Source organism: Primulina huaijiensis, chromosome 15, assembly GCF_012295235.1.
Source record: "Primulina huaijiensis isolate GDHJ02 chromosome 15, ASM1229523v2, whole genome shotgun sequence".
Lineage (NCBI taxonomy): Eukaryota > Viridiplantae > Streptophyta > Magnoliopsida > Lamiales > Gesneriaceae > Primulina > Primulina huaijiensis.
In genome coordinates this window covers 9,103,191-9,175,279 of record NC_133320.1, presented here as the reverse complement: position 1 = coordinate 9,175,279, position 72,089 = coordinate 9,103,191, and the positions used below count along the sequence as shown (strand labels likewise).

Sequence of the window (72,089 nt, the reverse complement as noted above, 5' to 3'; positions counted from 1 at the left end):
ATTATAAAGTAAAACTTTTTGTCCAATTTCAAATGACTTTCTCATAAGATTTTTATCATGAAAGGCTTTAGTTTTATCTTTATAAATCTTTGAATTTTCATATGCATCATTTCTTAATTCTTTAAGTTCATTTAATTGCAATTTTCTTAATTTAGATGCATCATCTAAATTAATATTAAATGCTTTAATTGCCCAATAAGCTTTATGTTCAAGTTCAATCGGTAAATGACAATGCTTACCAAAAACTAACCTATATGGTGACATCCCTAATGATGTTTTAAATGCAGTTCTATATGCCCATAATGCATCAGTTAATCTGAAAGACCAATCTTTTCGATTTGGATTAACTTTTTTTTCTAAAATTTGTTTTATTTCTTTATTTGCAAGTTCAACTTGACCATTACTTTGATGATGATATGGGATAGAAACTTTATGTGTAATGCCATATTTTCGTAACAAAGAAGAAAATGATTTATTTATAAATTGACTTCCCCCATCACTAATTATTGCTCTAGGTATTCCAAATCGACTAAAAATATTTTCTTTTAAAAATTTTATAACAACTTTATGATCATTAGTTCTACATTCAATTGCTTCAATCCATTTTGAAACATAATCAACAAGGACTAAAATGTACGTATATCCAAAAGATAATTGAAATGGACCCATAAAATCTATCTTCTAACTATCGAATATTTCAATAATTATGATTGGATTTAAAGGCATCATGTTTTGTTTTGAAATTGATCCCATCTTCTGACAGTTTTCACAAGATTTGCTAAATAAATGCGTATCTTTGAATAAAGACGGACAATAAAATTCACATTGTAAGATTTTTGTAGCTGTTTAATATGATGAAAAATGACCTCCACATGCTTCAGAATGACAAAATTTAATAACATTACTTACTTCATTGTCGAGTATGCATCGTCGAAAATTTTGGTCAGGACAATACTTAAACTAGTAAGGATCATCCCAATAAAATTTTTTAACTTCTATAAAGAATTTATTCGTATCCTGTGAATTTCAATGAAAATGCATTTTATTTGTCACAATAAAATTTACAATGTTAGCAAACCAGGGCATAATAGTAGCATAAAACAATTGATCATCTGGAAAATTTTCATTTATTGGTATTTCATTATGAGATGATTCAGTCATTATTCTAAATAAACNTGTCCTAACACAGCTCCTATAGCATAATCACTTGCATCACACATTAATTCAAATGGTAAAGACCAATCTAGAGGTTGTAAAATAGGTGATGTAATTAAAAGATTAATTATTTTTTAAAAGCATTTTCACATTTCTGAGTCCATTCAAATTGTGTATCTTTTGTTAAAAGATTCGAAATTGGTTTAGATATTATGCTGAAATTTTTTATAAACCTTCTATAAAAACCTGCATGACCCAAGAATGATCGAACTTCTTTGACCGTTTTTGGTGATGTTAAATTAGCAATAACATCAACTTTGGCTTTATCAACTTCAATTCCTTTTTCAGATATCACATGACCTAACACAATCTCAGATTTAACCATATAATGAAATTTTTCTCAATTTAAAACAAGATTTTTTTTTTCACATCTTTTTAATACTTCTTCTAGGTTTTTAAGACAATTTTCAAATGAGTTTCCAAAAACAGTTATATCTTCCATAAAAACTTCTACAAATTCTTCAATCAAATCACTGAAAATACTTAACATGCATCTTTGAAAAGTATCCGGAGCATTACATAAACCAAATGACATTCTTTTAAATGCAAGAGTTCTGAAAAGACACGTGAAAGTAGTTTTTTCTTGATCTTCTAATGATATAGGTATTTGATAATACCCCGAATACCCATCAAGAAAACAGTAATAAGAATTTCCTGCTACTTTTTCTAGAATTTGATCTAAAAATAGAAGTGGGAAATGATCTTTTCTAGTTGCATCATTTAATTTTCTATAATCAATACACATACGTCAACTAGATGGAATCCTAGCTTGTAATAACTCTCCCTTTTCATTTTTTATAACAGTGATGCCTGACTTTTTAGGTACTACTTGTGTTGGACTTACCCATTTACTATCTGAGATTGGATAGATAATTCCAGCGTCTAATAGTTTTAATACTTCATTCTTAACAACTTTCTTCATTTGTGGATTTAACCTTCTTTGTGGTTGTTGATATGTTTTAACATTTTCTTCCAAGTGAATTTTATGTGTGCAAATTAAAGGATTTATTCCTTTTATATCTTTCAAAGTCCATCCAATTGCATTTTTATATTTTTTAAGTAATTTAATTAAATCTTTCTTGATTTGGTAGAAGAGTGGAAGAAATTAAAACATGAAATGTTTTATTTTCACCAAAAAATACATATTTCAATTCGAATGGTAAAACTTTTAATTCAAGTTTTGTATTATCATCTTCTTTAAAATTATTTTCAGACTCAAAACTTTCTATTGAAAAAACTTCAGATTGTTGATTTAAGTTTTCTTCTTGTATATTTTCTTCCATAACTGTTTCAATTTCATTATCATATTCATTTTCATTAGTACTTGGTTGTTTACATAAATTGAACACATTAAGTTCTAGAGTCATATTTCCAAAAGACAATTTCATTATTCCATTTCGATAATTAATTAAAGCATTTGAAGTTGCCAGAAATGGTTGTCCCAATATTACTGGAATTTCATTATGTACTTCTATTGGTTGTGTATCCAAAACAATAAAATCTACAGGATATATGAATTTATCAACTTGAACCAACACATCTTCTACAATACCTCTAGGTATTTTGATTGACCTATCCACGAGTAAGAGAGTAACAGAAGTGGGTTTTAATTCTCCTAAATTAAGTTTTTCATAAACTGAATAAGGAAGTAAATTCACACTTGCTCCCAAATCTAACAAAGCTTTTTTAATTTTATTTTCTACAATAATACATGAAATTGTTGGACAACCAGGATTTTTATATTTTAAACTAGAATTATTTTGAGGAATAGAACTTACTTGTTCAGCCAAGAATGCTTTCTTCTTCACATGTAATTTTCTTTTCACAGTACATAAGTCTTTTAAAAGTTTTGCATATGAAGGTACTTGTTTAATAACATCTAATAATGGAATATTTATCTTTACTTGTTTAAAAATTTCATAGATATCATAATCATTTTTTAGTTTTTAATGATTTGTTAATGCATGAGGAAATGGTGGAGGTTTATTTGATTCATTTACTATTTCAGATGATTTATCATTCAACATATTATTTTTAGAATTTAAGGTATCATCATTCTCAAAAGTATCAGAATTATCATCCTTACTCTTTGATTTTAAATGATCCTTGTTTTCATTATTATATGGATCATTAACTATTTTATCACTTCTAAGGGTAATAACAAATTTTATTTGATCAATTTTTTCATTTTTTAATTCTTGATTTTGATTTTTAGGATTAGGTTAAAGTTGAGATGGAAATTTTCATTTTTCATGAATATTAAGTTCATATGCAAATTTTGCAAGAGTTTCTTTCAAATTACTCATAGATTGACTGTTTTCAATATTGATAGACTCTTGCTTTTGGATAAATGCATGAATTACATCTTCAAAGTTTTTTCTTGGAGGTGTAACATAAGGAATATTTTCGCAATCTTCTTTCTTGCCTTTCCAAGATTTGGACAGGTCTTTCATCATATGTCATATTTGGAGTTAATTGAAGTGGTTCATAATTTAGCACATGTGATGGATTTGACATGTACTTTCGCAGCATCGAAATATGGAACACATTGTGAACTCCAGAAAACATCGGTGGCAGCGCCACTCTATAAGCTAGTGTCCCAATCCTCTCCAATATCTCAAACGGACCAACAAATCTTGGACTAAACTTGCCTTTCTTGCCAAAGCGCATAACACCCTTCATAGGTGTTATTTTCACGAATACATGGTCGATGTATTCGGCCACTGCAAACTCTAAGTCCCTTCGTCTCTTGTCGGCATAATTCTTTTGCCGGATTTGTGCAGTCTTCATTCTCTCATGAATTTTGACTACAATCTTGGCAGTCTCTTCAATCACATCTGGACCAATCTCTCTTCTTTCCCCAACCTCGTCCCAATGAATAGGAGATCTACATTTCCTTTCATAAAGTGCCTCAAACGGAGCTATCTCGATGGATGATTGAAAACTATTATTGTAGGTGAACTCCAATAGAGGTAATTTTGGTTCCCAACTGCCTTGGAAATCAATGACACATGCTCGCAGTACATCTTCCAAAATTTGTATAACTCTTTCGGACTGACCATCGGTCTGAGGATGGAATGATGTACTGAATAATAACTTGGTCCCCATCACTGCATGCAGACTCTTCCAAAAAGATGACGTAAATCTCGGATCTCTGTCAGAAACAATGGACACTGGAATCCCATGCAGACGAACTATCTCCCGAATATATAACTCTGCATACTGAATCATGGTGAAGGTCGTCTTAATAGGTAGAAAATACGCTGATTTCGCAAGACGATCCACTATCACCCATATAGCATTTAATCCCTTAATAGTCTTTGGCAATCCCACAACAAAGTCCATCGTAATATTTTCCCATTTCCACTCGGGAATAGGAAGTGGCTTAAGCTTCCCTGCTGGCCTCTGATGTTCTGGTTTAACTTGCTGACAAGCCAAACACTCGGATACAAACTTTAGAATGTCTCTCTTCATGCCTGGCCACCAATATAACAACGGCAAATCTTTGTACATTTTCGTACTTCCCGCATGAATGGAATATGGTGTGTCATGATCTTCTTTCATAATAAGATCTCTCAAAAAATCGTCACTAGGAACTCATAAACGATCTCGATAACGAACTATACCATCCACCTCTGAATAAAACTTCCGGCCCCTGGCTTCATCTCTAGTTCTCCACTTTTGCAACTGGTCATCAGTAGACTGCCCATCACGGATTCTGTCTCTCAAAGTTGACTATACTGATAATGTGGCAAGATTAGGGGCCTCGCTCCTAGCATAGACTGTAAGCTCAAACCGCTGTATCTCGGACCGCAACGGTCTTTGGAGTGATAATTGAGTGATAACTGCTGCTTTTCTACTCAATGCATCTGTCACTACATTATTTTTCCCCGGATGATAGCTAATCTCACAGTCATAGTCCTTCATTAATTCAAGCCATCTACGCTGCCTCATATGCAATTCTTTTTGAGTGAAGAAGTATTTCAAACTTTTATGATCGGTGAATATTTTACACTTCTCCCCATATAAGTAATGTCTCCAAATCTTCAATGCAAAAACTACTGCTGCTAACTCAAGATCATGTTTAGGGTAGTTTTTCTCGTGAATTTTCAACTGTCTTGACGCATAGGCTATAACTCGGTCATTTTACATCAGAACTGCGCCTAATCCAAGTTTAGAAGCGTCAGTATACAAAACATACTCTCGTTGCCCCGATGGCATAGACAACATTGGCGCTGAAATCAATGCTTGCTTTAACTTATCAAAACTGTCTTGATACTCGGATCCCCAAACAAACTTTGCATTTTTCTTAGTCAAGGCGGTCGTGGGTACCGCTATAGATGAGAACCCCTGAATAAACTTGCGATAATAGCCAGCTAGTCCCAAGAAACTGCAAATCTCGATAACACTCTTCGATACAGGCCACACCCTCACTGCCTCGACTTTACTCGGATCAACTTCAACACCATCACTAGAAATGATGTGGCCTAAGAAAGCCACTCTATCAAGCCAAAACTCGCACTTGCTGAACTTTGCATATAACTTTCTATCTTGCAGTACTTGCAGTGCTGTCCTCAAATGAAGACTATGCTCCTCTCTGCTTTTGGAATAAATCAATATATCATCAATGAAGACTATAATAAACTGATCCAGATACGGCTGAAATACGCGATTAATGAGATCCATGAAGATCGCTGGCGCATTAGTCAGGCCGAATGGCATGACCATAAACTCGTAGTGCCCATATCTAGTACGAAATGCTATCTTGTAAACATCCGACTCTTTCACTTTCAACTGATGGTACCCAAATCGAATATCAATCTTAGAAAATATCGATGCTCCTTGCAATTGATCAAATAAATCTTCAATTCTTGGAAGTGGATACTTATTCTTGATAGTGACCCTATTAAGCTCTCGATAATCAATGCAAAGACGCATACTACCATATTTCTTCTTCACAAATAATACAGGTGCGTCCCATGGAGAATAACTAGGGCGAATGAACACTTGTCTAGCAATTCTTGGATTTGATCTTTTAATTCTTTCATTTCAGGGGGTGCTAGACGATAAGATGCTTTAGATATAGGATCAGTGCCTGACATTAACTCAATAGAGAATTCTACTTCACGATCGGGTGGAATACCAGAAACGTCCTCCGGAAAGACGCTAGGAAAATCTCTGACAATATCAACATCCTCCAATTTCTGACTGATAGGATCATGTGGTAGTGACATGCTAGAAAAACTTGGCATCCACGTTTAATAAGCTTCCTCGCACATAGACAAGAGATAATGTGCGGCATTTGCTTGTTTCTCACCGCCTCAAAGACAAAAGATTTACCACTAGGTGGTCTAATAGATATTGATCGTTAACGGAAATCAATCGAAGCTCCATTCGCTGATAACCAATCCATACTGAGTATAATATCAAATTCGGGCATAGGAAGCACAATAAGATCTGTCCGAACCACATCTTTCCATAAACGAAGCTCCAGATTCTTGACAATTTTAGACGTGAGAATTTGATCACCGGAAGAAATAGAAACTTTGAAACACAAACCCATATCTTAAGGAGTAATATTCGGTCTTTTGATGAAGGTTTCAAATATGAATGAATGTGTAGCTCCTGAATCTAGCAGTGCATAGGTAACTACCCCTTGAATGATAATCCTCCCTGCGGTGAAAATGTCTTTTAAATCTTTTCATGTTGAAGCTCAAGGAATTTCTACCTTTAATTTCCCAAAGTTGTGTGAAGATTGTGTGTTGAACTTAAGCATTTCTTGAAAAATTGCATTTTAGCCATTCAATTTTTTTCAAAATTTGCATTTTAGTACCCAAATTTTAGATTATTTTCTTTTTAGTCCCCATATTTTCGAATATTAGCCATCTTAAACCTTAAATTTTTGAAATTTCACATTCTTGGTCCTTTAAATTTTCGAAAATTGCACTATTGATCCTTCATAATTCCGTAATTGCATTAAAGCCCCTTATCTTTTGGTTAATTGCAAATAGGTCATTTAACTTTCGAATATTGCACATTTGATCCCTCATGGAATTCGAAACTCTTATAAATCCCTTAATTATGATTTTCCTTTAATTTTGGCCCTAAAACTTTTTATTGAAAATATTTTATCCTTTACATAAAATAAGGCACAAAATTCAATACCAATTTCTATGGTTTCTAAAATCATATCTTAATTTTCAACTAAGGTAGAACATGCGACCTAATTTTCACTAGGTTAAACTTGATACCAATTCAATTCTAATAACCAATTTAACATCTCATGCAATAAGAGCAATATAAAAATGTTAAACGACTAGGTTACCCGTAATGAGTGTAGTGTCTGCCTCCTCCTCAGCTTCTTCAGCATTCGTAACATAAGCTCGTCCCACAGTAGGTGCTTTCCTCTTCGGGCAATCAACAGCCTTATGCCCATTCTCCTTGCAGTAGGAACACTTGAATGTCCCCCATTCACATTTGTCAATATGAAAGCGATTGCACTCCTTGCATTGTTGCCTCTCAGCAGGCTTTGGTGCTCCAGGATTTTGTGGCCATTGTTGTCCTTGCTTCTTGACTTGACCTTGGGGCTTTTGAGGCCCTCGAGGTCTAAGAGGACCCGCATATGGTTTCTTGTTTGGCTGATTGTTATTGTGGTGCTGTTGCCTCTTGCGTTGTAACTCAAACTCAATATCCCTAAAAGATTGCTCAGACTGGAATGCACAAGTAGTAGCAGTAGCGTAATCCAAAGATTGCATCATCATAACATTATTTCTTAAGATAGGTCGTACGCCATCCATGAAGTGTCTAAGCTTCTCTGCAGGATCCCTCGCAATAAGGGGCACAAAGTGACAACCCCTATCAAATTTCTTCACAAACTCAGCAACAGACAAATCTCCTTGACGGAGGCTCATAAACTCCCTCTTCAGTCGCCCTCTCACATCAGCAGTAAAGTATTTCTCATAGAATATCTCCTTGAAACGAGGCCAAGTAATAGTAGCAAGATTAACACCATGCTCGTCTCCTTCCCACCATAAAGAAGCATCATCCCTAAACAGGTAAGTGGTACACCTCACACGGTCAGCATCCCCCATATTCAGATAACAAAAGTGTAACTCAGGTGAACGAATCCAACTCTCAGCAGCAAAGGGATCGGTAGTGCCAGAAAATTCCTTCGGCCCTAGCCTCCGGAACTTATCATATATGTCATGTTGTGGCCTAGGTGCCTGCTGTAACTGCTTTAACTTCTACTTATGTAATTGTTGCTCGAAGAAACGAGCCATCCCCTCTAAAGCACGAGTAGCAGCATCCCCTGGAGGAGGTGGTGGGGGTGCATTCCCTTGATGATTCACACTGTTCTCGGCTTGATTCTCATTAACAGAAGCACGTCTAGGAGGCATTTTATCTGAACGTTTTCCAAATTCTAACGTAACCAACATGCATTTAAATCTAAGTTTTCTGGATATGTGACATATCCTTATTCATTTAGCAATTTAAGCATGCAAAGCATATATACTCAATACGCTAGTAAACATGAAACGTAAACACATTATTCATGTCATCATGCAGGTAACATCATACTGAATCATAAAAAGCATGTAAAACTTACAAATTTGAGGCTTGACGACTGATCTTTCCGACGCTGATGGTGGCACAACCTTTTAAAGGACCTTTGCTCTGATACCAACTGAAACGTCGGCCATTCTTATTGCTTAAAAAGTACAAGAAATTTTTTTCCCGAAACATGAAACGGCCGAACCCTCACTAATCTATGAAAATGTTTTTATAAAATATTTTGCACCATTTTAAATAAAACAACCGACTAGTATTTGAAAATCCAAAGGAAATAGTCAAAACATGAAATCGTCAAATGTTTTACCAAACCGAAAAAGCAATAAACGTGCAAATTATCATCCTCTCAAAAACCACTCAAAAGCATAAATAAATAGTCTTAAAAATCTTTTAATGTAAATCGTAATCATAAATCATAAGTGCGGAAAAGTATAAGCGCTGGTCCTTGGGTTATGTGCACCTTCAGTCCAGTCAGGTCACCCATCAAGACCTCCCTCAAACTCATCTGCATCCATCACACCTAGTGAGTCTAAAGACTCAACACACCATAACCTTGATAACAAGTAATACGTATAAACTCACATGAAACAGTGAAAATACTTTTACGTAAAAATAACATTTTCATGACATGCATAACATAAACCTCAACCTTTTTCCTTTACCTCAGTCATAACATGTATCCTTTTATCATGATCATAAACATTTTCCTTTTTATTGAATTCAGATTGTTAATTGTGACTTTCCTCATCCTCAAAAGTCGATGGATCCATTTACATGTAACCACAGTACTAGGCGGTGGGGACATCAGCGACAATATCTCGTCAATTGAGCGTTGGCCTATCCTCATCGAATGGAAATACGATTGTCGGGCTCCCTCTGAGACCTTCTCCCATAAATGGGCTCCTTCTGTGGGCCTTTTCCCTCACAATATCCTCATTCTTATCCTCATATCCTCAATAGTCACAATTATTTCACTTCCTTCAATGTTTTACATTTTCATCACTTTATAAAAATCATGCATTTAATATCATTTTTCCTTTTATTTAAAACAAGCATGCAACATAACCTTTTAACTTTATCGTTTCATCGTAATTTCCATAAATAAAATCAAAAAATTCCATAAACCTTTAACATTACCATTTTAGCATATAAAAATCCTTAAACATTTAAAATAATCATAATAGAATATAAAACAGCATTCAGAGCACTGTCATGAATATTATAATTTTCAGGTGTAAAAAAGTCGTTTTACCCCTAGACGTAAAATTTCTCGTTTTTGACTTTTTCAAGATTTCATTGACTCTAAAATGTCCCAAATAATTATTTAAGCTTAAATTAATTTTCCCATGATTTTATTTGGCTTAGAACTAGACTTTTTAATTAATCCTCAATTAATCATTTTGAAAGCGTTTTAATCACGAAAAATCTCAAACTTTAAAATAAAATTCTTAAATTTAAAACTTAGACTTTTAATAATTATTTGGCCCTCGTTAACCATGACTTGACCCCCGTGACTCATGTTTCAATTAATTTAACAAGGACAAGACCCTAGACCTACGGTTTTAGCCAACACTGAGCCATGTTGGTTTTTCGCCGAGCCACGCTCGGACCATCACGAGCCGACCCCTTCTCAGACCACTTAGGAACCTACTGGACCCAAGCTAACCCATAGGATTCAACCACAACTCAAAAACCGTGACCCCCTTCCCATGCATGCTGCGGCCGAGAGTCCCCAAAGAAAAGGACTCCAAGTTGCGTGCCTAGAACCTTACCCACGACCCATCCCCTTAACCAACCTCTAGTGCACCTCCCTAGGACCCTAAGATCTCGCCCTAGCCCAGCCCATGAGCCCTGGACCGAGCCCACCTCCGCACACAATCCGCGCAAACCTGCGCGCTGCACTAGGGCTCTCGGATAGGAGTCCTAGTTGAGTAGGACTCCTCCCAGCCCCCACGACTCGAGCCCCAACGTGGTTAGGACTCAACCCTCGACTGAACCAGCCCCTGGCAGAGCCCTGGCCCCAAGCCGCGACCCAACCAACCACCCATGCAAGAAAATCGAACCCCAAGACCCCATGACAGAAATATCGATTCCAGCTTGTTTCCTTCGATTAAGTAGTGTTTAGGGTGTGGGTCTAGGACTCTAAATCATATAAAAACTTGGCTTGATCATGTATTAATCATGGCAGCTCTCTGAAGCACATAAGAACATGTTTTTGGAACCTTAAATCATAAATTTTTTTCACATGTGTATGCAATACGAAAATTTCATATGGACATCATGCTTTTCTTGCAAACATAATTTAAAACACTAATACGATGTGATAGACGAGAAAAAGATATGTATGGCGTGTCTTTGCGTTTTAAACGCACGAATATACGTTGACGATGAAGAACATCGACAAGGAGGGCCTGGGCTTTGACAAACCCTCGAAGCTTTGAATTATTCTTTTCAAAAAGATGTGTGTGAATCGTGTGATGTTGGGGAGAGTTTTCAGAAAAGTGGCGTGACTTTTGAATAGGGTTTGGGGTGAGTTTAACATATTATATAGTAATTAAATCCTTAATTAAACTTAGGCCTATTAAGCATACCAATTGGGCTCATTAGTGCTTAATTAGAATTTAATTAAAATATTAAAATAGTTTTGTTAAAAATAAGTTTGTGAATTTATTAGCCGGGTTGCCAAAAAGTTTGTATTTTTGTTGAAAAACCAACACCGATAAAATTTACGTCCCGACGTATAAAATCACCTTAAAACCTCTTATTTTCAAAAATCTGAAAAAGCATCACTCATATTTTAAATAATTAAAATTAATTATTTAATAAAAACATTTTACGTTTTTCACCCCTTGGTCTCCGTTCCTCGATCGCAACTTGAATAACCTTTAAAAATACAGTTTTATGCATAATGACAATAAAACCTGTTTTAGCATATAATCATGCATCTCACATAATCAATTAAGCAATTAAAATAAATTAATTAGTCATTTTTCATGTTCCCTAGATTTTGCATGCAGTTGAATTACGTCGTCTTAATTTTGGACCTTACAAATAAACTTGTGTATGTAGTCTACACACAAACGTTAAACAAGTGTTGGCTGAAAGGTGTTGCCATCAATCTAGGCAAGGAGTTCAGTTAGGCAGTAGGGTAAGTCCTAAGCTAGGCGGGTTTGTACAAGTCATTGTATAGATCAAAGTTTTCTAGTGTATCCTAACCGAGGAGGTAGAAGGGGTGACGTACGAGCAGTTGAAGTCTCCGAACATCCATAAACATATCTTGTGTACTTAACTGTTTAACTATTATTTTCAAACATATTTGATCAGTTAGAGCATCCGTCAGTTTAGTTTTGACCATAACTAAACTGATATATGCTAGAACTGATTCCCTTTACTTCAGTTAATCAGTTTACACAAGTTAAATTGCTTTCAAATTAGTCAGCTTTCTTAACGAATAATTACTTCGAGTATTTTCCGCTTGATGTATAATCAAACTCGATTTAATTCATCGGTGTAATTATTCTTAGAGCACGAGCTATTGAATCTCATGGAGAATATTGTGTTTGAAACACTTTCGCAGGTGTGCACACGATCCTTCAAATAGGTTTGATGCTTCATCTTCAATCACCGTTGAGCTTGTACATTTGAGACAACAAAGCATTTTGAAATTTCTTTCAAATATTCCCACGCAATGCCCGGTCAAATTCATCTTACTTTGTCTTGTTCAACCACCTCTGCCTAGATAGTAGGCAAATCAGAAGTAACAAAATTATATATAGTAAGATATAAATCATTCACGAACCTGTTATATTTAGCTTTTGGGTTTGCAGTTACAAGAGGTGCATATTTCAGCGAAGTAGAAAATTTAGAAGCATATTTTGCAACCATCATCGTCCCCTGCTGTAAACTGTTGAATTCATCTCATTTTGAAGTCATATGAGATATCTTCAAGGCCCAATTTCTTTATCAGTAACATTGAAATTGCAACATAATTCAAATCCGACTTTGAAATTAAGTTTTTCACTAGCTATTAAACTGTGTCAGTGTAGAAACTTTAATATAGAAGATAGATTTCTGGGTGATTTTGCCATTACTTCTGAAATGATTTGGACAAAATCAAAACATAAAAATTGAAATGCTATATATTAACTTTCTAATGAAATTTGTTTCATCTCATTTGAACTAATACTCAGATTATCATGCTATAAACCATAACTGATGTCGCTTAACCACAGTAGTTCTAATATAAATTTCAAACATAAAATCAACTAACATACTCAATGATATGACTAGTATAAAGATAATTACAGATTATTAAAGATCAAACTATGATATACAATAATACAGTGCGAGAGTCTGTGGGGAAGATGTGCAATACTACTAACAACATCCAAAAGAATTCTTGGATTAATTTCAATTTCTCTACTTTGTTCCGATCACACTCATATTGTGAAATCTTCTATGAAGATTTTATGATTTTCAGACTTTTCGCAAGGGATTGGTGCAATTAGCACATTATGGAAAACGAAAGACAGAAGTAATGAGGAGAAGTAATTCGGAAACCAACAGCAAAATAATCAGCACTTTGAGCATACTTTATCAGATGACTCAAATCATAAAACTCAGAGTGAAACTAAAATTATTAACCAACTTCCCAAATCATTTAATTATTTCCTGGAAAAAGGGATCACTGGCGCAAAAAGGAGCAACATAAATCATGACACGGATAATTATACAGACAAGGGTATATGAGTGCCCCGAATAGAAGCGCGTCTCCAAAATCACCACCGTACAACATGTATATCTTCCTCAAGCAGCTGATCAAGAATCCTGCGGAGTCTCAAACCTCGTCAGAGTATCAATTCCCATCATGCAGCAAAGCCCAGATATCAAAATTATGAGCAAAACAATTGCCTGAAACATTGTGCATAGCATGAATTCGAGAGTGTCATGAATATTGAAATGAAAAATAAGTTACCACAAGACTTAATTTGGCACAAGACTTGATTTGGCAAATGTTTACTTTCATTATCGACGACAAATTATAGACACTGGACGAATAGTCAACGGATTTACCACAAGAATCCCCTCCAAAAGAGATGACTTGATTTGGCAAACTCCATCACAGGCCAATGAGTTAGATGATTCACTTTCTAAGTTGGCTTCAGCAAGAAACCTTTCTAGACCCTGATGAGATGGAGGCTGAATTGATCTAAAGGGATCCGAGACATAAAGAACCGAGTATTTCGCACCAAATTGCTCCACGACATTGAGAAGTTTAGACAGAATGCTACCTGCATGTTAGTCAAATTACGAAGTCAAATTGCCAGCTCATGGAATAATAAGCTTGAGAAACACCAGTGTCTGGTTAGAAAATCTTTCAACGCCATTTATACTTTCAGAATGTCGTTGATCGGAATCTTGTGATGAATGAGAATGTCCATGACATAAGACAATCAGATTTGTGTGCCCATCTGAATTATTTCCCATCCTTGAGTGCACATAATCCTATCAATGAATTAGTTTAAATTAAAAGGACCATCTATAAGTAAACACAACAAAGATTATACTGTTGTTTCTAGTACTTACATGAACCGAGTGAATATCGTCTAGTTTATCAAAATTATCACTCTCCATTAAGCAAGATCCCATTATAGCAATATTGTTGGTTCCCATTTTATTCTGACAAGAATCAGCAAACACTTCCATCAGAGTATTCTCAACTGCCACTTTTTCCTCTGATGCAGCTACATAGGGGAATGCCAATGAGAAGTTGGAGTTTGAAAAGGAGTCCTAAAATGAAGAGACTGTAATTAACACCCTTCGTACCATGTGCTGCAGTAATCTTATCTCAAATCAAGGAAGCTACACATGGATGTAATCATGTAGGTTATAAAATGGGAAGTTATAAACAACCAGGCAAACTTGTTAACCTTGAGAAAGTCTACAAGTGCTGCATCTGCCATTCTGGGTCTGGAAATATCAACAGATTGTAGCTGCACATGGAAACAATAATTTGGATCACTGAAAGAAAATGTCAGATCAAAAATATGAAAATTGTTTACAAAGTTAAATATTTCTTGATTAATAAAGATACACGTCATTAATTTTGAATTTGTTTTCCCATGCATGTCAATTGCATAGATTTACATATGTGTCAAAGTAATGCCTCCAAGGCTCCAACTAAAATAGAACAGAAACTTGATATCCATTCAAAGTCATGTTCATCGATTCTAAAGAATTGTGCGAAAATATTTGTAGACCGCTCACGCAGTGCATTTAAGAAACCAGTCACCTACTGAAGTTAGGAATAAAATGTAAGTAATTATCATCTTGAATAAATATGGGAAAGTTTGTCGCCAAGGCAATTCCTCTTTATTCACATGCATATCATGGAAGAGAGAAAGGTTGCCAGCTTTTGCCTTGACAAAAGCATAGTGTAGAGAAATACTGCTACCTCTGTTCCAACAAAAAGAAAGGTAAATTTCTGAGACTCTTGAGCTTCCTCTCCAGAGCACTGGAGAAAATTTAATCAATATAAGATTTTACTTCGACTGAAATCAAAAGAATTAACGCCCTCGACTTCTGAGGGAACAAATGAATTATTGCTCACACTTTTGTGGGCCAAAAATATTTTGCACTCTCATTGGTCTATCTTTACAAAAAATGCTTTCATTCTGGGACAAGGACAAACTTCAATCAAAACATAAAGCACGGGCACAGAATATACCAGATAGTTCGACCACCTCCCTTCTGCCATCACAGATTTGGCTAAATCTCTTGGAGAAAGAGTCCTGTAGTCAACCATTTCTTTCATTCTGCCAGACAATCAGAAGCATATATGTGATGCTGTCTAAAAAATATAAATTACAGCATATAAATTTCAAACATAAACTATTACATAAACCAGAACAGTTTTTTAGAAAGTAGAATAAAGAGGGGAGGGGGAACACCGGGTATGAAGCAAGGAAAAACAAGTTTATTTGGTGAAAATGATGTAAACAAATAGGAAACAAATGCATGGATTCGATACATCTAGAACATGTAAGACAGGACAGTGGTGACTTCTTTGAGCTATATTCCTCTGCCTTACCCCATGTTCAAGAAGTAGAAAGCAAGAGTTGACACAAAAGTGAAAAACCAGCAAAGTAGAGAGAGAGAGTAGATACAAAAGAAGTCAGGAAGGTAAAACCAAAAGACAAGATATTGAGACTTTGTGAGAGAACCGGGAAGAAGAAGCAGCCCATTTTTCTGTTGAAATTTGTATTTGAGGTATTTGAGTCTGCATAGAAAAATTTGAAATAGGGCTATATTGAAGAGGGTAAAAAGAGCTCTTTGAGCCACAGATTTATCTATAGCCTATGTCACCTTCCCACAGGTACAAATTGCAAAAAGTAGATCAATGTTGCTGCCAATATGTCCAAGGTAAAATCTATCCATACGGAAATGAAGAAAGAAACTGAACAAAGGATATCATATTGGTATTAAAACCATTAAGCCTGTACTCTATGAGACATAAATAAAACCGCCAAATCGAGAATCGTAAGCTGAGAAGTGGACCACAAGTTATTCAGTTTCTCCAAAACAATAGGCAAATGGGAATTATTCAACCAACAGCATCATTACTATTTATTCATGTGAACCACATTGTGCTGCACAGACATAGGAATGATCAAGACATTCCAGCGGTAACTGGAAATTAGAGCATTCAGAGCTGAACCAAACAGGCTCAATTTGGCTCTCGTGACATTGCAGCGAACGAGGCAGATTTGCATGTCTGAGCATGTTATTCGAATCAAACATGGGTATCTTTCCGTAAAAGCATAATCTATATTCTGCCTCACCAGGTAACTCCACAGTACGCATAATCACAAGTCACCAAATATCCATGTCATTGCATACTGCAAGTCTCCAAGATTATGGGCCCTATCAGCATTCCAGTATTCAATTCACAAACGCTCTCTCAACCATCCATCGTTATTGTGCAGTAATTCCAGCAGGAATAATAACTCAAAAAACACACAACTGAATATATCACAAAATCTATATCTCAAATTATAGAAGATTTCCAATTTAGCAAGACACGTCAACGTAAAACAAACTCAAAACAAGAAATAAATAATACCAGAAATTATTAATACAAGGCGGAATCGTACCCATCTAAATGAGGGGACCACAGAAATGCGGGGACAGTTGATTGGAAAGCTATACCAAGAGGAAGTTGAGCGACTACAACAAGCAAAGCCGCCACTATTGCCACCGCAACTGTTTTCATCCTCTTCGGAATACCAAAAAGCAAATCAAATGAGTGGATCATACAAAAATGAGATAAATTTCAAACATAAATCTCTAGAAGAATTTTGCAGGTGATTACTGATGGGAATTCAAAAATTCGTTCGGCGACGCAGCCTGGATCAAGGTTCCTTTGGATGAAGGAATTCAATTGGCAAGATTCAGTTTATATTTCGAAGATATAAAGGAGTGGATTCTATCGTGACTTGTAGAGTAGAGAAACCGCAGATATTGAAACCGAGAACACGAGTTAATCGCACTTGTCCCTTCAACTTTGTCTGATATTTACTTTAACCTCTCACAAATACATTAAGTCTATGTTTGGTTGAAAGATAAAATAATGAAATAATTAAGAGATTAATGATAAATAAAATGATTGAAGTAGAAAATGATAAAATAATATTATTTTTGATATGATCATTAAGGATGTGATAATTTAGAATCTTTTGATTAATTAACTAAATTGCCTTTTCACTATTGCGACGGCAGGCGGGGGGCGGTATGGTGGCCGGACGGAGGCTGCGGCGGTCGTCGACGGCGGTGATGGTCGGCCGGCGGCGGCGGTCGGCCGTGGGGTGATCTGCTGGCGGCGGTCGGCAGCGGCAGTGATCGATCGGCGGCCGTCGGCGGGCGGCGGTAGTGGTCGGCGGCTGTCGGCTGGCGGCGATAGTCGGTCGGTGACGGCCAGCGGTGGTGGCTGGAAGTGGTGGTGAGTTTGAATGTAGAAGAATGGTAAAATTGAAAAAATAAGATGGATTAAGAGTTGGATTAATAATTCTAGGGGGAGGAGTGATTATTTTATCCTAGTTAATATAACCTAATCCTTTATAGGAGGGATTGACTTGGTTAAATAAAAATCTTACCAAACATGAGATTAGGTGGGTTTAAATTTTTAAAACCCAAATTTAAACCCACCTAATCCAACTTAGCAAATGCAGCGTAAAAGGTCGGGTTTGATTAGAATTTCATATGATCCGTCCTCGTTCTCATATTTACCGGATATTCAATTTATCTTCAGGAAGATTGAATATACATACTCTACTCAAATATCGTATTACCACCTATAATCGCATTTTTATCTAATTTGGATTATTTCGAGTACGCGGTGTATATTTACTAAATTATCGACAACAAGAAGAAAAAAATTAATTATAAAAATTAACAAATTAAACATTATATAAGAAATAACAAAAAATTAGAAACAGTTATCCGAACATCATTATATTACAAAAATAACATCAACTCTATATTAATAATTTTCTTAATTTCATCCCACTAATACCAGTTAACAAAAGCATATTAGAATTAACAGAATAGCCAAAAAGTCATATATATTTATTTAGAGTAAAAAATCATCTCCATACCCTCCTCTATTCGGGCCAAATATCGAGTTCTCCATCAAATTTGTTAGAAATTATCATCTCTAACTGCATATCTATATATACTATCTATTTATTTATGTTATTATTAATTACATACCCAAAAATGAGCATAACTGTTTTTAATCATTTTTTTAAAAAAATGCTAAAAATAATAAGTTCTCATAAAAAATAATGTGTCATAAAAAGAAATAATCATCAATATTATTATATTCACTTTACACATTAAATAATTGAAAACAAATAGCAAATAAACATGTAATTAAATGTTAAGTGCTTTTGATTTTTTTTTAAATTTAAATTTTAGTACGATGTCTTTTGAAAATATAAAATACATTTAAATTTATGCATTAATTATATCATTTTATTTAATTTTTGTTATTATTTTGGGTTTGTGATACTTTTATATATTTAGTTGGGCATACTATCTAAACTATTAAATAAAATATTATTTTTTATATTATATTACATTTTTAATTTTTTAGTGCAAAATGTCGTGGTAATTTTTGGTATATTGATAGTCCATAAATTCATATTATTATTATTATTATTATTATTATTATTATTATTATTGTTATGTATCTTAAATAGAATTTTAGTATACATTTTTTTAACATATTAATTTAAATTTTTAATCAAAATTAATTCATCTAATAAATGACGTAATTTTGATTTTTAAAAAAATATTTATTTGTTATTTAAAATTTTTATATAGAAAATAATATATGATTCTCTACATAGTTTTTTTTATATTCTTTTTATTAATCACATGTCCACTAATTCAATATATCGAATGCAACAATAAATAAGTCAATTTAACGCTAGAATATTGTTATCATCTTTTGATTATTATTTCAAATAGTATAAATATTTTTGGTATAATAATTTTTTAGAATAATATTTAAAATTTAAATATATTCATTACGTTATATCAATAATTTTACGTAATTATTTAAACACAACTTACAAAGTTAATCACGTAAAATAACACCACGTACATCACACTCTTGAGAAACTAATCTTATTAATGCATATGATGGCGTGAATAGAATAGCTTTTGAAATAGCTATGACGGGTATCCGAATTTATAGAATAAGTGAGTTTTTGATCAATGATCATGAGTTTGATTTTTCCTACCAACATCTTCTCAGACGAGCTTATTGCACAGAGTTTGCACATTGTGGTTGACCATACTAACTTGATTTTGCAGACTACAAAGTTTGCTCGGTGATTTACTCAATGCGCACCGAAGAGTAACAGCTACAGATCGCCGTGTCATAAGAAATAATAAATAAATAAACAAATTAGTGATAGATGTTATGACATTTATCAGTTAAATAAACAACACTGAATAATTTATCATCACAAAGTTTTACCATAATTTTTTGTCGAAAAGTAGAAGGCTGTTGTTCTTTGCGTGCTTAGAAGTGTCAAATTACAAAACATTTACCATACATACTCCTAGTGACAGCCTAGCGCCAAAGAGGACCTACGCCAGTTACAGGTCCTCGAGAATCTCTTTATTGTCCCATATTCATTTTTTAGGTCACTGTTCTTCATATGTGATAGATCTATCCCGTGGCAACAAAATATTCTGTGAGTCATATATAGATAACAAGATTCCTAACGCAACGTTTGGTAGATATGATGGGATTAATAATATGTAGACAATATAATGGATTATAAAGCGATATCGCATGAGATATAATAGCTTGCATAAAAAAGATTTTTGTTTGCTATCATTGTTAACCTCCTGATTGATTGAGATGGTAAAATATACTTTCTCGTTTTACCCCTGGTGACTATATTATTTACAAATTACCTGGATATACACAACACATCTCTCTCGCAGATCTAAAAGCCCAGATCTATGGATTATACAATCGCTCTACCTCGATGGTTTAAATTTCTTCCGTCTCAAATCTGAAGCGAATCCCCCTGATATTTGTGGCAAACGATCCGGTAATCTCATAATTTCTATTAAATTCGTATTTTGGCAACTGTTTTTCTTTTATACCTCTATTATTCGTTTTCTCGAATTCACGTCGTTACCAATGGGTTTTGGGGTGATCTCCTTCTCATTGTTAATGAAAAAAATTATTTTGCAGGTTTGTGGCTGATTTTACCAAATAGACAACCCTTCCACTGATTTCAATAGGGCTGAGAAAATAAATTATTTCAGATGAAGCTGAAAGAAAAAATCACATTCACGACAAACATGGTGAGAAGATGAAGTTTGTAACAATTTCTTTAAAATATGAAAATTATTTGTTTAGAACTTAGATTCACGACAATCTAACAATACTTTTGTTTACCAAAATGCATTTCAACAATCACTCACCTTGTAGAATCTGTCATTAAGCCCATCCGAGAAACCCATAGCGGCGGCCTCTGATACAACGACTGAAGAATTATTGTTATTCGTAGCTTATATCTCAATTAGGGCAAATGGCAGTTTTGGAAAACTAAGGCGTTGGCTTGGGCACTGTACAAAGTGGGACTCCTAATATCTCGCCGAAAGTGGGATCTATGTCGGGCATTTTCACAATTGAACAGTGTCCAAATCACGGGAATTGGGTTATCCCTGATGCACTTATCATCGAGTCAAACAATTGATTGGTAGTCCTATCCTAGGCTAATCCTATCTACCAAACGTTGCGAGGGTATTGAATTCGAGTTCTTATTCTTTATTGGGACCCTGGATGTCACTGAGCTTCTGTTTCATTTTTTTTTTTGGTTGAAGAGCTTCGTTTTTTCATGATCCACAAAGAACTCAAAAAGTTTGGTTCAAACTAAATATTTGGATACTTCTCTTTGCCAAGAATAAATTCCAGATGGCCGGATCTCTCTCATCCATTATCGAGGAACTCTTCCACATATCTCCATTACGATAGCGCAAATCAGCCCACCAGTGAATGAAACAATGACTCTAGGAGCAGTGGCACATAGAAACAAAGATACATACAAAATCCATTCATAATTGGCCTTTCCCGAGGAATGTTATTGTATCAATTTAGACCGGTACCAACAGGTTTCGGGTGGGTGTTCGAGGGATACAGGACAAATTGGGATCTCCACCGGATTAGCCTGGTTACAACTTACAAGCCTACTGGATGGAGGTCAATCCGATTCGGTTCCTAAGGATAAAGGACTGGGTTAAAACTGCAAAATTAACTATTGTTCCTCAGATCAATTAACCACAAGAATGAGTAACGAGAGAGAAAGCATAGATAGAATATGGCCAGCCAGGCTTTAAATTAAACATAATATGTGTTTCAATAGTTGACATTCGATCCATTCAAATGCATATGATGAACATTCCTTGTATTATCACCTTTTGAATAAACAAGAGGGTGTCAATTATAGTCCAACCAAATAAAACTTGAGCATCTCCTCTTATCAGAGAAACAGGGTCAAATTCGTTACACAGGAATACCTAATTCAGAGATTTTAATGATTCTTTTATCCATCCCCGTCCTTTGCTGCCGTAGAAGTGATGCCATAGAAGCCACCTGATTAAACATAAGATATTAACAGAAGAAACTGCATCTATAGTACAGCAGACACTACATAATTGATTGAGAAACATGTGGCAATAATATTAGGATGTAAGGGACTTACATCTGCCCGGAGCTTCAAAGCCTCTCTACCAGGAATCTCTCGCAGAAGATCCATCAGATCTAAATTAAAGAAAAAAATATCAACAAGAACAAGGTGACAAATTGATACGACCCAAAAATGATTTAGCAAAGAAATAACTAAGGAGACAAGTAAATAAAAAGGGAATCAACGTAATAGAGTTTAATGAGTATGATATGCTATAATTTGCCCAGAGTTGGTACTGTACAAGGAATTTCACTTCCTTCAATGCCCTAGCAAAAGCTAGTTAAACAAGAGAGAACAAAATAATCGACAACCCCAACTCTAACCAACTCCTTTCTTTTTATAATCCCTTTTCCCCTTTCCCTAAGCTACTACTTCTAAAATTCTCTTCATTACTGGCCGCTGATTTTCGCCCAATACATTTAGGTCCCTAACAATGTCGCCCTCTTGAAAACAAGCCTTGTCCTCGAGGCTGGGATTAATAAGTCGGTTGAGTTCAAATTGATTATCCTTCCTGCCACAGAGTGAAGCCCCATGTCGTGCTGCTATTCCATTCATCCCACGAAAATCCAAACTCAATCCGAAAATCATAATTGATTGGAAAATCCAATGCAAACCAAGTGTGGCTGGAAGTATAACCCCACATACCAGCTGGTCTACCTCTGATTCAACCGTATCGTGTGTAAAATTGTCTTCAAAATAGTCATCGATGAAGCTCACCAAAATCCAGAAGTCCTTTTCCCCATACAGGAGTTCAATTCTTGATGGAGCCACAATCTGGATTCTAATAACCAAGTCAAAGGTTTTGTTTTTGCTTTTTATTATGTCAAAACATTCAGCCCTACCAATCAGTGTCCTGACTAAAGGAGGTTCAATTTTCCAGGCATGATGATAGACTCTGGTAGCCTTGCTCACATCAGTTTTCCACCTCCATTTGATCCACCAGGATGCATGTAGATACCAGCACTCCAGCCTAGTTGGCTCAATCTGATGACCAAGAAAAACTAAAACTCCATGTCGAACCTCCATTCCAAAACAATAACCAGATTTTTTTGCTTTACAATGGAAGCCACAAAGGATGTTATGCCATTTTCTAGCCTTACTAAGTGTGATTTGGCCAAGGGCTCCCTCAACTCTCCAATTATCAACTCTAGGCCCGATAGCCCATGCCCTGCCCATCAGCTCTAACCCATCTTGATGCTTCCCAACATTCATCCCTCCACAATGAAGCCCTAACTTCTGCTCCTTCATTACTGAAACATTAAACTCATCCACCCTCTCTCCTTGTAACGATGCAACATCCCATCCACATGGTCTAACTGGACTACACGCCTGTAGTCCATCAATTTGTTCGTAATGTAAGAACGCCGTTTTCCATTGGATAGCGCAGAGGCTGTATGCCTATAATCATCATCTCCTTTGCTGCCAACGATTAAACTCCAGGCTCCAAAAATTGCAGTTGGGCCATGGGCCAATTCTTCTCTCCAATAGTTAATTATGAGACGTACAGAATAATAGCCCATAATTTGAATTTCAGTCCCAACCCATTCTTGTGCCAACCCACTCTCCTTCTCAATCAGCCTTGTAAGTATCGACTTATTCATCGGTGAATCCAGGAGCTCACCCCACACCTCCTTTTCCTGCAGCTCTTCCACTACCTCCTCCTGTATCAACATCGAGACAAAACCATCTAGATTCACCACCTTCCTACCACTGTATCTTCCGATTAATTTTAGGACTCCACTATCTAGGTATTCCCCTCTTATTTCTCGCATCGTCTTTTGGATAGAACATATCACATGGAATTTTGGATTATCCTCAGAAATAGTCTCAGGAACTCGTGTGTTATCCTCCTTTTTAACTAAAGAGAACGCCATGGATTTTCTATGCACACTCTGCTTCATTTCCTCCCAATAACATTTATCCCAAACTAGGAACGCTGATTCCATGGTTCGATTAACCGTGTCCCACAGTCAAGCCCCTTGCTCAAACTCTCTTCTTCTACAAAATTTACTTTTACTTTGTTTATGGACGGGTTACTTTTTCTACTCTGAATAATCTTTTCGACCAATTTTTTGGCTACCGTAAATGACTCTTCATTCCCTTTGAATATAGCCAAAATAGGATTGAGTATATTTGCGGATAAATCTTCACCTTCTTCTAGCATAAGAGTCATCACTCTCTAGGAGCTCATAAATGATTTTTGAGTGACCAGTTCTTATAGCTCTCAGAAAATGCTGAAACATCTCAGTAATAATCTGATTGCATTCTAAATCCAACATGAGGACACAAGATCTGACCTGAACCAGTTTCAAGAATAGAGATCCTCTTCTGATCAGATCTGCTACATAAATCTGACAATCCCTCAAAAGATGAAACAATTAATTGGAACACCTCCTTCAGTTCTTCGACGTCATATGGAGCTTCTGGGGCTGTTATTGTAACGATCTCACCAATGCACACAGCTACTCCTACTTTTACATTATCATTAGAATGCTTCAAAAACTTTTCTGCTATCAATGTATTAATCAGCGGTGAAAGAGCACTTCGCATGGAATTGACTTGAGATTGTTCCACCTTCGACAGAAATTTCTCAATTCGATCGAGAAGAGATAGTAGTTCATTAAGAGAATACAAAGGCTGAGAAACAATTTTCCCAGCAGCTGTGAGATGGTCTTCAAGATTCATATTTCTTCAATTTGTGTGGAGGCCTTTTCTCGTTCCTCGACTCAGATCCGGCAAGTGGGACAAATTGTCACGACCCCAAAATGATTTAGCAAAGAAATAACTAAGAGACAAGTAAATAAAAAGGGAATCAACATAATAGAGTTTAATATGTATGATATGCTATAATTTTCCCAGCATTGGCTCTGTACGAGGAATTTTACTTCCTTCAATTCCCTAGCAAAGCTAGTCCTTAGCAAAAGTTAGTTAAACAAGAGAAAACAACATAATCGACAACCCCAACTCTAACCCCTTGAATTTTTGGGCTATCTTTCAAGTGTGAAAATGAATCTTTCCGTGGTTCGGCACTCCTTTCTTTTTATAATCCCTTTCCCCGTTCCCAAGCTAATACTTATAAAATCATCTTCATTACTAGCTGCAGATTATGGCTCATATCATTTTGGCCCAATACATTTAGGTCTGTAACACAAATGAAACTGCATGATATCCATAAAAAACTTGATTCATGTTACTCATTTGCATCATTCAAAAGAAAGTGAAATAACCTGGCCAGAGTTTGTGGAGAAAAATAAATCATAAAGAAAGTTGTCATTCTCCGAGTACTAACCCCTAGTTTTCAACAAACCACCAGCAATAAAATCACTCAGTAGCACTCACTTGCTTCATTGTGAATAAAATGCATGAAGCTATAATTTGATGGGGTCCCATCTCATACATACAGATAGCTACAAAATTCTGAAGCTATCAGTAAACATCCAACTCATCAAGGCTCATTCAAATTCCTAATATCAAGCAAATGTTGCTTATACAAATCATTCTTAGGGAAAAAAACTAACCAATTCAGCACATGTCCTAGCTTGCTTAAGGATTCAGGTACAAGCAAATAACTGATGTTTTTCATATTATTTACGTCATTCAGAACTTAACTTCAATCTAATTTTTAAATCTGTGTTCATAATGAGCTCAAGAGGAGCTTCACCAACTATGACATTTCAAGTTCAGAGCTTCAGAAAAAATAAAATAGAAATATACAGCTTTTCACTCCTTATATGAAATATTCATCTATCTCAGAAGTTCTTGACAATTGCAAATGTGTAACTGAAACTACTAAGCTGGTAATAGTAATAGAGCTGATCTTGTCTCCTTGACTAATATAAAAATCGGCAAGGCAAGACAAGTCAAAGCGAGAATAAGGAAATGCAAAGAAGTTTGTCGTAAGTGTCGTGTTTGTCACCTTTAATAAGATCAAAAGAAAAAGGGTGTAACATACCGGCAGCTTTAGCTTCTGTTTTATAAACTGATCTTGCAAGATTTTGAATCTGATTTCCCGTATTCCTACACATTGATTCACAGATTAGCTCCATAGAACAAAAGATGTAATGACCCGAATCCTTATTTGAAATGAAGTATAAATTAAGAGATGATTAAAGAGTTGTTACTTAAGCATTATTAAGGAATTGATAATTCGAGATCAAGCTGTTGGGATCCACCGGATTTTAAATAGATAATCCGATCTACTTCAGATTACATTATCCCGAGAAATCCAATTAAACAAATGAGATTTTGACACGTGGCAGATAAGATTGATTCGGATTTTCTGAATTAGTCCGGATGCAGCCTATAAATGGAAGCTGATTTCTTTTGTTTCCTACATCGCTTCCTTCAGAGAGAGTTCTAGCCATATACCTTAGGTTTTTTAGCCAGTTAAGTTTCGGAGCTAATGTCGACTCGAGAGAGGGTCGGTGAACTAGGATCGAGACATCGTCAGCGAGCTGACGACGGATGCAGGTATAATCCTAAAACCTTTAGGAAGAACTTTGAAGCATATTGGTAATTCAGGATCTGATTTGATAGTAATTTCATATTGTTGGTATTGTCTAGGTTCAGAGCTTTCTGACAGATTGTTTTAGTTAGGTACGTGAAATACTGACTGAGATATCCAAGCGTAGTATACACACTTATATGCTGCACATTTATCTGTCGCATGATACATGTTTTACTGCTTTGGCATTTGTCTAGGTTCAGAGCTTTCTGACAGATTGTTTTAGTTAGGTACGTGAAATACTGACTGAGATATCCAAGCGTAGTATACACACTTATATGCTGCATATTTATCTGTCGCATGATACATGTTTTACTGCTTTGGCATATTACGCATTACATATCATGTTGAGCCTGATATCTTTTGAGATATACCTTGTTTGTTGGGGTCACTAAGCCCTATTTTGTATTGTGAACGATGGGGCATCGAGAGCTACAGTGTCCGACGGGACCCGCGAGCTCTGATGACCTGGACATTGTAGGTCCATGTTTTGATTATGAGTGTGAGAGTCATAACATGCCTAGGGCAGATCAGAGACTACACACTCAGGTGCCTTTAGACTGAGCATGAGATTATTGACTTGATCCTTAACATCCGAGCATATTGCATTTCACATGCATCATATCAGTTTGTATACTCGTACATTCTCGTATTGGGCGATTGTCGCTCACGTCCTTGTTGGTTTCCTTTCAGATGTCAAGAGATGGAAGCAGTCACAGAAGTGTGGGAATGGCCGTTATGACAACGATGAGGCTGGTCGAGAACATCGTCGTAGAGATCGTGACGGAAGGCGTCACCGAGATCATGATCAAAGGAGACGTAGGAACATTATGGATTTCATGAAGAGTGGACCTCCACCGTTGACAGGAGATGAGAATGCTGATGTTGCTGAAGCTTGGGTCGATATCATGGAGCAGTGTTTTCGAGTGTTGCACTATGACGAGAATGAGAAGATGGAGGTAGCCGATTTCATGATCCAAGGAAAAGCTCGGAAATGGTGGAAGCCTGTTTCTGCCATTCTAGTTCAGCAGCATGGGTGGATTCGTTGGGAACATTTCCGTCAGGCTTTCATCAATCATCACTTTCCGTCAGCTCTTCGTCAGGCGAAGGAGATGGAACTGTTGACCATTAAGCAAGGAGATTCGGGCATTGAGGATTACCAAAAGCGTTTTACGGATCTGTTGCCATACACTCCTCACATCAGTGAAAATTCTGCAGCAAAATATTCTCACTTTTTGAATGGTTTGAACCAGGAGATTTTTGATCGGGTTTCTGTCTGTGACGATCCTACTTCATACGAAGGATTAGTGAATCGTTGTCGTAAAGCCGAGATCTGTATTGCTAGGAGGAAGGCTATGCAAGCTAGCAAAAGTTCTAGTTCGTTGGGACCGAGGGTCAGTCTTTCAAGAAGTCTGTATCTTTTTCTTCTTCCGGTTCTGGAGAGGTACACAGCTTTGGTAGGAAAAAGCTGCAATGTGGCCACTGCGGAGGCAATCATCAGACGGAGAATTGTCGAAGAGTAACAGGTGTTTGTTTCAATTGTGGTGGTTTTGGTCACATGAAGAGGGATTGCCCTAATTTGGATAATCAGAGTGGATGCGGAAGTTCTATGGCATGGTCTTACAGTGGAAAACAGTTTGAGGCCACTGTGCAACAGAAAGGTTTTCCTGCTCAAGGTTCTCGTCGTGGTGGAATATCACAAGGATCTCATCAACGCCCACGAGTTCAAGGGCAAGTGTTTTCCCTAAACCAAGAACAAGCTGAGGAGCAAAACGAGAGAGTCATTGCAGGTAATTTTCTTTTATGTGGTATTCCTGCATATGCATTAATTGACACTGGGGCATCGCATTCATTCATAGCATCAATGTTTGTTAAGAAGCATAAACCACCTTACGTGTCATTAGATGTTTTGATGTCGGTGTCTACACCGATGGGACAAGAGGTTTTAGCTAAGCGACTTGTAATAGACTGCTTGTTAAAGTTTGAGGGAAAATACTTGTCTGTCAATTTGATGATATTGGCTATGGAAGATTTCGATTGTATTATGGGAATCGACCTATTGACTAAGTATAGAGCGACCGTAGATTGTTATCAATGTCTCGTTCAGTTTCGTCCAGAAGGAGACGAGAATTGGTTCTTCTTTGGTGAGAGAGCTCGACCTCCAATGCTAATAGTGTCTGCTGTAAAGGCACAACGGGCTTTAGCAAAAGGAGATGAAGGATACCTCATTTATGTTGTTGACATATCGAAGGATGTAATCGACGTGAAGAACATTCCAGTGGTCGATGAATTTCCTGATGTTTTCCCCGATGAAATTCCTGGATTTCCTCCGAAGAGGGAAGTGGAAGCGGAGATTGAGTTGGTACCAGGAACCGCACCTATCTCCAGAACGCCTTATAGATTGGCACCAACGGAGATGAAAGATTTGAAACAACAATTACAAGATCTTCTTGACAAGGGGTACATTAGACCCAGTGTATCTCCTTGGGGAGCACCAGTGTTGTTCGTTAAAAAAAAAGATGGGTCTATGCGAAAGATGGGTCTATGCGACTTTGCATAGATTATCGACAGTTGAACTGAGTAACAGTCAAAAATAAATATCTGTTACCACGGATCGATGATTTGTTTGATCAATTGCAAGGGACTTCAGTGTACTCGAAGATCGATTTACGGTCTGGATATCAACTTCGAGTTCATCAACGTGATATCCTTAAGACTGCATTTCGAACAAGGTATCGGCATTACGAGTTTCTAGTGATGCCGTTTAGTTTGACGAATGCTCCAGTAGTATTTATGGATTTGATGAACCGAGTATTCCAAGAGTATCTTGACAAGTTTGTCATTGTCTTTACTGATGACATACAGGTATACTCTCGCAGCCTTAAAGAGCATGCACAACATTTAAGGATTGTGTTGCTAACCTTAAGGAATCACAACTGTATGCTAAGTTGAACAAGTGCGAGTTTTGGCTCGACAGAGTAGTCTTCTTGGGACATGTTATATCCAAAGATGGGATATCATTGGATCCTAGCAAGATCAAAGCAGTGTTGAGTTAGGCACGACCGGAATCAGCTCAAGAGATAAGAAGTTTTCTAGGTTTGGCAGGTTATTACCGGAGATTTTCTCAAATTGCAAAACCATTGACACAGCTGACGTGTAAGAATGTGGAGTTCGAATGGACACATGATTGTGCAAATAGTTTCAATGAACTGTGTCAACATTTGACAAGTGCACCAGTTTTAGCTCTGCCATCTGGATCAGGAGGGCACATTGTGTACACTGATACATCACTTCAAGGACTTGGGTGTGTTTTAACTCAGAATGCTCATGTGATTGATATGCATCCAGACAGTTGAAGAAGCATGAAGAGAATTAACCAGTTCATGATCTGGAATTAGCAGCGATTGTGTTTACTTTGAAGATCTGGTGACATTATCTCTATGGAGAGAGATTTGAGATTTTTGCAGATAACAAGAGTTTGAAGTATATCTTCACTCAAGCAGAGTTGAATATGCGCCAAAGAAGATGGATGGATTTGTTACAGGATTATGATTGCGAAATCAACTCAGATGCTCTTAGTCGCAAGGTGAGATTATCTGCACTTTAGACAAGTTTCATATCAAGTGTAATCCAAGATTGTTGTTCTATAGGATTTCACTTCCGTCATAAGAAAGGAATGGAACACATTCGAGTGACGAGCATTTTATCTGAACCGACGTTGTATGCCAAAATCAGAGAATCTCAGTTTTCTGACCTGAAGGTGAAAAAGTTAGCAAGGTTAGCTAACGGAGACAACACATCTGGCTTTGCGTTCCAAACAGATGGAACCTTCTATTTGTCGGGAAGAATCGTAGTTCCAGAAGATTCTAAATTAAGAGACGAGATTTTATCTCAAGCCCATAATAGTAAGTTGAGTATCTACCCTGGAAGCATGAAAATGGATAAGGATTTGAAGACCAGGTTTTGGTGGAAAGGTATGAAGAAAAGTGTTTACCAGTATGTAGCCAAGTGTTTGGTTTGTCAGTAAGTGAAAATTGAACATCGACGACCAGGAGGATTACTTCAGAATCTTCCTATCCCTGAGTGGAAATGAGAGCATGTGAGGATGGATTTTGTCACCCGCTTGCCGTTGTCTTCTAAGAATTGTGATGCCATTTGGGTGGTTGTGGACCGACTGACTAAGTCAACACATTTCATTCCGTATAGTCGGGAATATAGTTTCGATCGCATGGCAAGACTATACATCCAAGAAATTCTTAAATATCATGGTGTGCCAACAAGTATAGTCAGTGACAGAGATCCACGTTTTACCTCAAGGTTCTGGGGAAGTTGAACGATATTGAGTCTTAGTACTACCTATCATCCAGAGACCGATGGTCAGTCTGAAAAGACTATTCAGACACTCGAGGACATGTTGCGTGCTTGTGATTTGGATTTTGGACCAGCATGGCATGATCATCTGCCGCTTGTGGAGTTTGCATATAACAATAACTACCACAGCAGCATTGGTATGGCTCCGTTCGAAGCATTATATGGTAGACGTTATCGTACTCCATTGTTTTGGGATGAAGTAGGAGAACGACAAGTACAAGGACCTGAATTAGTGCAACAAGCGATTGACCAAGTGGAATTGATTAAGAAGAGAATTAAAACTGCACAAGATCGTCAATCGAGTTACGGGAATACCAAGCGTAGACCTCTACAGTTTCAGTCAGGGGAAAAGGTGTTCCTTAAAGTTTCACCATTCCGCAGGGTGATGAGATTTGGACTCAAAGGAAAATTAGCCCCAAGATTCATCGGACCTTTTGAGATATTGGAATGTGTTGGAAATTTGGCATATCGATTGGCTTTGCCGCCGTATCTATCCAGCATTCATAATGTCTTACATGTATCGTTGCTACTGTAGCAGATGAATCGCACGTTCTTGGTCCGACAGATGTTCAACTTGAAGAAGACTTGACTTATGTCGAGCAGCCGTTTTTAATCCTGGGTAGGAAAGAGAAAAAGCTCAGAAACAAGACCATTCCACTTGTTCTAGTGCAATGACAACGCCGAGGTACTGCAAAAGCGACTTGGGAATTAGATAGTCGTATGTGTTCAGAGCATCCACATTTGTTTTAAATTGTATCTTTGTAATCATGAGTTGTATTTTATTCAGTTGTATTGTACTTCAGTTCTGATTTCGAGGACGAAATCTTTGTAAGGAGAGGAGGATGTAATGACCTGAATCCTTATTTTCAATGAAGTATAAATTAAAAGATGATTAAAGAGTTGTTAATTAAGCATTATTAAAGAATTGATAATTCGAAATCAAGCTGTTGGGATCCACTGGATTTTAAATGGATAACTCGATCTATTTCAGATTACATTATCCCGAGAAATCAAAAAAGACAAATGAGATTCTGACACGTGGCAGATAAGATTGATTCGGATTTTCTGAATTAGTCCGGATGCAGCCTATAAATGGAAGTTGATTTCTTTTGTTTCCTACACCGCTTCCATCAAAGAGAGTTCTAGCCATATACCTTAGGTTTTATAGCCAGTTTCTAGGGCACTTTGATGTCGGGAAGTTTCGGAGCTAGTGTCGACTCGAGGGAGGGTCGGTGAACTGGGATCGAGACATCATCAGCGGGCTGACGACAGACGCAGGTATAATCCTACAGCCTTTAGGAAGAACTTTGAAGCATGTTTGGTAATTCAGGATCTGATTTGATAGTGATTTCATATTGTTGGTATTGTATAGGTTCAGAGCTTTCTGTCAGATTGTTTTAGTGAGAAACGTGATGTACTGACTGAGATATCCAAGCGTAGTATACACTTATATGCTGCATATTTATCTGTTGCATGATCTATGTTTTACTGCTTTGGCATATTATATATGACATATCATGTTGAGCCTGATATCTTTTGAGATATACCTCATTTGTTGGGGCCGCTCAGCCCTATTCTGCATTGTGGACGATGAGTCATCAAGAGCTATAGTGTCTGACGAGACCCGTGGGCTCTGATGACCTGGACATTGTAGGTCAACGTCTTGATGACGAGCGTGGGAGACAAAACATGACTAGGGCATATCAGACACTACATACTCATGCGCCTCTAGATTGAGCATGAGATTCTTGACTTGATCCTTGATATCCGAGCATATTGCATTTCGCATGCATCATATCAGTTTGTATACTCGTACATTCTCGTATTGGGCGATTGTCGTTAACGTCCTTGTTTTCATCTTGGGCACCCCATTCCACGGGACAGGTTTTAGGTTGGACGGTTCGGACGACCAGGGTAGTGGCTAGAGCAGTTGGGTTTTTGGTGGTGATGCAGTGGAGGTTTTATGTGGTTTATCGTTTCTCGTTCAAAATTATGTTTTCGATATGGTTGTATTAATGTTTAAGACTGCTGATATTTGTTCTATTTTCTTTTGGGTTGTAAGATAATTAAGTTAAATGGTTTCCGCTGTTTAATTATTGTTATTAAGTTTTAATGTTGCATGCTTATTAGTATGTTTAGTAGTGGCTCGGGTAAGGGCGCTACAATAGATATTAAACAAATATGCATCAAAGTGCTTCAAATAATGTTCTACATGAGGTTAAAATGGCCACGATTCATGTCTTTTTCTGCCAGCAATGATCTTTCGAGCAGTTTCTTGCTCTCCTTCTTCAATAAGTCAACAGAAAGGCTCAACTCTTTGACATTCTTTTCAGCCCTGACAAATTGTGCCTGCAAACAGCTCTCATTATAGGTGTGTTAAATTTCTAAGATACTCACAGGGAAGTTCTACAACTAAGCAGAATATATTGAAACGACAGATGTGCACAGCTGTGATAGAATTTATTTCCTCCATTCATAATATGAAAAACCATATGGTCGTGAAATTCAATACCTCTTCACTCTGAAGTCGACCCAACGTGTTGCGAAACAAAAACCTTCTAGGCCCTGCCAACCACAAGCATTATAAAGAAAGAAAGAAAGAAAAAGCCGCAAATCTTATTAAAAATATTTTTGGCTCCCTAATGCTAATCCATGACTAGAGCTATGTACCTTAATAATTTTGCATGTTGTTTTGAAGGACTTAGCCAGTTCATCCATAATATCAAGAAATTCCATCATTACCAGCAATCTTTTGTTTTAGGTATTTCATAATTTCTCAATCATATCTAGACTTGTTTCTTCTTCTGTCTATATTTTTTGTGTTTTCTATATCTTGTGGGATGTGACGTCAGGAAGGATGGATTTTTGCATGCCCAACAAGATATCAACGTCACGCGTCCAATTAACAGTTTGAAAATATCACTAACTTAAATAAGACAATGTAAACGAGAAAGATCAGTCTCAAACCTTCACAACACTGGGGCAGGAGGTTTGAGCAAGGATTCAGTTACATAGTGGTGGAAAAAAATTATTTTTTTATAGATGTCAATAAGATAATGAAAGTTGAGGATCAAAATTGAGTAATAGTACCAGAGGTTCTACATGAAGTTTATTTGTTAAAAAAATTTACCACTCATGAGCACAGAAATCAAAATACATTTCATGAATCATAAAGACCAAAAAGGAAAAAGAAAAAGCATAGAGTAATATATGTGACAGATTAAGACTAAACCTCTTATCAAATTCAGAATTCGCAGAAACTTCTTCATATTACTCACTCATAAGATTTCAGAGTAACGTAAGAACAAGTTCCTCGTTTCCAATATGGTGATCACTTGTGGTCACTGGTGTTTAAACCATCACAAAACACAGAGCAAGGGGTAGGGTTTGTGCCCTAATTTCACCCATCCGGGGAAATGAATAAATTGTGGATGTTCATATATTGGACATAAAAGTGTACCAGTAATGTTACATTTGTTTTACTATGTTTCAAACATCTCAATGTAATTGCAATACACATTATACATAAGGATTATGCAAAAACTTTCATTTGTTTTGTTATTATTCACAGTGATTTCCTACTTTGATTTGTACGTGCCTATTTGAAAGCTTGTGAAGGAAGCTAGGAGTTATAGCAGTTGGTTAAAAAGACATACCACTCATGAGAAGGAGAAAAGCAGTAACAGCAACTCCACCTGCCAACACAGGGTGTTCATTTAAGCTCACCAATTCATCTGCATAGAAGCGGGTAGACCATAAGCAAATTGACAGAACATAACTTTTTTAAAAGAAGTATAATATTCTCGAAGTTAACAAATGAGTAAGCCCAATAGCACAAATCCATCAAATGTTGGCATGAAAATAACATTTTCAATTCAGCTGACGAACCTCAAGGATGTGGATCGAGTAATATTAGGAAACCAGAAAGTTAGGCGACTAAGAAACTATGAATTACTCAATTCCGAAACGCGCTCAGACGGTTGAAGTATGAAAATGGAATTTTGTAATATAATGAATATAAATAGACCTTTAACTTTGTGGAAGAAAGCCTCTTCATATGATCTGTACCAGTTTCCAACTTGGGGTAAAAGATCCTGCACAAATCCTCTTCGTAAAGACTGGAAAATCGAATATTGAAAACAAACAAGTAGCGAATGCAAGTCCGCATGGTTACCTTGAGCGTGCGGAGGTGCGTGGAGGAGGATTGCTGAATTGAGCGAGCGGATTGAATGGCGGAGTGTGCAGACTCTTGGACGGTGCGGGGCAGCTCCGAAGATATGTAATTCTGCCATGACGGCGGTGGAGGTGACGATGAATCCGCCGGAGGGGCTTCTTCTGCCATCTTATGCCACAATTCCGGGCTCCAGTATTTTTATGAAGCGAACTTTATTTGGATTTCGAGTAATTATTTTTAAAATAATTTTTCACTCACATTATTATAAGATTTGTTTTGGAAAAATTTGGCAAAAACCCAATTTGATATATGTATGATATTTAACAAAATTTCAATTCCAATTGTTTTTTTTTTTTTGGACGCTCTCAAATTAATCATTAATATTTTAAAAAAAAATTCTCAATTTGTCATTCAAACATAAATATTTTTAAAATATCTAAAATAACCTTTGATTTAATTATTATTAAAAATACCTTAGAAAATACAATGAAAATGGTATGAAAGCCTAGTTTTTTATTGTATACATTTAAAATTATTGTTATTATATAACTTATTTTGTTGAGTAGCAGATTTTTTTCAAATTATGGATCTGAATATATATCCGAGATTTATTTTTTTCAACTTTATTTCAATATTTTGAATATTTGAAACAAGGAGATCTAATCAAGGTTCAACGTCAAAAACAATTAGAAAACAAATCAGATTTCAAAGGTAAAATATGATTCAAAATACTAGATTCCAAGAAATTGTATCATATTCCTTTAAACTCTTGGGAGATCTTAGAAAAATCCAAAAGACGGTACAAAATTATGACAATTAACTATATTATGTACCGCAACAAATTGAATATATCCTTAAGAAACAAGAAGAAATTTTTGAAGCCTTAAAGGATATTCAAACAAGGATCCAAAGCATTGAACATCAACTCAGTTCTACACTAAGATCTTGGAAGGAAAGTTATAACTCTCTTTTGGTACCGAACATTTATTACATTAAAGAAGTAATGTCAAAGTGGTGCAAAAAACTTTAACTTGCGACGAGAAAATGATCAATCTTATCAAAACTGTCTCATAGGAAAATAATCCGATGACAATTATAGATCGGTTTCATGTACAACGCTTTATGCCCAAATTTCAGCCATTGCAGCACAATTAGCAGCAATGAACAAGGGAAATCAATCGAATAATGAATCAGCTGTAGTGGAAACCATAATGAAATCAGCTTATGAAGGTGCATTTATAGAACAGACTCAGTTTGTGAACAATCGAAATTATATCAACTTTTGAGGTAATCGTTTGCCCAATCTATCTTGAGTTTGGTGTTGATGCGATACGAGGTGACGAACTTGGTGCTAAATTGGGAGAATGTCATTTCATGGTGCAAGAAAAGATTGTCTTGGGACATAAAATATTGAGGCAATGGATAGAGGTTGACAAGGTCAAGGTGAAAATTTGCGAGGCCCAGGGCCGAAGAGGGCGGGGGGTGATCGCCGGTGCCATGAGGTTGCACGGAAAATGAGCGGCTCCTGGCAGGCTTCTATGCGGAGGAAACATTAATGAACCGATCTTACACCGGAAGGAGAGGGATTCCGAGACTGTTCAATGTAATGGACTGTACAGTTGAAGAGGGTTTAAAAGATTTGATAAGTACTACTCATACCACGAAAGTGTATCTTCTTTTCGGTAGCTCATCACATAAGAACTCCAAAGTTAAGCGTGCTTGACTTGGGCAATTCTGGGATGGGTGACCTCCTGGGAAGTTTCTCAAGGTGCGTGTGAGTGAGGACATAAGCACGCTGGAAAGCCTCGTCTTGGTACAGTGAGGACAGTCGTAGAATATGGGGCGTTACAGTTGGTATCAGAGCCAACCTCTCCTAGTACGGTGTGGGTTCGGGGATGAACCAAGCGAAAGCTGGTGGGCATGTGAGGCCCGGGGCCGAAGAGGGCAGGGGGTGATTGCGGGTGCCATTAGGTTGCACGGACAATGAGCGGCTCTTGGCAGGCTTCTAGGCGGAGGGAACATGAATGAACCGATCTTACACCGAAAGGAGAGGGATTCCGAGACTGTTCAATGTAATGGACTGTACAGTTGAAGAGGGCTTAAAAGATTTGATATGTACTACTCATACCACGAAGGTGTATCTTCTTTTCGGTAGCTCATCACATCAGAACTCCAAAGTTAAGCATGCTTGACTTGGGGCCATTTTGGGATGGGTGACCTCTTGGGAAGTTTCCTAGGGTGCGTGTGAGTGATGACATAAGCACGCTGGAAAGACGCGTCTTGGTACAGTGAGGACAGTCGTCGAATCTGGAGCGTTACAAAATTACTAAGAACTTGCCACCCACAACATCAATAAAGGAAGTTAGAAGTTCCTTAAGACATGCTGATTTTTACCTGCCTTTCATTAGATATTTTTCAAAAATTGCTAACCTTTATCCTCTTTAATCATGAAAGATGTGTCGTTTGATTTTAATTTTGATGTTTGCATGCATATGAAACCTTGAAGGAACGATTGGTGACTGCACCTGCGTTGGTTGCACCTGATTGGGATTTGCGATTTGAGATAATGTGCGATGTTAGCGACACAGTTGTTGGTGTCATTATGGGACAAAGGAAGAACAAGGTATTTTATACTATATACTATTCAAGTAAAACCTTGAACGAGGCTCAACTCAATTATGCAACTACTTAGATGGAATTACTTGCTATAGTATTTGCTTTTGATAAATTTAACTCATACCTTGTTATATCTAAAGTCGTCGTGTACACTGACCACTCTATAGTTAAGCACTTGATTGCCAAGAAGGAGGCCAAACCATGTTTTATTAGGTGAATCTTATTATTGCAAGAGTGTGACATCGAAATTAAGGATAAAAAAGTTATAGAAAATGTGGTAGCAGATCATTTATCTCCCTTTGAGCATGTTAGTGATGAATGAGTAGATCATGAGATAAATTATTGGTTCCCAGATGAACAATTATTTTTGATAAAAAAAATGTTCATGATATGCGAATTTTGCTAATTTTCTTGTCACAAGTACACCACCCCCAAATTTATAATTTCACCAAAAATAAAAATTTCTTTTCTAACATGAAATATTATTTTTGGAAGGAACCAATTTTGTTCAGAATTTGTGCAGATTCAATGATAAAGATATGTGTAGAGGAAGAAATGAGATGGATTTTGAGTCATTTTCATGACCATGAGGTAGATAGTCACTTTAGACCGATTAGAACGACGTCTAAGGTACTTAAATGTTCTTGCTTGCGATAGATGCCAACGAACAGGTAACATCTCTAATCACCATGAAATACTATTGAATAACATCATTTTGTGCGAAGCGATGTATGGGAAATAGATTTTATGAGACTATTTCCTGTCTCTTTTACAAAAAAAACATATTATTGTAGCGGTTGACTATGTGTCTAAATGGGTAGAAGCAGAGGCTTGTGTGACAAATAACGCTCAAATGGTGTTGAAATTTTTAAAGAAAAACTTTTTTAATCGATTTGGTATACCACGATCAATCATCAGTGATGATTGCACCCATTTTTGACACAAACGTTTTGAAAAATTACTAAGCAAATATGGTGTCACATATAAAATCTCCTCTCTGTACCATACTCAAACAAGTGGGCAAGTTGAGGTTTCAACTCGTGAAATCAAGAGGATTTTGGAAAAAGTAATCAACGTGAATAGGAAATATTGGTCATTGAGGTTAGATGATGCTCCATAGGCATATCGAATTTCTTTCAAAACACATATGAGCACTACATCATATAGGCTACTGTTTGGTAAGAGGTTTCATCTACCAGTCAAGTTAGAGCACATAGTTTATTGGGATACTAAAGCACTGAACTTTGATTTTGCTCTTGTAGGTGAAAAACGGTTGTTGCGACTGGATCAATTGGACGAATTAAGAGGTCAAGCCTAAAATCTGGCGTTGACATACAAAGAACGCACAAAAAAACCCATGACAAGAACATCACGCCGAGTGCGTTCAAGGATGGCAAAGCAGTTCTACTGTATAAATCCAGTTGAGGTTGTTTCCTGGAAAACTCAAGTCGAGATGGTCGGGACCGTTTGTGTAAGGTCTAGAAAATTCGAACGACGTAACTTGACTACATGCAATCTAGGCTTTTGCTAAAATATGTGTTTAATAATTTTTAATGCATTAAATTCATGATCACGACATGAATATGTGTTTTACTTCATGGTTCGTTAAGATTTCATTTATTAGGGCTTTTAGCAGTATTTCACGCTTGGACGATGAACGGAGACCAGTGACAATTAAAGAAAAAAATTTATATTAAATAATTATTTTTAATTATTTAATATATGATGTCTATATGTGAGATTTTCGAAAATGAGCTTTTGTAGGGTATTTTTACTCATCGAGTCATATTTTAAAAAGGTATGCAATTTTTAGCTAGTCGGAGGGCTTTTCGAGGGTTCGAGCAATATTTTCAAAAACGTATCGAAAAGAAATATTTTACGAGTGTGTTTTTGGGCTTATTGGGACTATTTTAATACATAATGGGCCTAAAATCCTTCTTAATCTCATTATTTTTAATTAAGAGCTCATTATACTAATTATATTATATCTAACCTACCTCTTAAAAACCCTAAACACCCACTAACAATTCGGCCGCCCCTCTCATAGCCACTAGCAGCAACATTTCGAAAAGTTCAGCAGCTTTTCCTCTTGGTTTCTCACAAGATTTTTCAAAGGAACTCCTCCTCGTCCCTCCGATGTTTGTTCTATGCAATTGTTGTTGAGTTTTCGAGCGTAAATATGCAAAGACATGCCTGATTCCCTTATTTTTGCTTTGATCACATCATAATATGTGTTTTGAAATGTATTTTCATGCTCTATTGTGGTTGTAGCCTGACGCATCGGTTTTACTTGAATTCTACACGAAAATACGCATTGTTATTGTCATGTTTCTCACGTTTCTTGACTTATGTTGAAGGTGCTGCCATGACTCGAGGTTTAGAAGTGATCTGATAGTAGATATGTAGGAACGTATGTGCTGCTCTTGAGGTCGATGCAAGTTTGAGGGAGAACCGATCGATTCCCGTATTTGTGGCTCGTTTTTGGAGAGTTTGGGTAGTTCACATGTATTCAAGAGCATGGAGTTGAAGGTCATAGCTAGGGCAATGCAGGAAGGTTAGGTTGTGGTCTAGGATGGATGGATTCGAGCCTAGTCCGGGCCGGATGAGCGTAGGATGGCGTGGCGCCTAGTCGCTAGTCTTGCACATGAGAGTATTTGATTTTTGATGAGCATGGTTCGTTTTGGGTGTTTATATGTCGTGGTGTTCAAGGTCGTTGACAGTTTAATTGGGTCATACAGGATTTGGTTAGGAGCTTTTGAAATATAGTTTAAGTTTGGTTAAGTTCGGACTAAAGCGGGGACTCCGGTCTAAGTTTTAAGCGATTATATAAGTTAAGGTTTGAGCTCGAGTTTACGTCTAAGAAATTGTTACAATTATGTTTGTAAGGCATTCGATAAGTGTGATTGGGAACATGTCAATTTTGCAGCTGAGCGTGTTAGCAGTCCTGGCAGTGCCCTGACAACTGTTCATGTATTTTGAAAATGTATATGTTGTTATTGAACATAGATTTTTATGTTAATGTTAGAAACACGTTGCATGCTTGGTTTTAAAAAAAAGACATGTATATGCACGAGTTTTACATGTGATGAATATGATGACATGTTTTTGAAGGAAGTGAGTTGGTTGTGACTAATACGAATACGAACACGAACATGTAAGGCCAAGGCTCAGTGGATGGGTAAAACCGTCGTTGATGTCAACTCCGTCAGATACGGCGGTTATACGTAGATGGATCCATCAACTTAGAGGTGATACGAAAGTAACAAATAATGATCTGAATTTAATAAGGAAAAACGAACACGTATACGTTGATATGATATGACATGATTTGAAATGAATATGTTTACGCTTATGTTTCTACTTTTGAAGATCAAGAAACTTATGTTAATTATAATACTTTTCACTGTTTCTTGATATGTATATGTACTTGTTATTACGGGTCAGGAGTGTTGAGTTTTTAGACTCTCTAGGTGTGATTGATGCAGGTGATCCTGAGGATGTGGAGATTGGAGGCGCTGAAGAATGAGTAGGCGGAGCTGGGGGTGCACATAATAACCCAGGACCTTGCATTTTCCGCATATTATGTTTAGGAGTTCAGGGTTTTTACACAGTAGTTTCGCATGTTTATGATTTTCATTTAATGTCACATTTTAATATTTCGTGTAACTGCAGTTATTTTTCTAATCCGTGATGGGATGAATTTTAAAACGCATTCATTTACTTTTTTAAATGTTTATGAGTGTGTGTATTTTTTGTCATAGCTTTTAAAGAAAAAAACATTTCAGTAGAATTTTAAGATGTAGACGTTTTAGTTTGTGATTGCCAAGATTTTTTCCACAGTTGAGCCACAAATTGGAATCACCCGGATCCAAAACAGTCAACACTGAAGAAGGCCAATTGTTAAGCTGTAGACTATAAATTGAGACCTAATTTCCTTTCCTTTCGTTATAATTTTGTTTTCAGTTAGAAATTTTTTTAAAAAAATATTTGTTAAAATAACCGAAGGGCGCGCTAGGACGGATAAACCCATCCGCCCCAGTGCGCTCCACTCAGTCATTGTTTTTCGCGGGGGTAGCATTTTCATTCGCCCTAGCATACCTAGGTTTTCATATCTTTTTAACAACTTAGCGCAACTCACTAGGTCAGATAAAATCATCCGCCCCAATGCGCCATCTTTTTTTTTTTTTTTTTTATCTCCCCCTCATCTTTCTAACTCATTTCTCTTGATTTTCCTCTCCAAATCTCACATCTCTCGTGTACTTTTTCTAGAAATCGCAGAGGGCTCACTCCTTGGCCTCACAATCACTAACCCGTGACTTGAAGCAAATCGTCAGTTAATTTCCAGTAATTGTTCGACTTTCTCCGGCAGCTCCTCCGTCTATTGATCTATGGCACTGAAGCGAGCAAAGGTAACCCACGCTTCATATTTAACAAATTTAGATCGATGTTTATGAATAAATTTACCAAAATTCTTGACAAATAGTGACATGACCTCATTGTTAATATGATACGCAGACTTCTTGTATGGAGGTTCTTCATTGACCAGTGGGACAACCACAGTTGCAGCAAGAGCCTTGGTTGCTAAGATGTGGATGGTTCTTCTTCAATTCGGATGCCCATCTTGAACTCATATGTCTTGAGATCGGCAAAAATATAGTATATCTTGTCTTCACATTTCATTTCCTAGGCAGAGCTCAAGTTACCTTCAAAAACAAGACCATGGTTGGTGTATTATTTTCCAAGAGCGGCAAGCTCAATAACAATATTACAAAAACGCTCATCAAATCATTTTATATTTCTACGAGTTTAATTTTAGTATTCTCAAACTTTTTCATGGCAACTATGAGGTTTTTTTTCCTTTCTTTTGTTCATTTACTTTGCAAATATTGGTCTATTTCTCCCAAAGTTCTTTGGTCGTGTAGCACATCTTGATTTTACTGAACATGTTCTTATCCAGCATTTTTTTAAAGAATATCATCGAACATAGTATCTATATTGTCCTTCTTATCCTCTGTAGTCCACTCAGGCCAGTGTTTCTCCACCATCCGAGTTCCACATTCAGTTATTTCAACAGAAATATTTGCTTTGAGGATCTTCATGGGACCATCGTTGATCAAATACCACATGTCATCATCCTGAGTAGAGAGATGTGATTGCATAAGTATTTTTGAATCATCGTATTCTTTCTTTGAAAACATAGAAATCTTGTTAAAAGAAGACATTTGAATATATGAATATCAAAGGTCGAGAAAACCTGCTTTGATACCATTTGTTAGGTCCGGGTTTAGAGTTTAGAAAAAGAAGTTCTTTTAAAAAATTTCTAAACTCAAGATAATCTGAGTCGAACTTAAAAGTTGTTAGCTATATAAGTCTTTTTCTCGGCTGGCTTGATATGGCTGGACCACTTTTTAAAGTTTTTCAAAGTGCGATATGGTATGGCCGGATCTAGTAACAAATATATTCAAGTACTTCAAATAATAACAAGTCAAACTAGAAGGAGAAAAATACAAAAAAGTAAATGACACAAGTATTTTATGAAAATTCGAAGATTAAATCATTCTACGTCTCTCCTTCTTCAACTTTGGAAGAAATTTACTAGAAGACTTTGATTTTTCAACAACTTATACAAACCCATTTCAATTTAGAACTTATCTCTTTCTAAATTGAAACTCATAGTACAAGTCAAACAAAAAATACAAATACTAAATATGTGAATCAACATGATTCAACGGTTTAACAACTCTTTATCCTTCAGAACGACTTGAGAAGTTGTAAGAAGCCCTGATCGATCCTAAAAGATCTGAAATAAACTTGAGATCAAGGGAAACAGCTTGAGAATATGTCATGTAAGATTGCTCAAAATCTTGTATGATGAAAGTGCTTGAGAGCCAAGAGAAATCTTGTAAATCTTTTGTGAAATCATTAACCTTAAAATGAGTGAAGACACTCGCTTTTATAGTTGAATTTGTCTCAAACATTCAAATCTTTAGCAACGTTCAATTTTTTATTTTTCTGATTGAGAAAAAAAAACTTCATCACTGTCCTTTCTTGTTTCATTGTACATTCAATTAAATGATTGTTGGCGCTTTGCCAAACATAGAAACTAATGGCTCTGAAATTTTTATTTTAAGATAGAAAAGAATGCGACAATTCTGTATTTTAATGCGAGACATTATAATAGCCATGTTTTCTATGTATGATTGGTCAAAAAGATTTTCTAATTTGAAATTTGTGATATTCAGCTAGAATATCAAGTGTACTAAAAACTTTCCAGCAATTAGGCTGTCTCTGGTTGGGATATTGAATGTTCGATTAGGCACTAATATTATCCAACTCGAAGAAATCGGTGCGAGAAAGCAATGGGGCTAGGCTTCTTGAAATCCGACTCGACACAAGTAAATACATAGAATGACGGTTGGGTCATATAACAGTTAGACACTTTTTTTATTACAAAAATTAAGTGATTATAATCTAACAATAAGTCATAGCCAAAAATGGTCAAAACCAACAAAAAAAACCCATGAGTCTCTCCATTAATGTATAAATAGGAAACTTCCCCTAGTTTGAAAGATATGTTCTCATTCTTCATTCTATTTTTCTCTTGATTTGTTGGGAAATCTCGTTTGATTGTTGGTGACTTGAGAGTCATGAGATTTTCGATGGGTACTCTCCGGCGCCTCTAATCAGTTCGTGTGGCTTAGATAACGATCTTCAAATTTAACTATTTGGATTCATATGAGCGTTCACCGCGCATCCAAATTTGACGTACCCTTTCCTTCTCGAATAAAGTAATCTCATTATTTGGCTAAATCAATGATATTTAAATTATTTTTCACTTTTTCCAGTTTTCTAAAACACATGCATCATTTAAGCAACAATACAATATAATAGTATTTTCGTCTTCTTTGTTTACCACTTTTCCCAAAATGATACCTATTTTCTTTGGTTCATCGAATTCGTTCCTGAACTTTCTTAAATGCACATTTTTTCCCTATCTTCAACTGCACCCAATCTCCCCGATATCTAAAATGGTCGATGTTTGTCTTTCCTACCTAATTTCCTCCTAAATTTGAAAACCATATTGCTCCTCACCAGTGGTTAGCAACGATTGAAGGTTGAAAGTTGGAATCGTGTGAGATCACCTATTCTGAAAGCGTAAGCTTGTTATCCTTGTATTGAAAATAGATTTTGCATTGTGCATCTATACTATAGGCTTAGGTTATTAGAATCGGTGCCCTCGTTCGAATTTTTACTCATTTGATTCCATATTTCAAACCTTTAATTGTCGCCAACTATCGATAATGAAGAGAAATTAAGGTTCTCAAAATTGTGTGGAATGAGGTAGGAGACAATCATCAACTGTTTTAACAACTTATAAGAGAGTGAGTCAGGTGCAACATATTTTGTCTCCGTTCAAAACTAAAAGACAGTTGACGACGTGGGCGAAAATAGATGCATTTAATAAAATTTATGGTGGAATTATGTGAGAACACGAATTTAATTAACCAATATTTGTCAAGCATTAGATATAATTATTTTAAATACGAAATTAAAATAATTAAACCAAATAAATTTAATTTTATGTTAAAAATATGTATTAGAAAAAATCAAAATTATAGACGATATTAAAATACATATAAGAGTTTTATAGCACACGAAAATTGTAAATATTTGGACCGAGTCACATTCCAGCATTTTGGGCTAAATATTAAAATACTAACATGCATTTATGTTTGTGGGCTTTTTTTTGGGAGCCCAATTCATTTTCTTCATCTCCCAAGCCTATGTGTCTTCTCCCCATTTCTCACGCCTCTTCCCCTGCATCCATCTTCTTCTCCATCGTGCCTAGCTCTCTACTATTCTGCTCACCTCCTCGCCTCTAGAAATCGAAGCGTCTTCTTCCTTGGAGATAGTATAACAGCTCAAAAGTTGATTGAAGCAAGACCAAGTAAGCAACAAGCTCCCCATTGAGCCCTTGCTGTTATATTTTCTTTTCCAGCCTTTATTCTTGATTCCATAGTGTATTTAAGGGCTTGAAGATCTTATTTCCAACTCTATTTCAGTTCATACAAAGCTTTTGAAGGTAATCTCTAAGCCTATAGGTTCAAATCCAATTAGAAACGGATTTGATATGATTTTTCTACTAAACTGTGTTAAAATCAAACTTTGGGTTTGAGCTGTGTTGAATGGCTACTATAATTCGAGGTTATGACCTTTGTGCAGTTGGGTTATGGGACTTTGGTTAAAATGAAAAATTGTAGATCTATGTGTTATCTTTGAAATAATACTTGAATCGTTAAATTCCATTAAAGATTGAATAAGTTATGCACGTTTTATTGAAACTGCTCAGTTACAGACTTCCGTCCGATAATTATATGAGTAGCAGCGTGTTCTTGTTAATTTTAGGATTAATCTACTGTGATACTGAAAATGGATTCTTCTAGGAAAACTTAGATATTTTAGTTGTCTTTCATTTTCAATTGACATATATTGATTTAAGTTAATATTGATTTAGATATGAATTTTACACTCATATGTGTCGAACCTAAATCCATTACAAATTTTATTTTTCATGGTTTCTGGATTTGGGCATTTATCAGTGTCGAGATGATCGAATTTATTTTTGATGTCTTCAGATGAAATATAGGATTTTTAGTTAGGATTCCATCCATGTATGATAAGTATATTTTGGTTAAGTTTTGGTTAAGTTATGACCTTAAAGCGAGCTTAGGTACAAGATGGATTTAGTAACTTTTATTTTGCTAAGAGTTGAATATTTATTTATGGAAATAAATTATTTGCCACAGGTTTTGGTAGCCAGGAAGCGCCTATGAGTTCATAAATTATTGTGCTAATTTAATTTGTAGGTTAAGGTACGGATTGATCGATTCCTTACAGCGTCTATAACGATGTCTAATTTAATTGATGTGAATTGATTGATTTTATGTGAATTATGTGATTATGTGCTCTTTGTGCTATTTGGATACATTTTTAAGATTATTCCTCATTTCTTAAAATAAATATAATTTTTAAATATATTGGAATAATCTGTGGATTTATATGCACTGTTGAGCACGCATATCGAACCATGACTCCGTTGTTTCCGAGATTTATGTTTACTCTTGGATGAGTTATTTCGACATCAGAGTCGAGGGAGTTGAAGCGTCACACCTCTGTTGACTAGCAAAAGGGCCGAGCAGTTATGCAGACTGACACCCCTGATGCAGATGTGTAGGGCCGAGGGCATATTTGACACGTCACACCCTTGGCACATGTGGCCACAGTTGTTGCTATCGTTTTTTTGGATCTAGTTTGATACCCGAGATTATTTGGTACCCTACATGCATTGCATTGCATTGATTTCATTGCATGTCATTTATATATGTTGTAATTTATTTAATCTTCATTCTGGGGTTTGACCCCTGTCCCTCGGGGCTGCTGTGGTTTGTTCTGTGATTCCATATCAGGTTATACATGTGGTTTTGATGCAGCTGGCAGAGCGTCTGTCAGTGTAGCTCAGTGAGTTATTTGATTTCAGAGTCCCCTGATATTTATACTATATATTGAGTCATTTTGCCGATGATATGCCTCGTGTATTTGTAAGGTTGTATTCTTGAGTGTTGTTTTTATTTGGTGTGATCGAGCCTGGTCGGCTCTGCATTCGATTAGTATTTTGTTTGGTTTATTGGACTCTATTTTCGAGTATAAATGTTTGGTTGTGTTGTTTTGATTTTTTATGTATCTCCTATTCACATAGAGATCATGCCTAAATTTATGTAGGCCCAAAATGAAAATTTTTTATTTGTTTTTGCTGTTTACGCTAATAAATCCTAGTTGTTTGATAATTAAAAATTAATCAGGAGCACGAGCCCTTATAGTTGGTATTAGAGCGTAACTGGATTATGCTCGAATTATATTTTAGGACACTCAAGTTTAGACACAAATAAAATGATTACATATTTGATTTACTACTTGCTCTTATTTGAATTATAACTTGCTATGATTATTTAACTTAGCTGAGATAGAGCTGGTAATGAAGTAAGTTTGACACTTAGTTTATTATTTCCTAGTGGACTAGGTTTTAACTTTCATTAAAATATTTCAGTGCTTATTAATATTTTTTTGCCCATGGAATAATCATTGTGTCTTGTAGAATGGCACCTGGAGAAAGAGACAGAAAGGAGAAAGAAGTTATCCAAGAGTCTGAAGCACAGAACATAGGAATAACTGAGGGTATTGGTAGAGATAGACATGGCCGCCCTAGAGGAAGTGCAAATCAAAATGTGAATATAGAGGTAGAGGTGGAATAGGAGCCACCAATCAATCCAGAAAGGCAACTGGCAAGAAATGTGGAAGTTGATCGTGAGGTTCAACAGTTGACCTAAAGAATGAGAGAAATGGAGTTAGTTGTTGCTAAATTCCAAGATCTGCATCCTCCAAAGTTCTTTGGAAATAAAGGTGGTGAAAAGGAAACATCGTGGATGAAGAGCATGAACTTATTTAATTTGGTAGCGTACACTCCCAAGCTAAGACTCAAGTTAGCTGTTTACCAACTGAAGGATCGAGCACAACTATGGTTGGAAGCCACAGAGGAAGCAATCCAGGAATCTAGTCAGATAATTTCTTGAGAGGTATTCCGTACACATTTATTCAAGAATACTCGCCTCCATCTTATTATTCCACTAAAGAAGCCGAGTTCAAACATTTGGTTCAAGGGAATATGTCAGTGGGAGAGTATGCCTCTCAATTTATACTCTTTTAGCTTATGTACTCATGTTTCTAATAGTGATCGATCCAAGCTGTCGTATTTTATGCAAGGACTGAACTGGACGATACATACATTGGTTATGACTAGAGCACAAATTACTTATGCTGAAGCAGTATAAAAAGCAAAGAATATCGATGCTAGTTTTCTTTGGGGAGGATCACAACAAGTTCCATCTTTTATTTCCCAAGGGTTTGGGAGTAACATCCAGATTCTAGTGGGCATACCTCCCTATCAGCCTCCACAGTCATACTAGTCACCTAAGCAGCAGAAATTCAAGGCTAAGGGAAAGCAGTTTAAGAAGAATTCTTACAGCAGTTCATCTAGTTCAGTCAGTACTCGTGGAGGAAGATATGGTGGTTATTCTCGAGAGTCTTGTGGGCGATGTGGAGGTAGGCACCTTACTACTCGGTGCACGGTATGTCAAGGAAATTGCCATACATGTGGACTAACGGGACATTATGCGAGAGTTTGTCCTAAAACTAGAAGACAACATTATCAGTCCTCACAATTTAGCCAGTTTCCGCAAGCCCCAGTGTCTAGACCATTTACTCCATAGCTTATCTACCAACAGCCGAGAGGGTCTTCTCAGTAGTACTTTCTTGGACCTCAACAAGCAAGAGTACATGCTTTAACACAGTACCATGCTCATGAGATGCCGGATGGGTCGTTGTAGGTATATGCTTTATTATTTTTTTTTTTATCATCCTTCATGTATATTGATAGACACGGGAGCATCTCATTCATTCTTGTCTGCTGCATTTATCGATGATCATGAGATAGCTACTAACTTCTTGTTGGATACAGTGTCTGTGTCTACCCCTGCTGATGTGTATTTCATGTCTCTGAGATAGTTCTGAACTGCGTGATTAGATTTGATGATAACTAATCTAATCAAATTATCGATGTCTGACTTCGACTATATTTTGGAATTGTATACTTCGACGAATTACCGAGCCACCATTGATTGTTTCCATTGAGTTTTCAGATTTATACTTTATTATGGCAATAAGTGGAATTTTTATGGTAATGATTCTCACTCACACATTTCATTAGTGTCAGCAATGGAAATGTTTAGACTGTAATCGGAAGGGAATGAAGGATTCATTATTTATGCAGTTGAAGTGACAAAGGAAAATATGTTGATAGTTTCATATATTCATGTGGTAAAGGATTTTCCTAATGTATTTCATGATGAAATTCCAGGATTTCCACCTCAAAGGGAAATAGTTTCAGTATTGAGTTACTGTCACGGACGAATCCTATTTCTAGATAACCATATTGTTTGGCTCTAGCAGAGTTGAAAGAAATCAAGGAACAATTGCAAGACTTACTGGAGAAATATTATATTGGACCAAATATATCGTCATGGGGATCTCCAGTATTGTTTGTAAAGAAGAAAGACGGGACGATGAGGACGTGTATTGATTACCGGCAGTTGAATAAAGTTACTGTGAAGAATAAGTATCATCTACCACATATCGATGACATTCTGATTTATTCAAAAAAAAGAAGGAGCATCGAGAACATTTGAGACCATTCCTCCAGACACTCAGAGCAGCGCAACTATATGCCTAACTTTCTAAGTGTGAATTTTGGTTGGACAGAGTAGTATTTCTTGGTCATGTTATATCTACACAGTGAGTTTCAGTGGATCCCATTAAAGTCGAAGTTGTTATCAGTTGGCCAAAACCAACAAATGTTTCTGAGATTCGCTGCTTTTTTGATTGACGGGGTATTATAGGCATTTTATTGAAAGATTTTCCATACTTGCAAGGCCTACGAATCAATTAATGCAAAAAGATCCATGTTTTGTATGGACTGCAGAATGTGAATTCAAGTTTTCAGACTTTGAAGAAAAAATTGACAATAGCTCCAATGTTAGCTTTACCTTCAGGCTCAGGTGGATTTGTTGTGTGTACATATGCTTCTCTGAATAGACTGGGATGTGTTTTAATGTAAAATGGGCGAGTGATTGCGTATGCATCTCGTCAGTTGAATCCACATGGGACTCGATATCCAGTTCATGATTTAGATTTGGATGCCATTGTGTTTGCATTAAAATGATGACGTCATTATCTGTACGATGAAAAGTTTGTAATTTATTCTGATCACAAGAGTCTTAAATATCTTTTCACATAGTCCGACTGGAACATGAGTCAACGTCGATGGATGGAGTTGCTTAAGGACTTTGATTGTGAGATTCAGTATCAACCAGGGTGAATGAATCTAGTTGAAGACGCCCTTAGCAGGAAAGTTCAAAACGCTATGCTGACATTTCTGAATATTTCTAAAGCCCACGAGCACTTGGAAACTTTAGGGTGGACTTATCAAACCAGGGGAGATTACTTTATAGTTTCATCTCTCAAAGTCGAGCCACAGATAATAACAAGCATCAAAGCAGCGTAGAGAACTGATCCGCACATTCATAGATTGAAAGAATTAACTCAAGCAAATCAGTCAGATAAGTTCAGTGTAGCCTCATATGGTAGTTTGTGCTTTAATGGGAGATTGTGGTTCCTAATTTGATAGATCTGAAAGAAGCTATACTACGTGAAGCACATTTTAGTCCACATAGCATGCATCCAGGAAATTGAAAGATGTATCATACCTTGAAAACTCATTATTACTGGGAAGGTATGAAGAAGGAAATTTTTGAATTTGTGGCTAAATGTTTAACATACCAACAGGTTAAAGCTGAACGAATGAGACCTGGAGGTTTGTTACATAGTCTTGAAGTGCCACAGTGGAATTGGGAGCACATTGCTATGGATTTCTTAACACACATACCTCGTTCCAATCGTGGTTGTGATGCATTTTGGGTGGTTGTTGATAGATTGTCTAAATCAGTTCATTTTATTCCATATGACTGTACTTGTACTTATAAGAAAATGGCAAAATTGTACATTGAACATGTGGTGAGACTGCATGGTGTTTCAGTAACTATAATATCATACTATGATTCAAGGCTTACAAAGAAGCTATACTACGTGAAGCACATTATAGTCGACATAGAATTCATCCAGGAAATCGAAAGATATATCATACCTTGAAAACTCATTATTAGTGGGAAGGTATGAAGAAGGAAATTTCTGAATTTGTGGCTAAATGTTTAACACACCAATAGGTTAAAGCTAAACGAATGAGACCTAGAGGTTTGTTACATAGTCTTGAAGTGTCACAGTGGTATAGCACATTGCTATGGATTTTATAACACACCTACCTCGTTCCAATTGTGGTTGTGATTCATTTTGAGTGATTGTTGATAGATTTTCTGAATCAGCCCATTTTATTCAATATGAATGTACTCGTACTTATAAGAAAATGGAGAAATTGTACATTGAACATGTGGTGAGAGTGCACGATGTTCCAGTAACTATAATATCAGACTGTGATTCAAGGTTTACTTCAAAGTTTTGGAATAGTTTGCAATCAGCTTTGGGTTCAAAGTTGGCCATGAGCACCGCTTATCATCCCTAAACAGATGGTCAGTCAGAAAGAACCATCCAGACTATAGAGGATATGTTACGAGCAGTTGTAATGGATTTCAGGGGTGGTTTGCACGAATCATTGTCTCTAATCGAAGTCTCTTATAACAATATTTTTCAGACAACGATCGTTATGGCACCATTGAAGCTTTATATGGCAGAAAGTAGAGATACACATTTTTTGGGAAGATGTATGGGAACGACAAATATCTAAACTAGAGTTTGTAAAAGAAATGAAAGATAAACTTGATTTGATCAGAAAAAGAATGAAAGCAGCCTAGGATCATCAAACAAGTTATGCTAATAAAAGGCGTGGGCCTTTAGAGTTCTAGGTTGGCGATTATGTTTTCTTGAAAGTATCATCATTTCGTGGTACTATGAGATTTGGAGGTAAAGGGAAGTTAGCTCCATGTTATATTGGTCCATATGCTATTGTTGAGAGGATTGGCACATTGGCGTATTATTTGGACTTGCCACAAAGTTTGTCTATGATACACGATGTGTTTCATATATCTATGCTGCAGAAGTACGAGCCAGATTCGTCTCATATTTTGAGTACCTAGGATGTGGAGTTAGATAGTTCCCTGAGTTATGTTGAGCATCCAGTTCAAATTCTTGATCGCAAAGAGAAGCAAGTCAGGAACAAGACGATTCCTTTGTTCATGGTGCAGTGGAGTAGACATGGGAGAGAAGAAGCTACATGGGTAATCTACTTACTCTCGGTGTTCCAGTTTAACAGGAAACGACACATTTCATTGTATTTCTCTCAAATAGTGTCATTACACTACTGGAGAATAAAGTTAAATTAAAAGAATTTACGAACTAGAATACTTATTGCTAGAACCATCATTCCTCACTGCATAATAATAACTTGGGATTTTATCTAGCATTAACGCTAAATCCCAATTTTCAAAACATTATCTATGCGGTCACGAGTCAATTTCTCTCGATACAAAAAGTTTGAAACACAATCCTGCCCAAATCATGAACGAAATAGATAATGAAAAGGATTCAACATCGAAGTAATGCTGCTCAATTGGAAATATAATAGCACAAATATTGGAGACAAACAAATAGATGAAGGTAGAATCTTGGAGAATGAAAAAAACTTATTCACAACTATATACTAGGGGTGAGTGATTAAACGTCAAAGCTCTAAAAATAGCAATGGATACGAGATAACAACACCGTAACAAATCCGGTGATCACAAGTCCAGGGTATGACATCATGCCCAAACAATCAAGACGTACCTACCAAATAGTCCAAGGAATTCATTGTGGCCTCACCCAAGAGGAATCTGCACGCACTCAATATTAGGAAACTACAGCCCAATAGCATAATCAGATGTCAACTGCCCACCATAAGTATATCACCAATAAGATATAATAAAAACTCACCCAATAAACATAAAACTCAGAAACCAGAAAACAAGTTTAAAGAAATACGAAGTACGCACATCGTATTAAAATCTCAACAAATGCCCGAGTGCAAGGATATGACAATGATTAATGTTGTAGGAATCCATAAATTCACAAAGATGCACAAAAGATTTTGGATAACCAGAATAATGCGTTATAAAGGACATGATCGTTAGAAGAAATTTTGATGACAGAATAATAATTCTCATTTAAATGAAATGCTGAATCCTAACTGATTCACTATTATCCCGACTATACAAACTTTACAGATTTTCCCAAATAACTCAATTAAAACTCGAACTGCTCACAATATAATACAAAGTGAGTATTCCACAATCGTTATCATTTAGGATTTTTAAGCTCCCAAGCTTTCTTATATCACTTAGAAACAACATCAATATAGCCCAAAAATAATACATACTTATTTCAAGTTGCCTATTTAGCGCATATAAAGAATTCTTGGTGATGCGATCCGGGTGAATTGGGTGAGCAGGGTCGGGTCAATCCACAGGATCTGATAAGAGTTTTCTTTAGAGAAAAATGAACAAGAAAATTGTTGGATCTCGATTCTCTCGGGCCCAAACGCAGCGGAAGTTTTAAATTTTTTATTTTATTTTGACAATCAAAATATATTTTTTTGAGCACTTGTATGGTTTTATGAATAAACATTCATAGGGCGTTAGAATTTTATACCTTTGATGATTAAATCACTTGGCTCCAACTAATCCGGTATTGACAGATCTAGCTCTTGATGAATCCCTACGAACGATCTTCAAAAACTCTTTTCTTTATTCTTCTAATCAGGTCCACGACTAGAAGATTTGTTCCTCTCCTAATTCGCACTAGAAAAATTAGAAGAAGTTTTACGTCGAAGATTGAAAACGAGAGACGGCTCAAAGTTTTCCTTCAAAAAGAAGTGGCCGAATTTTCAAGCTTTGGGAGAGAGATTTTTCGAAATTTGTGAAGGTGGTGGCTAGGGTTATGGCTTGATTACACCTATTTATAATTAAGTCATAACCCAATATTCATAATTAATATTAATTAGTCTGATTAATTATTTGGGCTAGTCCAGCTAGTTTAATTAATTAATCAAGGTCCATTAAGAACTTTAATTATTTAGTATGTTTGATTTGTACTCCTACAAGCCCATTAAACATACTTCCTACTATATTTATTTTAATATTTAATAAACTCAACTTTTGAGCTTAATAAATTATAAATTCAAAATTTGAATTTAATAGTATAAATTCAACTCCTTGAATTTATCACCTCCATAACTTAATATTTAATAAACTCAATTTTGAGTTTAATTNACTAGTTTAATTAATTAATCAAGGTCCATTAAGAACTTTAATTATTTAGTATGTTTGATTTGTACTCCTACAAGCCCATTAAACATACTTCCTACTATATTTATTTTAATATTTAATAAACTCAACTTTTGAGCTTAATAAATTATAAATTCAAAATTTGAATTTAATAGTATAAATTCAACTCCTTGAATTTATCACCTCCATAACTTAATATTTAATAAACTCAATTTTGAGTTTAATTAATTAAATTCTCAAATTTTTATAAATTCAACTCCTTGAATTTATTCTCTCAAGATTTAATTATCATAAATTCAACTCCTTGAATTTACTATATCATAATATAAATTCAACATCTTGAATTTATTTTCTCAATGGGAACAAACGATCCAGTGCTTGTGTGACCCTCAATGGTTCAGGGATACAGCTAGTCTTGGGTTCACAACTCCTTGTGATTCAGGACATAATCCTTTATTCGGGCTTACCCTAACTTGCCCCATTCTATGCATCAACAATTAATCATCAGAATGTCAGAAATCATATTTCTGATTAAACCCATCGAACCATGGTAAGAGCGTCTAGTAGCATCGCCCCATGATAATTCGATCGAATCTGCTACCATTGGTTCATCGAGGGTTGCATGATAATTTGATAACTATGTGATACATATAAATAGTGGCATCGCATGTACCATTGGAGAACTCTTTCTCTAACGTACATCTCATACTCTGGCCAGAGATTCCATGCACTATTATTTATCAGATCACACAAGATATCCACACCCGTAGGTGAGCGGTGAATCCCCGACTACAATGCACTGGCTCCTATATGTGTCGCAACTGTACCCAACCTCGCCATATGATGACTCTCCTGGAGCCGATAAACGAGTCAAAGCACAGCCGTAGCATATAGAGCCTCAGTGTTGTCCCGGGTCGTAAGGACTAATGGTGTACAATCATAACCACGGACTTATCATCTCGATGAATGATAACCACTTGGAAAGTCCGAGGGAGGATTGTTTGGTATAATCATCATATGACTACCCATCTGCATGCTTGGACATCTCTATGCCCTTACCAAGAAACGCGGTACACAACATCACAGATGCTAGTCTCGAGCTCAAGCGACCTTTATATATATTTTAGGCGGCTGAATGGACTAGGAACGAATTTAGATCATACACTATTTACAAATGAGTTTCAACATCGAATTACGATTCATTTGTATTAAAGTATAATCAAGGTCTTTATCAATGTTGTTCACATGGGTATACAGATAAAGAAATAACAAACCATGAAATAATTAATTATATTAAAATAAAGATTGTTTATTACAACGGAGTCAATAAAACTCCTAGCCAACAGTTGGCTTGCAGGGCATCTAATCTAACAATCTCCCACTTGCCCTATAACCAACTACCCATAAACTTTAATCCCATTGCTTCGCGATGCTTCTCAAACAATGGTTCTGGCAAGGGCTTTGTAAGCGGATCAACAACGTTATCTACAGAGGGGACTCTTTCGACTGATATATCTCCTCTTCCCACAATCTCCCGGATGATATGGAACTTCCTCAGTACATGTTTGGATCGCTGATGAGACCTTGGTTCCTTTGCTTGCGCAACGGCACCATTGTTGTCGTAGTACACCGAGACTGGATCAACTCCATTAGGAATAACGCTCAACTCTTGGAAAAAATTCCTAATCCAAACTGTCTCTATGGCTGCAGCAGATGCAGCGATGTATTCAGCTTCAGTGGTGGAATCCGCAACGGTGTCTTGCTTGGAATTTTTCCAAGAGACAGCCGCACCATTAAGCATGAATAAAAAACCAGAGGTCGATTTCGAATCATCTACATCACATTAGAAGCTAAAATCAGTGTAGCCTTCCAATTTCAATTCTCCACCACCATAGACCATGAACAAATTCTTAGTCCTTCTCAAGTACTTAAGAATATCTTTCACGGCCTTCCAATGCATTAGACCAGGGTTCGCCTGATATCTGCTTATAACACTCAGGGCGTAAGCAACATCGGGACGTGTCGATGTCATACCATACATGATACTACCAATGGCTGACGCATATGGAATACGTGTCATCATCTCTATCTCTTCATCAGTTTTGGGACACATAGCTTTATATAGAGTACTACCATGACACATTGGTAAGTATCCTCTCTTGGACTCTTCCATAGAGAATCGCTTTATAATTGTATCGATATAAGTGGCTTGGGTGAGCCCCAACATCCTTTTTGATCTATCTCTATACATTTTTATTCCCAATACATCGGATGCTTCAACCACGTCTTTCATGGAGAATTTACTTGCTAACCATACTTTAGTTGATTGCAATAATCCTACATCATTCCCAATAAGTAGGATGTCATCAACATAAAGTATAAGGAATGTCACTGCACTCCCACTAACTTTCTTGTACACACATGGTTCCTCAGGATTCTTAGCAAAACCAAACTCTTTGATAGTGCTATCAAATCTGAGGTTTCAACTCCTTGACGCCTGCTTCAGACCATGTATAGATCTCTGAAATTTGCATACCTTATGCTCACTTCCTACTGATGTGTATCCCTCAGGCTGAGACATATAAATCTCTTCTTTGATGTCTCCATTGAGGAATGCAGTCTTTACATCTATTTGCTATATCTCATAGTCATACCATGTTGCTATGGCTAGTAGTATTCTAATGGACTTAAGCATAGCTACTGGTGAAAAAGTTTCCTCATAGTCAATTCCTTGCCTTTGAGTATAATCTTTTGCAACCAGTCTTGCTTTGAAAGTCACTACATTCCCATCCGCCCCAAGCTTTTTTTTTTGCAGATCCATTTGTATACTATGGGAACGATTCCTTCAGGTGGATCCACTAATATCCAGACTTGGTTTGAATACATAGAGTCCATTTCTGACTGCATGGCTTCAAACCATTTGGTTGAATCAGTATCAAATATTGCTTCTTTGAAATTCATTGGATCACATCCAGCACAAGACTCATCATGGCATTGTTCATGAAGAAGCGTATATCTTTCAGGTGGTCTAATAACCCTATCAGACCTTCTAGGATCTTGTACTTCAACTACTGGTTGTTGGGGATTAGGTTCAACTACTATAGTTGAGAGAGTATCTTAAATTTTTTCAAGTTCTATCATTTTGCCTTGTCTATCTAATAGAAATTCCTTTTCGAAAAAGGTGACATTTCTTGAAACAAACACTTTTGCTTCATTGGGATGATAGAAATAATATCCAACAGAATTCTTTGGATATCCTACAAAGTAGCACAAAGTGGATCTACTATCCAATTTGTGTCCCACTGTCTGCTACACGTAAGCAGGACATCCCCATATTCTCATGTAAGAATATTTGGGAGTTTTTCCCATCCATATCTCATATGGCGTTTTATCCACTGCTTTGGTATGGACATTATTCAACAACATTGCCGCAGTTTCAAGCGCAAAGCCCCAAAACGATGTAGGCAATTCAGTGAATCCCATCATAGATCGAACCATGTCCATCAGGGTTTGATTTCGACGTTCAGAAACACCGTTCAACTGTGGTGTTGCTGGTGGAGTCCACTGTGATAGAATCTCATTCTCTTTTAGATAACCCAACAATTCAACACTCAAGTATTCTCCACCTTGATCAGATTGAAGTGCTTTAATACTTCTTTCTAGCTGATTTTCTACTTCAGATCTGAATTCTTTGAACTTTTCAAATGCTTCAGATTTGTGTTTCATCAAATAAACGTACCCATACCTCGAATGGTCATCAGTAAAGGTAATGAAGTAGGAATGCCCAAATTTTGTGCTAACACTTAGCGTGCCACAAACGTCCGTGTGGATCAAATCCAGTAGACCATGTGCACGTTCCACGTTTCCATTGAATGGAGTTTTAGTCATTTTTCCTTTTAGACAGGACTCACAAGTTGGTAGAGAATTTATGTCTGACAGGTCAAACATGCCTTCTCCCACTAACTTGTGCATCCTTCTTTAGGAAATGTGACCTAGTCTAGCATGCCATATTTGTGCGGGATTTGGATCTTCTATTTTTCTTTTGTTTGTTGCTGTTTTCGTACACGCTTGGATATTGTTCAACGGAATATCTTTTAATTTTAAGTTATAAAGATCGTTTGTTAATTCTCCAGTTCCAATCAAACATTCATTCTTGTATAAATTACAAAATTCTTTAGCAAAAACACAAGAATAACCATCCCTATCAAGCATAGAAATAGAAATAATGTTTTTAACTAATTTAGGAACAAATAAAACGTCTCTCAAAAACAACTTAAAATTATTGTCCAAAATTAAAATAACGTCTCCAATGGCAGTGGCAGCAACTCTTGCTCCATTTCCTAGTCTTAGAAAGGTCTCACCATCTCTAAGCATCTTGCTTCTTCCAATCACCTGCAAATCATTACATAGATGAGAACCACATCCGGTATCCAATACCCAAGAAGAGGAATTAATAGAAACATTAACTTCAATATAAAACATACCATGGCCAGAACGATTCTGGGCTAGATACTCCTCACAATTACGCCTCCAATGTCCAGGCTTGTTGCAGTGGAAACAGATTTGTTCTGACTTGTCAGGCTTTGTGGGCCCCGGATTTGGTTTCTTTTATGGCTTCTTGTTGGGCTTGTTCTTCTTTGGAGGGGCAGAACGCTTCTTGCTTTTATTTGGGGCTCCCTTTTTCGTACCGTACGAAGAACCCACCAACAGAACATGCTTTTTCTTTTTAATTGTGGCCTCATAATTAGTGAGCATATTGACCAAATCTTCAAGGCTGGCATCAAGCTTGTTCATAATTAAATTAACCAAAAATCTATCGAACGAGGCAGGCAAAGACAGCAATAGAATATCCGTCGAGAGCTCACTAGGCATAACAAAGTCGAGTCCCACCAACTTCTCGATGAGCCCATTAATCATCCTAACACCATGCTCATGGACCGAAGTCCCCTCTCGCAAGCGTGTGGCCATGAGGGATTTTAATTTTAAAATTGTCTCATCATTTTAATTTAAAAATCGCGTGCCACGTGTTTGTATGTTTTCCGGATTCATGCAACTATATTATTTAATAATATACATACATGCATACTACTATATATCACATATATCATAATATGACATTCATCAATAAATAAGGATGATCGATCGCCCACACTATTAGATCCATGTGAGCCATACATGTATCCAGGTCCAAAACCTAGGTGAATGCAGGGATGCAAATGCAACTATTACAAGAGCTTCAAATATTTTACATGTCTTCATCTTGTTCATCGGGCCCACCTTCTTCCAGTCTTGATCTCCCACTATTTCTAATAATTACATTTAAATAGCCATGACAGATAAGGGATACATCTCATGGGGGTGGGAACAGGCCATAAATCAGGCCCACTTTTAATAATATCAAATATTAACAAAATGAATAAAAAACAGTAAAATATAATAACATACACCTAACACATTGATCAAGGCTCTCGATCATCCTTCATGCATTTAATATCAAATATTAACATCAATTTAAATAAACAAATTTAATTAATTTTGTTTTAATCATATATCTAATAATTTGATCACTAACCACCACAATTATTAAAGAATTTAATAAATTAAATAAACACCTTTATTTATTTTCCAATTAAATCAATAATAATTTATTTCTTGTAAAACTCATTTTTACCATAAATAATTAAAATCATATTCTAATTATTTATTTTACAAGAAAATTATTAATTTTCCAAAAATTAATTTTCAAAAAGAAAAATTGAACCAATTTTCAAAAATATCAATTTTACCCAAAAATTTGAAAAATCAGAAAATTGCACCCTAGGCCCAAACAATTCCTGCTCATCAGCCAGCACGCTTCCTGAGACACTCCCAGGCAGTCGCCCGCGCTGCCCGAACATTTTGGGCAGTGAAGGGTCTCCTGTGCGCGCAGGGCGCGCGCGGCGCCACGCGCAGCGCGGCGCTCAGGGCGGCGCACAGTGAGCGGATGCTCCACACGTTGCGCCGCACTGCGTGCGCGCGCTGCGCACATAGCCCTGCGCGCGGTCTGCCCAGAACATTTCCGGGCAGATCAGAAAATTTTTTTTAGTTTCCGAAAAAAAAAAAATTTTAAAGGTGCTACAATTTTCTTGTGTGGTTAAAAATAAATTATTCAATATCAAAACCATACGATTTAGAAAAACCTTGGCTCTGATATTTGTTTGAGCACTTGCATGGTTTTATGAATAAACATTCATAGGGCGTTAGAATTTTATACTTTTGGTGATTAAATCACTTAGCTCCAACTAATCCGGTATTGACGAATCTAGCTCTAGATGAATCCCTACGAACGATATTCAAAAACTCCTTTCTTTATTCTTCTAATCTGGTCCACGACTAGAAGATTTGTTCTTCTTCTAATTCGCACTAGAAAAATTAGAAAAAGTTTTACGTCGAAGATTGAAAACGAGAGACGGCTCAAAGTTTTCCTTCAAAAGGAAGTGGCCGAATTTTCAAGCTTTGGGAGAGAGATTTTTCGAAATTTGTGAAGGTGGTGGCTAGGGTTATGGCTTGATTACACCTATTTATAATTAAGTCATAACCCAATATTCATAATTAATATTAATTGGTCTAATTAATTATTTGGGCTAGTCCAACTAGTTTAATTAATTAATCAAAGTCCATTAAGAACTTTAATTATTTAGTATGTTGGATTTGTACTCCTACAAGCCCATTAAACATACTTCCTACTATATTTATTTTAATATTTAATAAACTCAACTTTTGAGCTTAATAAATTAAATAAATTATAAATTCAAAATTTGAATTTAATAGTATAAATTCAACTCCTTGAATTTATCACCTCCATAACTTAATATTTAATAAACTCAATTTTGAGTTTAATAAATTAAATTCTCAAATTTTTATAAATTCAACTCCTTGAATTTATTCTCTCAAAATTTAATTATCATAAATTCAACTCCTTGAATTTACTATATCATAATATAAATTCAACATCTTGAATTTATTTTCTCAACGGGAACAAACGATCCGGTGCTTGTGTGACCCTCAATGGTTCAGAGATACAGCTAGTCGTGAGTTCACAACTCCTTGTGATTCAGGACGTAATCCTTTATTCGGGCTTACCCTAACTTTCCCCATTCTATGCATCAACAATTGATCATCAGAATGTCAGAAATCATATTTCTGATTAAACCCATCGAACCATGGTAAGAGCGTCTAGTAGCATCGCCCCATGATTCCCTAGGTATCACTGATCGTGCCCGCAAGAACCAGTCGATTATGATTAGCGTATAGTACGGTCCCTTCATCTCATACACCTCGATCGAATCTGCAACCATTGGTTCATCGAGGGTTGCATGATAATTCGATAACTATGTGATACATATAAATAGTGGCATCGCATGTACCATTGGAGAACTCCTTCTCTAACGTACATCTCATACTCTGTCCAGAGATTCAATGCACTATTATTTCATTAGATCATACAGGATATCAACACCCGTAGGTTAGCGGTGAATCCCCGACTACAATGCACTGGCTCCTATATGTGTCGCGACTGTACTCAACCTCGCCACCTGATGACTCTCTTGGAGCCGGTAAACGAGTCAAAGCACAGCCCTAGCATATAGAGTCTCAGTGTTGTCCCGGGTCGTAAGGACTAATGGTGTACAATCATAACCACGGACTTATCCTCTCGATGAAAAATAACCACTTGGAAAGTCCGAGGGAGGGTTGTTCGGTATAGTCATCATATGACTACTCATCTGCATGTTTGGACATCTCTATGCCTTTACCAAGAAACGCGGTACAAAACATCACAGATGCTAGTCTCGAATTCAAGCGACCTTTATCCATGTTTTAGGCGGCAGAATCGACTAGGAACGAATTTAGATCATACATTATTTACAAATGAGTTTCAACATCGAATTACGATTCATTTGTATTAAAGAATAATCAAGGTCTTTATCTATGTTGTTCACATAGGTATATAGATAAAGAAATAACAAACCATGAAATAATTAATTATATTAAAATAAAGATTGTTTATTACAACTGAGTCAATAAAATCTCTAGCCAACAGTTGACTTGCAGGACATCTACTCTAACAAAAATATAGCTTGTAGAGAAGATATATCTTGGTAATATGGCTTCAACTACAACTGAGACCTGCAAACAAGAAAAGGAACTCGTGAATGGGACCCGGAGGGGGTCTGGCATGGTCACTCCGATGCTTAAGTCAGCAGATGAAAATGAAGGAGAAAACGGCTGTATATGAGAGAACTTACGTGAATGCCAAGAGTTTTGAATCAAAGAAAAATGTGGATCCCTCAAATGTAAATGATACATACAATTTATAGGAGGATATCCTATGATTACCTTGTTTTCAGTGTTCACCTGCAAATTAGGGTAAGATTGCTGCCCATACCCTACTTCTGTAATCTTCTCTGACACGCCAACCCCTGTAGTTCTGACAACAATGATTGCCAAGCATAAGGTAGCTCATACTGGTGCATTCGAGTGAGGTGTTATTTCCGAGGTAACCCGGGTAAAAAACCTCTTGGGACTTGCATGAAAGCCCGAGCTTCTTATAACTCGGGGAGAAGATGTCCCGGACATTCACCCGCCCAGATCCTGAAGAACTTATCCTGCAGATTGACCCTGATTTGGGCTATCCATTTAATCGGGTCATCCATGACCCGAGCTCTTGTGGGATATCACTTGGTATCTTACCATTCCCTTTTTCTATTAATCACTACTCGTTTCCCGGATTATAAAGACGGTATACTGACAACAAAATTTCTTCTCGAATCTTATTTTGAAGTCTCTTTAAACATACATTCAATCTCTTTCATATGTTCGTAGAAGCTTATTTACTAAGTCTGACTCACATTTATTCTTATATTCTAATCAACATTTTATGTCTCTGAACATTATCTCATAACATTTTAATGTTTCAGCTATTCACTATACACACTTATCATTAAGTTTCCAATTAAAGATCACTACTTTATGATGACAATTACTTTTAAGTGTGTTAATTCATACTCAATGCCTAGATTATTAACTGATTGAACCAGTCATCACTGGTCTAACAACATTGACAACTCACTGAGGCTTCAACTATGTTACGAATTCTTATGTTTTTAGTTAAATCTAACAACACAAGTCAACATATTAAAATTAATCGAAATTCTCAAACATGAAGTCTTAAAATGATAAGATTTGACCCACAAGAAGATTAAATAACTCAAATCAAAATCACAAATTAAACCATATATCTACGATGCCTACGTAACCAATAAAACAATGTAAAATTTCCATGGTCTTATATCTTTCACATTATAAAATTTTTTGTGGATTATGAAAATCATAAATAAAACACCATTATACTTCCATGGTAATCAATTAAAAAAGGCACTTATTTTACCCTAGTGTTCTTTTATACTGATGAATACAACCCATGCATTTAGATCAAGCTTGGATTTCTCATAATAATCATATGTCTTAGGATACTTTCATGTAAATCACACTTGTAAAGGGCAGGTAATTTCAGATGGTCATGTCAGAATTTTTCTCAAAAATCATGTTTCTACGTATATATAAACATGATAAATAATATGCAGAAGCAGATCGAGTGTTACCTCCAGCCATCGAATGATTTGTAATTTTTTTGATTTCCTCCGATTGATGCTAAGCACTCAACACACTCTGTAGATAGTGTATATTTTTCTTATGAAATGTGTGCTTAGGGACCTCAATCGCTGCTATTTATAAGCATCTCATACCATCAATGAGTTATTTCGGGAGTCTTATTGTCAAAAGAAGAGGTGCATGCGCGTCTCAATTTTCTAAATTTGAGGCGGCGTACGCCTGTTTATCAAAAGATATAGGCAATGATCGTCGCCATTTTCTACACGTTTATTCTTCTTCTGATATATGTCACTTTTTCTTACATTCTCCCACTTGACACATATATCTCATTTACCATATAAGAAAACAAAATACATGAATCATGGCGATAAGTCATCTTAAAACGAATATTATCTTCCATGTATCACAATGGATTATATATGTCAAATCTGTATAACTTAATGAATAAACTTTACAATTATTCGAGGTCAAACTTTATTGATATTTCTCGAATCAATGAATATGTGCACAACCAATATGAGAAAATATCATCATAGTTTCATTAAATTTGTTCTTACAAAAAAAAATTACATAAAAGAACCAAGTCACATTCTTTCTGTATGATCCTTAAATTTCAATGATGGCATGTCTTTAGTCAAAGGATCCGCAATGATCAATTTAGTGCTAATGTGCTCAATAAGTAACTTTGTATCTTTAACACGTTCTCGTATGGCTAAATACTTAATGTCGATGTGCTTACTCCGACTACCACTTTAGCCATAAAAAAAGCAGCTAAATTGTCACAATATATTCTTAATGACCTAGATATAGAATCCATGATTCTAAGCCTAGAAATGAAACTCTTCAACCATACACCATGTGAAGTTGCCTCAAAACAAGCTACGAACTCAGCTTCAATAGTGAAAGTAGCAGTCAATGTCTGCTTTGCACTTTTTCAATATACGGCTCTACCAGCTAGCATAAAAATATATCCTAAAGTGGATTTTCGTGAATCAATGCGGCCAGCATAGTCTGAATCAGAGTAGCCAATTACTTCCAAATTCTCAGTTCGTCTGAACATAAGCATATAATCTTTGGTCCCTTGAAGTTACCTCATCACTTTCTTTGCAGCTTTCCAATGGTCTAAACCTGAATTACTCTGATATCTTTCCAACATCCCAACAACAAATGCAATGTCAGGTCTAGTGCAAACCTGAGCATACATCAAGCTTTCGACAACAGAAGCATAAGTAATGTTTTTCATTTGTTCCCGCTCTAGATCATTCTTTGGGCATTGGCTTAAATTGAACTTATCTCCTTTCACAATGGGAGCTATACTTGGTGAATAATCTTTCATCCGACATCTCTCTAAAACTTTGTTGATATAGGTTTCTTGAGACAGACCTATAATACCTATAATTTGTTCTCTATGTATCTTAATTCCAATGACATATCGAAGTTTTTAGAGAGAAATTGTTTCACCTCATATAAAAAAACCCGTATCATTGGTTGCAAGTAATATATCATCCACATATAAAATAAGGAAACAAATCTTGCTCCCACTGACCTTCTGGTATATACATTGATCCATGATGTTCTCTACAAATCCGAATGAAGAGATAACATCATGAAATTTCAAATAACATTGACGAGAAGCTTGTTTCAATCCATATATATAGATTTCTTAAGTTTACATACCAAATGCTCACAATTACTAGAGAACAATCTCTCAGGTTGTTTCATATAAACATCTTCTTCTAATTCTCCATTGAGAAAATCCGTTTTCACATCCATTTGTTGTAAATCTAAATCAAAATATGCAACTAATGCTAAAATTATACGGAGAGAATATAACTTTGATAAAGGAGAAAAAGTCTCCTTGTAGTCGATTCTTTCATGTTGAGTGAATCCTTTAGCTACGAGTCTTGATTTATATCTTTCAATGTTGCCTAATGAGTCTTTCTTTGTTTTGAAAACCTATTTACATCCAATGGCTTTCATACCATCAGGCAACTGAACAAGATCCCAGACTCTATTAAATCTCATATAATTCATCTCTTCTTTCATAGTATTAAACCATAATTATAACTCATGGCTTGTAACAACGTTTCAGGATCATTTTCGGCTCTGATGTTAAAGTCCGATTCTTGTAAACACACAACATTATCACTAGATATAGCTGATCTTTTTATTTTAGTAGATCTCTCAGGTTGTTTGGTTGATCAACAATTTCTTGTTGTTCTTCATTAACAAGTTGATCTACTGGATTTTCATCAGCGATTTGTGGAACTTCAGTAATTAGTTGCCTAACACCCGTTTGATCTTGAGGGGTGTGATAACGACCAATCTATCATTTGAATAAGAGGGTTGTGAATTAATGTGATCTTTCTCAAGAACTATGTCATTTGAATGGTCACTCCCACTAATCAAATCATTTTCAAGAAATTTTGCATTTCTTGATTCCACAATTCTAGTGTTGTGAGATGGATAATAGAACCTGTACATTTTGGATTTTTAGGTATACCCGATGAAATATCCACTTATAGTTCTTAGGCCTAGTTTCTTTTCATGTGGGTTGTAAACTATATGTTGCAAACTCGATTTCCAACTTTTAAATAATTCAAATGGCGTCTTTGGGATAGCCTTATTTGGAACTCAATTTATTATATGCACAGCAATCTTAAGAGCTTCAGTCCACAAGGATTTAGGAAGTTTGTTGCTACTGAACATGCTCCTCACCATGTCCAATAATGTTCGGTTTCTCCTTTCAGCTTCGCCATTTTGGTTCGGAGAACCAGGCATAGTATATTGTGCAACAATCCTATGTTCTTGAAGAAATTTCGCAAACAGACCAGGTGGATGTCCATTCTCAGTGTATCTATCATAATATTCTACACCTCTATCAGTTATCACGATCTTAATATGTTTTCCACATTGCTTCTCCACTTCAGCCTTAAAAACCTTAAAGGCTCCAAGTGCTTCGTTTTTGTTATGAAGCATGTAGATATACATGTATCGTAAGTAATCATCAATGAAAGAGATGAAGTATTTCAAACTTTTCATGTCTATATCTAGACAACAAATATCTGAATGTATGATTTCTAATATTTTCGTACTTCTCTTGACACCTTTTTTAGACTTATTGGTCTGCTTTCTCTTTATGAAGTCCACACAAGTATCAAAATTAGTAAATCTAAAGTATTAAGTACTCCATCATTCACTAAACTTTTAATCCTCTCTATGGAGATGTGTCCCAATTTCATGTGCCACAATATAGAAGAATCTTCATTTTTAACACATCTTTTAATACATCTCTGAACATGTATAGTGGTGTTATTATTTTGTAAAGAAAGAGAGAAAAGACAATCAATCATTGTACTATTTCCAACAATATTTGATTTATAAAATCAATTTATTGATTTATCCAAAAACTGAAATGAATAATCAAGGGATACAAGATTTGAAATCGAAATTAAATTCCTAGAAAAACTAGGAACATAAAATGTCTTTTCCAATTTTAAAATAAAACCATTGTTGTAGAGCAAAAATTCAGTACACGTAAAACTCATGCATTTATTTAATTGTTAAATCATTTATTTGATTTTAAAATGATTTTTAGCGATTCATGATTTATGAAATTGCATTATTTTAAATTATTTATGTTATTGTGAAGCACGTTAAAATGTTTTCTCGAGTTTCATGTTCCAGGCGATTATTCGATGCGGGATCGAGAAAAAAAGATCGGCGATGATTTTGACGATTTTAAATTGTGGTATTTTATTTTTTTAGGGTTGGGGCATTTTAAAAGATTTATTTAATTTTTAGCATTTTTAAATCTTAATTTAATTATTAGGTGACTTCATTATTTTCAAAACTTTTTAAAGTTGAACACTTGGGTGCTTTATTTTAAATTAGTGATGTTAATATTTTTGAAAATATGTTCTTGACGTGTTCTTGAAGTTTAATTGTTGCAGGCTTCATTGGCAACCGTTGGGTGATCGCTGCTGCGTTTAAGTATTGTGAGTATGATGTTGAGATGAGTTTTGATACTTCGTTTCGTGTCGATGGTCCTTGGGTGCATTAGAAGTCGTAGGAAAAGCTTTGGTGTTAAATTATCGTGTTCACGGGTTGTGTTACGTTGTTTGTGATGCGTAGTTGTTTTGGGGTATTTGTTTGAGTTTGAATCAGTGTCATAGCATCCTAGGATGGGTTTTGAGGTGTTGGTTCATGGTCTGTACGATCGAGTGAGTAGGATTAAGTCACAAGTGTAGAGAATTCCGTTGGTGCATAATTCCAGTAGGTACACGGACCCGAACCCGGACCCTTCCACGGGGTCTGTGCCTTTTTTCCTTTGAAATTTGAAATTCCAGCATCTACCTGGACCCGTACCCGGACCCTTACACGAGGTCCGTGTCCTCTATAAAAGGTTTGTTTTGGGGTTTGATGTCATGATTTAGTACGATGATTAAACGAGGTCGAGTCCCGAGAGATTTAGAACTTCATAAGAAAATTTGTCATTTTTGGGTGTTAGCATGACTAATACGTCTAAGTTATGAAAGATAAGTGTTTGAACTCATGTTAGTATGTGCAGCAGTGGCCCCAAGCAAGATCCAACGAATCTCTCAACGGCAAGTAAGTTTGTTCGACGTGCAAAAGAAAATATTTTAAGTCTTTGAGGTATGCTAAATATCTTGTACCAAATTATGAACAGGTTTGGAATTCGGTGAACGTGTCCGAGGACCTCTCCACCCCCATAAAGCATGACCGGGTTTAGATCAGGATTGAAAAGCGGTAAAGCATGACCAGAGACCAATCCACCCGATAAAGCATGACCGGGGATCTCATGTATGTGGTAGTGGACTTTCCCTGCCAGCCCAGTACTGTGGTTTAGTCTGATCAGACGCATTTATGTATGAGTCACTTGCTTTGAAACATATCTCTACGAAAAATGATGAAGTTTATGTATGTTCAAGTATGTATGATGCAAGCATGTTTAAGAAAAATTTTACGTTGGTGGCACGTCTATGTTATGTATGTATGTTCAAGCTTATATATGCATGTTCAAGTTTCAAGTATGTACGCTCTACTTTAAATTACGTATTACTTGTTATTTCCAGTTTATACATGTTGAGTCTTTAGACTCACTAGACTTGATCGATGCAGGTGAGGATGACTTTGAGGAGACGAGGGGTGGAGACCAATGAGCTGGTTTGGACTGCGCAAGAGGCTAAACCCGAGGACCGCCCATGTTTTTATGAATACTTTTATACATGTTGTTTCAAATACTCTGATTTTCATGAAGTGGTTAATGATGTTTAAACGATTATTACTTTTGGCAAACTTGGTTGTGGTTGTTTTTACTGCAAATGTTTTTAGACGAGCAAGTTATTTTAATGCAAATTTGAAAGCTTATTTTGTATTTAAGAAAATTTTAATTTTTTCGCAAATTTTAAAATAGTTAAAAGTACGGTACATTACAATTATCTAATATAAGACAGCAAGTCTCAATAACCTCCACATGCGAAGACATCTTGTTTCCTGAATAGATGTTCCGCTCATTTTCTTGAGGTTTACTTAGGCTTTGCATACCCTGCAAGGTATTTGTAACATGGATTGTAGAACCAGAATCAATCCACCATATTGTTATAAATCATATCAAGCATATTAGATTCATAACAGACAAAAAAATAGGAATACCGTTCTTTTCAAGTCAGTCTTTAAATTTAATGCAATCCTTCTTCATGTTTCGCGTCTTTTTACAGAAGAAACACTCGGATTCTTTCTTGATGTCAGGTTGAGGTGGAATTATTCATTTCCCTTTTCCCTTGACTTTGGCTTGCCTTTTATACTTTCATTGTGTTGTTATAAAGACATTATCACTCGTTTTCATCAACAACCTTTCTTCCTCTTGAACACACATGGTCATTAATTCATTGATTGACCATTTATCTTTACGTGTATTGTAGAAAATTTTGAAGGGTCCATATTGTTGTGGAAGAATGCATAAAATGTAGTGTATAAGAAAAGTTTCAGACATTTCCACTTCAAGTGTCTTTAGTCGAGCCGCTATGTCCTGCATTTTCATTTTGTACTCTCGCATACCTTTTACACTGGTAAGCCTTAATGAAGAGAATTCCATAATTATGGTGCTTGCGAGTGCCTTGTCTGAAGATTGGAACCGTTCATCAATAGAGTTCAGTAATTCTTTGACATTATTATGCTGATCGACAGAACCACGCATACCAGCAGAGACTTTGGTCTTTATGAACATTACGCAGAGTCGATTAGATCGCTCCCATTTTTCATAAAAAGATAGGTAGGGCTAAGGCCCTTTAAATACCTAACTCCTAGACAGAGCAACTGTAGAACCCGTAACTTAGACTACGTATAAGCCATGCATAATTCTATTATTTAAATTAAAATGATTTTTATTGCATGAGTATTTAAATTTAATTATTTTCCGTAGCAGTTTAATTTTTTTTAGCATTTCAGTTAATTCAGTGAGGCCGGACTGAAGTTGGAGCTTTGAGATAAAATTTAAGATTTAGAAAACATTCCCAGAATTTATTTTAGCTAGCAAGTAAGTTAATTTAAGTTAAATGAAGGTTTAAGGAATTATTTATACAACTTGAAGTGAGTAGGAAATAAGTTTATTTAAGTTCCATAATTAAGGGATAATTCACTAAATTAATTAAAGGATTAGTGAGGCTTTTAAGGGTTATAAATTTACTAGCTAGAAAATATTTCCCCTCCATTTATTAGTGAATTTTCGGCCCTTAGATGATTAAGCAACATTGATATGCCAACTCACCCTTTGACCCATTCCTTGTTGTTTTAGCATGCTAATTTTTTTTTTTTTTGAGCAACCTTAATTAATTAATTAGTGAGCATTATCCTAGTCTAGAAAACATGAGGATTTCGGCCACCCCATTCTAGAATCACCCAACAAATATTTGATATCAACCAACAATTCAAATTTCAAATAGAGGTAGACTTAGTCTTGATTTTGGTTCCCTATATCTTGCAACTATCTCCCTCACTCCCCTAATCATCATTCTCCACCCCTCATCACCGAAAACCAGAGCCATTCCAGTGTAAAAAAACGTGAGCACCATAGCTAGAGGCAAGAGAGAAATCGAGCTAGCAAGGTAGAATAGAAAGCGCTCCACCTCCTCCGCGCCGGATCGTCTCTTCTTTTCGTTTTTCTTTCAAACGAAACCAGGCATGCATATATTCTTCCTTGACTCTTCAATCAAGTCCTATTATCATTTATTTTTCATTACATGATCATCATTTCCATGTTAAAACCGAAATACATCAAGAGATTTCAGAAAATGCAACATGCAGAATTTTTCGGTTTTTCTCTTGTGCTTCACGGGTTGCTTTGTTTTGTGGGTTTCAGGTATTGGTTCGATTCCAGGCTCCCAAGGCGACATCTAGACATGTAATAGGATGTATTAGGATCACTTTGGTCCATTCATTCGAGCCCCACACCCACTGGAAACAAGAAATGACAGCAGCTTCCCATTCTTGCCATATTGAGTTTCGATTTTCTCATGTTGCTGTCAAAGGGAAATGAATCTGATCTTGGCTGCCCTAAGGGCTTATAGCCATGGTTGGATCACTTCCCTAGCATGTCTAAGACGTGACTAAGTCGCCCTTTTGGTGGCTCGGTCCATGGTTACTCGGTTTTCAACTAAAACATCAAGAACAGCCCTTACCCCATTTCGGCCCTT

At 36.2% G+C, this 72,089-nt stretch overlaps 2 protein-coding genes across 3 annotated transcripts; both read right to left on the bottom strand.

Moving 5' to 3' along the window:
- Positions 1–13,332: 13,332 nt before the first annotated feature.
- LOC140960107 (uncharacterized) lies at positions 13,333–17,342 on the bottom strand. Of its 2 annotated transcripts, XM_073418241.1 has the most exons (9): positions 17,156–17,340; positions 16,938–17,059; positions 15,512–15,599; positions 15,239–15,298; positions 14,715–14,777; positions 14,371–14,574; positions 14,178–14,289; positions 13,858–14,075; positions 13,333–13,695 (listed from the first exon to the last, which is right to left on the bottom strand). In XM_073418241.1, exons 2-9 carry the CDS (start codon positions 17,054–17,056, stop codon positions 13,603–13,605), a joined length of 957 nt encoding a protein of 318 aa, XP_073274342.1. In that variant the 5' UTR covers positions 17,057–17,059; positions 17,156–17,340; the 3' UTR covers positions 13,333–13,602. The 2 variants fall into 2 exon arrangements, with proteins under 2 accessions (XP_073274342.1, XP_073274343.1); XM_073418242.1 differs by lacking the exon at positions 15,239–15,298 and having other exon boundaries at positions 17,156–17,342.
- Positions 17,343–21,679: 4,337 nt separating this feature from the next.
- Positions 21,680–35,364, bottom strand: LOC140959021 (RGS1-HXK1-interacting protein 1). The gene is made up of 8 exons (XM_073416719.1): positions 35,108–35,364; positions 34,961–35,027; positions 34,590–34,667; positions 33,446–33,498; positions 33,146–33,282; positions 26,011–26,075; positions 22,074–22,132; positions 21,680–21,964 (listed from the first exon to the last, which is right to left on the bottom strand). The coding sequence occupies exons 1-8, from the start codon at positions 35,273–35,275 to the stop codon at positions 21,875–21,877; spliced, it is 717 nt and encodes a 238-aa protein (XP_073272820.1). The 5' UTR covers positions 35,276–35,364; the 3' UTR covers positions 21,680–21,874.
- Positions 35,365–72,089: the final 36,725 nt, after the last annotated feature.

Bases quoted from the DNA above. Each gene is read 5' to 3' on its own strand.
- LOC140960107 (XM_073418241.1), bottom strand. From the start codon at position 17,056: ATGAAAACAGTTGCGGTGGCAATAGTGGCGGCTTTGCTTGTTGTAGTC. The intron at 14,076-14,177 runs GTATAAATGGCG...ACTAACATGCAG, and splicing joins CGATCAACGACATTCTGAAA to GTAGCATTCTGTCTAAACTT. The intron at 13,696-13,857 runs GTAAATCCGTTG...ACAATGTTTCAG, and splicing joins TTTTGGAGGGGATTCTTGTG to GCAATTGTTTTGCTCATAAT.
- LOC140959021 (XM_073416719.1), bottom strand. From the start codon at position 35,275: ATGGCAGAAGAAGCCCCTCCGGCGGATTCATCGTCACCTCCACCGCCG. The intron at 35,028-35,107 runs GTAACCATGCGG...GGATTTGTGCAG, and splicing joins CGCACCTCCGCACGCTCAAG to GATCTTTTACCCCAAGTTGG. The intron at 33,499-34,589 runs GTATGTCTTTTT...TGTGGTTGGCAG, and splicing joins TTTTCTCCTTCTCATGAGTG to GGCCTAGAAGGTTTTTGTTT.